This window comes from Nicotiana sylvestris, chromosome 9, assembly GCF_000393655.2.
Source record: "Nicotiana sylvestris chromosome 9, ASM39365v2, whole genome shotgun sequence".
NCBI lineage: Eukaryota > Viridiplantae > Streptophyta > Magnoliopsida > Solanales > Solanaceae > Nicotiana > Nicotiana sylvestris.
The window spans coordinates 134,622,184-134,694,272 of NC_091065.1; the positions used below are offsets into that span (position 1 = coordinate 134,622,184).

General features: G+C 40.7%; 1 protein-coding gene across 1 annotated transcript; it reads left to right on the forward strand.

Annotated features, from left to right (window-relative positions):
* The first annotated feature begins 33,720 nt into the window (after nucleotides 1-33,720).
* On the forward strand, nucleotides 33,721-34,233 carry LOC138878265 (uncharacterized). Its single transcript, XM_070157933.1, has one exon. The coding sequence runs from the start codon at nucleotides 33,721-33,723 to the stop codon at nucleotides 34,231-34,233; it is 513 nt and encodes a 170-aa protein (XP_070014034.1).
* The last annotated feature ends 37,856 nt before the right edge of the window (nucleotides 34,234-72,089 follow it).

Here is a 72,089-nt window from a genome sequence, read left to right on the forward strand (position 1 = left end):
ACAAGAGATAACCCACCTGTGGAAATTACAGGCCGACATCTTCCAACATTGCTGCACCGGGCAGAATTACTACAAAATCAGTAACCCATCCTGAACCCGTGCTCATTTACCAGCTGTACAAGTCCGTTCACTCCTAATGGACATCAACTAAAGGTGAGACAATACATTCCAACCCAAGGTCATGTTGCATTCCTCTTCATATCAAGCAAACTTCTTTCTGTCATATCCAATATCCTCCGTATAGTAGCTAGTATTCCAAATTAAACCCGTAGGCCTAGTCACTGTCCACCGTGAATCCCCAAGTCACTCCAAACTTTCCTCAAGACGTGTTGTTATCCACCACGAAACCCATATGCTACTCTGCCACTCTCCCACTTTGGTCAAACCCTATCCTTTAAGCAACTACTCGACTTCTGTTTCTTACACCCGACCTTCTAGAAATCTAACTACCGCAAGACACCTCCCACGTGTCCTTCCTCATCCTTCGCCGCACAGTTGTTGCCTTAAGTCAAAATTCATCTCTGTGGCACTTGAACCAATAGATTGCTACCAACATTAAACCCCTTGAAGATCATCTTTCTCGAGCCATCAACACTAGTAACTGATTCAATCCTGAACCACTACACACCGCGATCTCTGATAGCCGCTTCTCCAGCACTATTTCACACTACCCTGACCCGAGGGAGATTTGATGAAGACCATAACACCGATGAACTTAACATATTCAATGAAGGGCGACGACACCACATTACTGATGAAAATTCTACCACACTCGAAAATACCAAGTCTCGTTACTCCATCAACCTAAATCTAAGAATTCGTAGTCCGATTGCCTTTCTTCCATTGGAAGTAGAACACTGAACCTCTGAATCATGCATTGAGAAAACCTCCTTTCAAGTCATTCACGACCCCGACATCCTACCATTACATCAATACTGTGCGATAACAACTCATAAACATCATAACAACCTGTGCATAGCCTTAAAACTATCAGAAATACCGCTGCTGAAATGAAATGACAGAATATCCTTCCCCAAGGCAATGGCATTAGCCCAATCAAATATGCAGGGAGAAATATCCTACACCACATCTGCAGTACCATTAAAAATTTTCAATTCCCAATTGATAACAAGCGCTTCACATCACATAAGATTGAATAGAAAAGAAATAAAGGCACAAGCCTCAAAGGAATCAAATCGCATGATGAGGAATCAAGAAGGGAAGTGCTCTTATCAGCCATGTAGCCTCTCAAAGATAAGTACAGACGTCTCCATACCAATCCGCAAGACTCTACTAGACTCGCTTATGACTCGTGAGACCTAAGTGAACCTAGTGCTCTGATACCATATTGTCATGACCCAAAATCTATTAAAGGTCATGGTGGCGCCTAACACCGTTGTCAGGAAATCCAACAATACTTGATTAACTTAATTATCCATTTTAGTATTTTTGAAATCATAATTCTTCCTTCAATCAAATAATAAGATATAAAAATTTACAGAGTACATGATAGTATTTTCCTAACTACACTACCAAACAGCTTATAAGTGCCCCCAAAACCCGGTGGCACGAGTGCATGAGCATCAACTAGGAAGTTAAACAAAATACAACATATGCCCGCAATACAAATTGGACAGAAGAAACTTAAATACTCTTAAGGAGACTCTGCAGGCTGCGAGTCGTAATATGGAATGCAACTCACCTAAGTCCCTGCATCATCCGTGCCTCCGCGCCTAAAATACCACCAGACATAATAGTACATGCACAAAAATGTGCAGCAAGTGTAGTATGAGTTCGTAAATCAACGTGTACCCAGTAAGTATCTAGACTAACCCTGGAGGAGTAGTGACGAGGGGTCAACATTGACACTTATTAGTGGTCCAATAATATCAGGTGCAGTAAAGATGTGAACATATATAAGACAGAGTAAATAAATGAAATAAACAAGTATAAATACGCGATCCAATTCTCCTCTTTACAATAACTCAAGCTCTCAATTAGCAAATCCCTCCTCAACCGGAGCATATATATATATATATATATTGGACCTCACCAAATAGGTCGTTATACTTTTAATCAGGAAAAACTCACAGATACACTGACCTCTTGCCAAATATTACGCATGATTTCATGAGGATATTTTGTAGAAATGCCGAGGAGTACGACCTGATCCCATAATAATCTATGCACTGCTAATGGTCGAACGACACGAACCATAGATGCATCTATTAAACTGCCAAGACGATCGGCCCGATCCCGTAAGATGTGAAATACATAATCCTGCCGAGGCGAACGACCCGCTCCCATGAGAGGGTGGTACATAAATCCTGCCGAGGCGATCGGCCCGATCCCATATGTGAAATACATAATCCTGCCAAGGTGAACGGCCCAATCCTATTAGAATAAGAAGCTTTGACAGGTCCTTGACCCTACTCACGAGTAAACGTGTCAGTTATCATTTTTTTAACGAAAACCTTTCAATGAATTATATGTATCACGGAAACATGTCGTAAGAGGAGTACAATTATTTGGTGACTAATCATGAACTCGTGAAGTCTCTACAATAGCAAGCCTAGTCTCAAGTAGTAATGTAACCATAGGAATTTAATAGGTGAGAGACTGCTCAAATAGTACAGCTATAGCATGATGTGAACCTAAGCCTAGCCGGACAATAACATGAATGTAGCTACGTACGGGCTCTCATCACCTCGCGTGTACATATCCCCTACAACAAGTAGCGCACATCAATTGACAACACCTAGGGGTAATTTTCCCCTCACAAGGTTAGACAAGAGACTTACCTCGCTCTGAAGTTCCATAACCGGCTCCAACACCACTCCATCACTTCAAACTGATGGCCGTCGCTCAAAACTAGTAAAAAAATGTGCAAAACCATAAAAATATACTCTAATACTCACAACAAATAAATCTAAACAAATTCCTAACTCCACTTGAAAAGTCGATAAATCAACCCTCGGGCCCACGTGCATGCCCATATTCGTGGCCAAAATCCAAAAACATAATTGTTTTAGGTTTTCCACCAAAACCCCAAATTTCCACAAATTTTCCTTGAATTTCCATGTTAAAATCCATATATAAACCAGGTATTTAACTTGCAATAGGTGGGATTAACTTACCTCCAAGTTGCTAGGTGAATACTCCCCTCAAGAAACTCCAAAAATCGCCCAAGAATGAAGAGAAATGGCAAAAATGGCTGAACCCCACTCGTTTAAGTATTCTGCCCAGCGACTCCCGCACCTGCGGCTCTTTGGCCGCTCCTGCGCGTCTGCTTCTCTTTCACTTCTTCCGCACCTACGGCCTTGCTGCTTTTGCGGATACTAACCTCACACCTGCACCATCACACGTGCATAACCTTTTCCGCTCTTGCGGTTCTCAGCAGCCTTGGCCTTTTCCGCTTCTGCGAGCCATTTTCCGCACCTGCGGCCCTTTTCAGGTAGGTGCAATTACACCAGATATCAGCTGCCTCAACACATCTTCCAAGTATCCGTTGACCACCTGGAACCCACCCGGGCCCCCCGGGACCCCATCCAATCACACCAACCAGTCCCATAACATAACACAAACTTGCTCGAGGCCTCAAATCACATCAAACAACATCGAAATTGTGAATCGCACCTCAATTCAAGCTTAATAAACTTTACAACTTCAAACTTCTACATTCAATACTGAAACCTATCAAATCACGTCCGATTGACCCCAAAATTTGCACACATGTCACATTCAACATTAGGGACCTATTCCAACTTCCGGAATTGGAATTCGACCCCGATATCAAAAAGTCCACTTCCGGTCACACTTCTCAAAAATTTTCAAATTTATAACTTTTGCCAAATGACCCCAAAATGACCTACAGACCTCCAAATCCACTTCCGGACGCGCTCCCTATACCAGAATCACTATACGAAGCTATTTCCAGACTTGAATCCCAATCGGACATCGATAACATTGAAATGCACTTCAACCCAAATTTATGAAATTCTTCCAAATGCCAACTTTCCCCAATAGGCGGCGAAACGCTCCCGGGTCATCCAAAACCCGATCTGGACATACGCTAAAATCCAAAATCATCATACGAATCTGTTGGAATCTTCAAATCCTGATTCCGAGGTCGTTTACTCAAAAATCACAGCTTAGTCAATTCCTCCAACTTAAAGCTTCCGAAATTAGAATTTTCTTTCCAAATCAACCCCGAACTTTCCTAAAATTCAGTTCCGACCACGCGTGTATGTCAGAATACCTGAAGTGAAGCTACTCATGACCTAAAACCACCAAACGACGCGCTAGAGCTTAAAATGACCGATCGAGTTGTTATAGATGAGCCCAACCAGTACAATCCAAATATATATTTAAACAACAAAGAAATGTAGACATGATTTCAAGTTTAAAAGTTTATGTTCAACACAGATAAAATATGCCAAGTGTGACTAATATTATGAATGATACATCACTATGTCAACATGTCAATTATGCATGCCAACTATAATGAAACACAATCCTCCCGGTCACTTAGTCCTCACAGTCACTCAGTCCTCCCAAACGCTCGGCACTTGCGCTCAACACTCTCACTTGGTAGATACCTATGCTCACTGCTGGTCCGGAGGGGCGGATCCTGCCCAAGCGCTAAAATAAGCCAATATGGCATGAATCAATAAAGCCTGCTGCGGTTTGGTGTCCGATCCCATAAATATCACTCACAATCAAGCCCTCGGCCTCACTCAGTCATCAATCTCTCCAGTCTCCCGGGCTCACAAATATCATGACAATCAACACAAACAATGATGATATGATATATAGATATATGGAAACAGAGATTGAGATGTGATATGCAAATGATAGATGTGACTTAGTATATAATTGCAAATTAGGCAGGTAATTCAACAGCAACACGACCTCTGTGGGTCCCAACAATTCTGTCATATATCTTAAACATGATTTCTAACATGAATCATAACTCAATTCCTCTAACACATGAAGAGTACACGAATAATACTAGGATTAGATGACTACACAGTTCCACGAAATCGTCTGAGCCACAATTTCTATGGTGCATGCCCACATGCCCGTCACGTAGCATGTATGTCACCTCAATACCAATCACATAACATGTAATTCAGGGATTCATACTCTCAAAACCAAGTTTAGAGGTGTTACATACCTTAAATCGTGCAAATCTCTATTCTAACAAGCCCTTGCCTCACGAATCGACCTCCAAATGACTCAAATCTAGCCACAAAGAACTCGATACAATCAATACAAGCTATAGGAATCAATTCCATATGATAAAGCTAAGTTCTTAAGCAAATGTCAAAAAGTAAAATCAAAAAGTCAACCCCTAACTCACATCTTAGAATTCGACAAATTCAATAAAATCCAAACACCCATTCAACTACGAGTCCAACCATACAAAAATTACCAAATTCTGACACCAAATCATCGCTCAAATCTCCAATTATTTCTCTCCAATACATGGGTCAAAAATCCCCAAATTTTCACTTCAAAAACACCAAATCAATGGGGGAAATTCAATAGGTTATATATATATACACTCCAACCAAGCTTTCAAAGTCTAAAAATGTGAAAAGCTTCAAAGCCTTCGAATTATATTCTGACTAGGCTTTTTTCGCACCTACAGACCAAAAATCCGCTTCTGCAGAACCACATTTGTGGTGAAAACTCTGCACCAGCATAACTCACTTAAGACCTCACACTCCGCACCTACGCCCCAAAGTCTGCATCTGTGAAAGTGCTTCTGCGCCCAATCGTCCCCTTTTGTGAAGCCAGCCACGCCTCCCCAACTCCGCATTTACGGAGCCTTGTTGCATCTACGGGCTTGCAGATGCGCAATCCCCCTCACACTGTGACTACTGCCCAAATCCTTTAAGCCTGCACCTGCGACCCCTGGCTCGCTTCTATGAGCTTGCACCAGCGACCAATCCCCTCGCAGGTGCGGTCACACTAGAAAGCCCCAGCTTCAACAATGCTTCAAGTCTCATTTTTGATCTGTTAACCATCTGAAATCCACTAGAGGCCCCCGGGACCTCAACCAAACATACCAACAAGTCCTTAAACACGATACGAACTTATTCAAGGTCTCGAATCACATCAAACAACATCAAAAACATGAATCACACTCCAATTCAAGCCTATTGAAAACTAATGAACTTCCAACTTCTACAATCGATGTTGAAACCTATCATATCAACTCCGATAGACCTCAAATTTTGCACACAAGTAATAAATGACACAATGGACCTACTCTAACTTCCGGAACAAAAATTTGAGCCTGGTAACCATAAAGTCAACTCTCGATCAAACTTCTCAATTCTCCAAGCTTCTATTTTTCCAACTTTCACCAATTCAGGACAAAATCATTTGTGGACCTCCAAATCAACATCCTGGCACACTCATACATCCAAAACAACCAAACAGAGCCATTAGAACTCTATTCCGGAGACATTTACACATAAGTAAATATCAGGTCCACTCTTTCAACTTTGTCTTCTAACCTTGGGACTAAGTGTCCCAATTCATTCCGAAAGATACCCAGAACTGAACCAACAATAAATGAGCATAGAATAAGCAATAAATGGGGGAACGAGGCTAAAATACTCTAGATGATCAGCGGGGTAGTTACACTTGGTGACGGACGCATGTGCATACATGTTCATGCATCGTGGTATTCAAGATACGGGTAGTTCTTGGTATAATAGGGACCCTCGAGATCGGGCACCATCCCTGGGCTAGGTCGATCCCCCTTTTAGAGCCCATTTTGTAGTATCAAAGGTCCTCGAGATCAGGCACCATCTCGAGGCTAGATTGATGTCGACAACTCCTTAGAGTTTATTTCATTTTGACAAAGATCCTTGAGATCGGGAACCATCTCGAGGCTTTGATTGATATGGGAATATTGACCCTCAAATGCCATATGACAGTGTCATTCGTATGACATGGCCATGAAGCAGCTGAGGTGGTCCCACCGGTACACTTCCCCAAAAGTGATAATGGCCCAGTCAGAATTAATTGTCCTTTAGAGTAGGCGAGCAGTCACCGGTTACTCTATGTATGAGCTTACTTTCCTCTTATCTGAGGACTTTGCTATTTTTGTAGAGCTTTCCTCCTTGCATCAGTGCTTCCATTATTTTAGTTTAAAGCTTTCGTTTAAGCTTTCACCTTCTCTTTCTTGTTTCACCGAAGTTATGGCTGATATGCCCAAATTTGTCCACCAAGAAGAGGAGAGTTCCGCCTCTGCTTCCCGCTCGGTCGGTGGTACACCACCGGCGTCCGGTGAGCTAACCTCTAGATGCTTTGTCTCTAGGAGGGAATTTTCATTTGAGAGACTGTCCAATGTTTGGGGCTATCAGCAACATGCATCGAGGTTTATCCCATCAATAGGAGAGGAACACCTCAAGTTGGTTAGGAGAGACTGCGGATGGGGAGAGAAGGTGGTACTGCAAGCACCTTCCATGGAAGAGAGCATCATGACTCATGTAGAGGGGTTTTTAAACGTATACATGTACCCCTTTACGTTGGACCCTCTTGACAGAGTCGTGCTCGAGTTTTGCAGAAGATATCGGGTTACCCTGGCACATGTTCACCCATCATTTTGGAGGATAGTGTTGATGATAAGGTATTTTGCAGATAAAGCCGGGCTTGAGTTTACCCTCGGCCATCTCATCAGATTGTACCGGCCCTTGCATTATCGAGGCTTGATTAGTCGACGATGTCGATCTATCCTACCTTTTATTGCCAGTAATGAAGAAGACGAGGATCGAGGGTGGATGAGTCGATTTGTCCGAGTGCGGACTATCGATATTATCCCTGCAGAGTTCCTTCCATTTCCTGAGAAATGGACTTTTACACGTAAGTGGTACACTTGTTTTTTTATCATTTTGTTCATGGTGGAGGCAGACTCCATAAAGATGTTTTCCTTTCCTTCTCTATAGCGATCCCGTGGTTGTAACACAAGGTCCCCGATCTGGGGGATTGGACTCGAGAACTGGCAGCTTGCTCAACTTTCGATGAGCGTAAATGGTGAGATCTGTCCAAAGGTAGAAGGGAGGCCAAACACCATGGTACATGCTGTGTGGCCTATTTTCTTTGAAAGGTACTTTCTTTTATGTATATTAACTCCGTCATTGCAGGAATTGGAGAATTTTATGAGATGAGACCGTGCCCCCTTGGAGAGGAGGAAAGATCGTCGGCTTCAAGGTCGAGGAATGATAACAAACGGAAGGAATCTTTGAATGACGAAGATGATCATAGTGAGGCAAGCCCTGCTCGGAGGCTCAAAGGAGATGTATCGGCTAAGCTTGTAGCACCCGAGGCTTCTAGCCTTAAAGAATGGCTCCTCCTTTTTCGCTGTCTTCTTTTCCCATCGAAGGTATGTCGGGGGATACAGGTGTTCTACCATCGTTTTCGCCTCCCGTCAAGACCAATGGCCGCCTAAATCAAGCGGGCTCTCTAGAGACCATGTCCCCACCGAGATTGGTTCAACAGGGGCCGGTGAGACAAGGCTAGTAGATGCATGCTCAACCTTTGAGGAGGCTCAACGGCTTTGTTCTGTGGTAAACTTTGGTTGACTTTGTTGGTCTTTTGATTTTACATTTTCATTTTCTTATTGAGCTTCTTTTTCATAGGCCTTTGACAAGCTCAAGTCCGAGCTGCTCCGTTGTGAAGCCAAATTGAGGAAAGCCTTGGATGGGGAGAAATCCCTCAGGCTTCTTTGTGATAAAAGGGGAAAAGAATTGAGGCACCTTCGGTACGAGGCGAATCGAAGCCTAAACTACGAAAGCCACCTCGAGAAACAAGTAACCTTTGCTCCGAGGGAATGCATTCTTCTTCTCCTATTCTTAGAGATTAATATTTTGATACTTTAGTTGCAGAGCAAAACAGAGGATCTGGAATTCCTTTGGGGCAAGGTTGGCCAGGCCAAGTATGACTATAACGAGCTAAGGGCTCAGATAAATGCCCATATTGCGGCCAAGAAGAAGGCTTTGGCCAAGGTTTTTGCCCTCGAGGTACATCTCTAGAATGCCCGTGAAAATAACTCGGTCCAGATGAGCAGGATTGCAAGACCTTTAGTCCGACCTTTTGGAGATGAAGGCCAAGGTCGTGGATGCCCAAGCTGAAGCTGAAGAGATTTGGGCTAAGGTTGACAACAAAATGGCCGTCTATCTAAAAGACGCTGCTGATGCTTGAGCTAAGTTGAGAGGGGCTCCCAATCGGGAAAGCAGACACAATGAATATGCCCGGTGTAAATCTCGAAGGTAAACCCTCGAGGAGATCCACGCTAGGGGCTTCGATCTCTCGAAAGAGATAGAGCAGGCAAAGGCAGATGAACACAACGCCAAGTTCCTCATTTCTGATTTCGAAGATACCAAGGAAAGGGCCGACTGAGTCGTAGTCCCCGAGGGGAAGTAGAATGGGCTTTTGATTCTGCGTGTAATGCTCTTAGAGAACATTGTAGATGAAGCCGTGTATTATTTCACAGATACATATATAAAGAAACCTTTCGGTTTTATCCTTCCATGAATTTCCATTTACTTGTGTATGTCTTTCTTTGTCTTGAGTTTTGACGTTTGTTAATGATTAGCCAGATGAATTGGACTTTGAGTAAAAACCCTTAGGTTTACAAATCGGCCCTGGGGCTTGTTATGCTGGCCCGTAGGCTCTTGCGCATTTGGTCGGTACAACCTCTAATTTGGGCTGGCCACAATGGCTCTTACGCATTGGGTCGGTACAATTTTTAATTTAAGGTGGCGGCAGTGGCTCTTATGTGTAAGGTCGGTACGACCTCTAATATAGGCTTTACTTTTCCCTCATTAAAGACTTTTTTAAATTTTTGTATTTGTCCGACTCTTCGATGGTTCGATAAGGACCTCGATTGTGAGTCGTTATGTGACGATAAATGAGCACCTTGGGAGGTTTCGCTCAATGGCTGAATTATTTTGAAGCCTTTTCATTGTTTGGAGCTGATATAATAGAAGCTCTTTTGCTTATGCCAAGGGTAGCCTGATTAACCGATTCTTTTGGAAGTATTTTCGAAGTAATTGAAGGCTTGTGATTTTATGGTGATGATTGGTCGTCCCCGAGTCACGTTAGTTTGGATGGTACAGCCTTGTGACCGTAGTGATTGTATTTGGCCGTAGCCTTTTAGTCCCCGAGTGAAGTAACCTTGGCATTTATATCGAGGGTATGCCCTTTTAGGGGTCATACAAGTTCGAGTATGTAGCTTTGACTTTAAGATCGGGATTATGCCTTTTGTAAGGTCATATAAATTTGAGCATGCTTTGCTTGAGGTCTTATAGATAAGTTACTTGGTACAAGTATAGATCATGCCTGACTTGAGGTCTTACAGATTTGGGCATGCTCAGAGGTCTTATAGCGTTGAAGATGCCTCATGAAGGTCATATGAGCTCGAGGTTTCCCGCACGGGGTCTTATGGTCTCGAATATTTGATAGCTTGATGGGGCGACAGTCCAGAGACATCGAGAGTTCTTGGCTTTGGAGCCGTTTTTTGATGTTTCCTCATTGAGGGCTTATGAGCTCGAAGTTTTCTAGCCTGGAGGACTTACGACTTTGAGTTTTTGATAGCTCGATGGGCGACAGTCGGCGACAATCCCCGAGACATCGAGCGCTTTTTTTGCTCTGGGGCCGTTTCTTGTAAAAATAGCAAACTTATTTGAAGCGCATAGTGATTTTGGTGGTAAAAGATACTCCTTTGATTAATTGGTAAGTATACATGTTTTCACTATCAAGGGTTCAATTATTCTATGCGGACAAGTTTCATTCGACCGTTTGGCCCGATACATCATTCTCCAATCGAGACTCTTTTTGGCTCACCTTGGCTTCTTCAAAAAGGTGATCTCCTAGGGGGATGCCCCCCAGTATTCAAGGTTGATCAAAGAGAAGCCTTGAATACTTGTTGAGTTCTCCTTAGGTAGCATACAGATATTTCCTTGTTAAAAACCTTGCTGGTAAAATCCTTATTGGGATAAAGCAATGCATGCTTTAAAACCTAAGGTCTTCAAGTTGGAAGGTACTTCGATTCTTCTAACTAGATGCCTGCACACAGGTTAGTGTAAGAAGTAAATAAAAGGGGAGGCAATTATACCTTAGTTGTGATGGTGTTTCAAGCCTTGATATGCTTCCATCGCTTGCTCCGGTGATACGGTACGGTCCCTAGTTCATTCACTCAGGTGCGGTCGAGGATGTCGATGTTGAAGGTGCTGATGTTCGTACCTCATCGTGCACTACGAACATCTCTCTCGCAGAATGCTGCTCCCCGTACACCATTTTTATTCCGTCCTTTGTTGGAAACTTCATCATTTGATGAAGGGTTGATGGCACTACTCTCATGCAATGTATCCATGGCCTTCTGAGCAAGGCATTGTATCTCATGTCTCCTTCGATGACATGAAACTTGACATTTTGGGTTGTACCGGCCACGTTGATCGGGAGGAAGATTTCCCTTTTTATTGTCTCGCTTGCCATGTTGAATCCGTTGAGGACTCAAGAGGCAGGCACGATTTGATCGGGCTGTCCGAGCTGCTCACCCACCCTTGACCTGATAATGTTGGCTGAGCTTCCTGGATCCACAATGACACATTTAATTTGAAATGTATTTACAAGAAAAGAAATTACCAATGCATCGTTATGAGGCTGAGATTGAGTCTCGATGTCCTCGTTCCTGAATATGAGAGCATCCTCGGGTATGTAACCTCGAATTTTCTTTTCCTTGGTGATAGATATTTTTGTTCTTTTGATAGTGGGTTCCTATGGGATGTCGACTCCCCCAACAATCATGTGGATGACATGTTGCGGTTCTTTTGTTTCATTTTTCCTGTTCGCCTCTCTTTTCCAAAATTGATTTTTGGCTCAGTCGCTGAGGAACTTTCGGAGGTACCCTTTGCTAAGTCGTCGGGCTACTTATTCTCGGAGCTGTCTACAATCTTCAGTCCTATAACCGTGTGTGCCGTGGAATTCGCACACCAAGTTAGGGTTCCTTTGCGATAGATTCGATTGTACGGGCCATGGCCACCCAGTGTCTTTAATTTTACCTATGGTTGATACGATGTCTGAAACATCGACGTTGAAGTTGTACTCAGATAACTAGGGTGCCTCAGTCAGCCCTGTGTATCTGTCGAATCCAGCTCTATTTATGAGTTCCGAGGATTCTATCCTCATTTTAGGGTATGTTATGCCTTGGGGCGTTTCTTCGATCTTCAATGTATGGTTGGTACCTTTCTTTTTTGGCTTGGGCTCCTCTACCAGGAGCCTTCTAGGATATACTAAGCCCGAGAGGGATCCAAGTTGGTCGTCCTCGACCCTAATCTTCAACTGATATTGGTTGTGGACATCCGACCAAGTCACAGCGGGATATTCAATCAAGTTCTGCTTTAGTTGCTTTGAAGCTATCGAGCTTCATTCGTTCAAACTGTAAGGCCCCGAAAAATTTTGCTAAGTAACCTAGGATTTAGTGGTGCCACATAGGCTTATTATAATATTTTATATGATATTAATATGGTGGACATCAATTGTATTTGGTAAATAAGTGTACAAGTCTTGTGGTAAGTAATTTGGGGCCCAAGAAAAGGCCTAAGGCTAAGTCAAATTGGAAAACTTCATGATATGCTAAGATTTCAAATGAGTTTGCACAAGTCCCTATTTTGGATGAGAATATCAAAATATGTATAAGATTTTATATGATTAACAACCTATCATATGAAAGGTCTTCGGGTCTAGTTTCTAACGCTTCAAACCGTTCGTCATTTAGACATTCCTACACAAAGTTATGATCAAATTACCAAAGGCTGGAAAAATGTGATCCTGTGTCAGATATGCGATCGCAAAAACCATTATGCGGTCCGCATACTCGATTTGCGATCTCAAATCTGGTCGCAAACTAGACCAGTGTAGCCCAATTTTGGACACCGAGTTTTGCGACACGTTTGCGGCCATCATACCCGTTCTGCGGTCCATTATGTGATCGCAGACGACTTCAGAGGGTTAATCTTCCTATTTTTATAACCCGACCCCATTTCAATATACAAGTTTTGGGGTTCATTTTGGGGTCATTTTCTTACTGATTTTAGAGAGAGATGAGAGCATATATAGAGAAAAAGGAGAGGCCTAGCTTCATAATCATCCAAATCTTGCTCAAGTCTTCAAGAATCAAAGAACCCAATCACATGTTCTTAATCTAAGAGGTAAGTTTCTATACATTAGACTTTAATTTCGAGTTTGGGGTATAAGATGGGTTATTGAGGTATGATTCTTAGGTGTATTAGTATTATTTATACATGCATGTACAAATTAGGTTTATGGGAAGATTATTGAACATAAATAAGTAAAGATTGAGCTGGGAAATGGAGGAAACCTTGTAAAAGAGATTTGAAATCAAGATGCTCAACTAGTATTTGATAAAATGCTCAAATGAGCTGAAACCATGAATACCTTTCTAATTTGTATTCAATTTTGTTATGTCTCAAAGTAGATTGGGATTGCTAGAATTTCCAAAACGTTGTAGTAACTTAAGGAAAGCTTAAACAAGGTATGTATGGCTAAAACCCCGTCTTTTAGAAATTGAGCTCTATTGATGCTTGTGTAAATATGGCAAGACTGAACTTTGGATTCTTGCTTTGATTGATACTTTATATGAATTGGTGCTGTGACCCTATATTTGTGAAAGATGCATTCCAATATGATCAATGTGCTATTCTTGATAACTTAAAAAGGATGCAAGGAATATGAATCATGTGTTGAAATTCTAAGACCTTAAATTGAGATTTGAGCTGCATATATTATGCCAAACTATGTGAAATCTTCTATGTATAGAGAAGTTTGAAGTAATTAAATGAATTTGGGAAATAGAGTGTGGCCAATGTGCCGAGAACTTGAATTATAATTGTACCTAGTGATGCCTATGACATGAGAAAATATGAAACAGATTATGAAATGAGCCTCGACTTTGCTTTCCATAAATGACTTCAATAATAAAGTGCCCTAAAGGCTTTGTACATAATTTATGCCATAAGTGGCTGTTCGAGATAATGTTTTGCCTTATGAGTACATCCAATGTGATTCGAATTGTTACATACTTCGATATTGAAATTGTATATTGTCATGATTGGAAAAGAGAAATTCAAGAACAATTGGTCTAATTGCTTGTTTATGCCTCTGATGTATGTTTTTATTGTGGTTTGGTGTGTCCCCTCCTTTTTGAGAGAATTCGTTGTGTTTAAAGTTCCATTGTTAATAAACTTGAGGTGTATGATTTCTGAAATATTATACATGCCCATGATTCACGATTCCTCTCATGTGTACTTGACATCTTGAATTGAATGACTTGTTGTTGATAATGATATTGATGTGAAATGTGTGGAAATGATGTGAAATGTGGGAAAGAAGAGATTGAGTTATGAAATGCAGCCTAGTGCCAAGAATGATGTGAAGATTTGTGGCCCCAAGTGCCGATGAAATGATATATGTGAAACGAAATGATTAATGAGAAGGGAACAATGCCTTGGTAAGGCGTCCTAGCCGATCGGGCTGAGATCGGACTCCGCTCAAGATAGCGGTGGTATTGTGAATAAATTCCGGAAAAAGGGAAAATGAAATTGTGATTGAGGTATATGCCTCAAATGAGGCAACCTAGCCGATCGAGTCATGATCAGACTCCGCTCAGGAAAGTTGTGGTATTATGAATAATGATGAACAATATCAAGTGCCCCAACCTAAAGCTATGGGAATTATGTGAAAGTCATATGATTCTTCGATTTGATGATGTGGTGATTGTTAAAGCTTTTGATTGACCTTTATGATTTCTTTATTATTGTTTGATAGTTCTTTCTAATGAGAATGTGTTTATGATTTTTTTGCTCTTGTATGATAGTTCTTTCTAACTAGATGGTGTTTAGTTATACATACTAGTGCTATTCGATGGCACTAACGTCCCTTTTTCCGGGGGCACTATATCTTTAATTGGATGTAGGTGGTTCCATAGCAGGCAATGTTGGTCGTATCTAGTGACGTATCTTCCTTTCAGTTGATTTGGTGAGCCCCACTTCATTTAGAGGTCATGTACCGTTGTTTATCATGTACTTTGTATTTAGAGGTATAGCTGGAGCCTTGTTGCCAGCATTTCCATATTATTCTTCAGTTATATTTAGAGGCTCCGTAGACAGGTTGTGGGTGGTGTTTGGTATTTGGAATTAAAGTAGAAATATTGATGTTTGGCAAGGATTTATAAAACTTGTAATATTTTGATAATTATGATTTAAGTTGCTAATGGAAATGAAATGGAAGTTGTTAATGAAATACTTACTAAATCTGGTTAATGGAGTCCATATCCTATTTAATCATGAGTTGTTTCGGGTAGAATGGAACCTAACAGGCTTGCTTAGTCGGGCTTACTCGGTTGAGCGCCGGTCGCGCTCCTCGGATTTTGGGGAGTAACACAAACCTTAGGTGAAGGCCTGCACTGTCCAGTCATTGGAGACTGGTGGTAATTCCATTTGCTCCATTTGAAAGCGAGATACAATCTCCCGCAACATCTCATTTTCTCTCTGTTTGATTTTGAAGATGTCAGACTTCCTTGTAGCAACCTTGATGGCACCGACATGTGACTTTATAAAAGAATCTGCCAGCATGGCAAATGAGTCTATCGAGTTTGGGGATATGTTGTGATACCACATCATGGCCCCTTTTGAAAGTGTTTCTCCGAATTTCTATAACATGACAGATTCAATCTCGTCGTCCTTCAGGTCATTTCCCTTTACGACACAAGTGTAAGCAGTGGCATGCTCGTTGGGATCCGAGGTTCCATTGTACTTTAGGAGATCAGACATTCTGAATTTCTTTGGGATAGGCTTCGGAACCGCACTTGACGGGGATGGATTTTATATGAATTTCTTTGAATCAACACCCTTCAGGATCGGGGGTGCGCCCGAGATTTGGTCGACCCTTGAATTGTAGGTCTCCACCTTTTTGTCATTAGCTTCTATCATCTTTTCACCTGATTCTATCCTCTTTGTGAGGTACTTGAGCATCTTCATAATAACGGGGTTGGTTGCTGACCCGTTGTTACTCGATCTTTCCGGTACCTGTTCGGCTTGAGGAGCCGTTTCCAGTGCTGCTGTGTTTGGAGTTTTTTGGTGTCTTTGCAGTTGAGTAATCGCCAGTTGTTGTGCCTATAATATCTCAAAAATAACGTGAAGGCTAACCTCTTGTCCTTCCTGAGCTGGGTTTTTCTGAGCTTCTTGTTGGTTTTCTTGGTATATACTCCTGTTAGTGTTGGAGCTTATATCGACATATTGGGCATTGCGCGAGACCACGCCCACAAGAATTGGTTTTGGTGCATCCTCAGGGTTTTGTGGTGGTACACCGATGCTTGGAACAACTACACCATTCTCTCCATGGTCTTCAAGACCGTTGTTTTCATGTGCATTCATTGAGTTAGACATTTTGACCTAAAATCAAAGATTCTTGGGCAATAAAAAATATAAAGAATAACTTTGTGTTTTCAGTAAACCAGCACGAAAACAATCACTATTATTTTTAGCCCCACGGTGGGTGCCAAACTGTTTACCTCGTAAATGAATACATGATTTATTTCTATTCTAGTTGTTAGTCAGTAGATGCTAAGTGTGATACTAGAAAATAAGATGAGAACTTGAAGATAGTAAGTTATGCAAACCTAGCGATCAAGAATCGGGGTCTCGAGCTAAATTATACGGGGCCTCGAGGTCGAGCTTAGCATTAGGCTGTGGGTAGCCGATGAAGGACTAACTGTTCTAAGAGCTTTAATGAGGGCTCTTTATGGTCAATGATGAGTAATAAATGATGAATAATCAATGAAACACATTAAATGTAAGCAATAAATCAAAGGAAAGACAATAGAGAATGTTCTTGTTCTTGTATTGAATATCATGTGTGCAAAAAATAACAAGGGTCCCATTTATATAGGAGGAGGAATACCAACATAGTACATATGCATTTTATTACAAAGATATGCGCCTGGTATAACCATTTAATGCCACGGTACGGGCTTGTACTATTTTTATGGACTTGGTCAGCTCTAACCACTCGCCTTGGGAATCTCCCACTCGTTCATCATAGCCACCAATTTGTACTGGCCCGAGGTCAAACTGTGTTCGAGCCTTCTAGTTCATCAAACCTCAAGCTGTGCCTCGAGCCTTCTGGCAACAAGCTATGGAATTCCATGATGACCCCAAAATTGAACTCTCCAATTTTAGCCGTATACACCTCGCAAAAGTGAAATCCTCCACCTTCGCAAATGGCAAATAGAGCTTCACAAAAGCAAATCTAACCCAGCCCCCTCTAGTATCGCAAATGTAGTGCTCACTCCAGGAAACAATTAAGGGACTGGGGTATCAATTAAAAAATCAATCAATACAAAATTTCCCTTAATTAAGTTACTTAAGGGAATTTTTTTGAAATACATGGTTACATAAATAAAGTAAGAAAAATCAATTAGTAGCCAGTAAATCAAGGATCAGAGATTTTGTAATCACTGGTCCATGATGAACCAAGTCAGAAAAACTGAGAAAAGTTTTAACTTAAGTCGAGTCACAGGGAAATCAGCAAACAAAGAAAGAAATCAATCAAACCTATACAGTAGGAAGTCTGAACTAATCACAAATTTGAAAGCCATTTTAGAGGGAAGTTCAGCACATATAAAGAGCATACAAACATGCTAAACTGAAAAAAAATGATGTGTCATTGCAAAATCAGTAGATAGTAGACTACAGGAGCATGGTAGTCACATAGGATAGCAATGTAGAAGAGAAGTAGCATCAAATAGCATACAAAAGGTCCAGTGTAAAAGACCTTAGAAGAGTTTAGTGAAAAATCAGAATTGCTTAAAGAGACAGAGGTTGAAACAAAGATTTCGAGACTCAATTGAGAAACAAATTCAGAAACTCGAAATAGTTAGGGTTTCTGAAATCAGATGGTTTTAAAGATGAAGAACAAACATATAACAGCCAATGTTCTCAAACTCGGATGAACCCCAAATTCTAGGGTTTTACCATCAATCGAGTGCCGAGATGAGAGGACAAGTAATCAAGAAGAAGATACTAGTCGAAAACAAGTTCAAAGATCTCAGAAGGGAACTGGGGCCTTCAACATGCTTTTTCAGTAACGGAAACTCATGAGAAACATAGTAAAAGAGTAACATGCGAATCATAGTAGAAGATCTCAAAGAAACATAGTAGAAAACTCACAGAGAACACAGTAGAAGAAACGTAGTAAAAAAATACACAAAAGAAAAAGAAAATCAGAGAAGCCTCTAAATAACTCAGAAACCCTAGGTCGGAAAAAAATAAAGGGTTTTGAAAACATAGCTTTGAAAGAAATATCAAGAAATCATTTAAAAACATAGGAAAAACATGGATCCGGAACAGATCTAAAGAGATCAGAAAAACCTCAAAAGCTAGGGTTTTAGAGGAACCCAAACGGTGAGAAAGGCCTGGATCAAAGAAGGAGGAATCGAAGCCAGGCTCGAAACAGACATAGCTTGCCGGAGCAAGGCCGAAGATGGCCATTAAACTTGAATCAACGAGGCCTGGACGAAGCTTCTTCATGGTCTGGCCATGAAACCTCAGCAAACGAGCGTGTATGCACCATGGAAGGTTGGTAGGTGGTGAGAATACCATAGATTCAGGCCAGAAGATGGCCGGAGAAGATGGATGAGACTCATCAGAGAGGAGGGGGAAGGGGAAGGTTCTAGAGAGAACCAGAGATAGAGAGAGAGTCGGTTGAGTGAGGGAAATGAGAGGGGTTTTGGGGAGGGGGGGGGATCGTTTGGTTTAATTTAAGAAGGGTGAATGGTGGCCGTTGATTATTTTGATCAACGACCTGGATTTTATGGGGATCCGGGCAAGTTATTCAAACTGGTTGTGGGTTGGGTAGATTTAGGATTTGGGCTGGGTAATTGAATTTGAGATTGGGTTTAATTAGGGGTTCAAATCTGGCTAAAATTGAAATACAAATGGGCTATCATTTAAATAACCATTTTTCCTTTATTTATTTTATAACAAATAGTAAAATAATTTCCAGAAATAAATTAAAAGCACTAAAATGATTAATAATACATAATTATCCAATTAAAAATACTGAAGTTAATTTTATAAATATAAACACCATTAAATCTTAAAAAAGCTAATATCGCAATTACGTACAATTTAGCTTTAAGAATACTAAATAAATTTATAAAAAATATGCAAAAATTATATTAGCTACATTTAATGAAAATATGAGAATCAAATAGATGAATCACCAAAATGATAATTTGGGGAAGAATTATCGGGTTTTTCTTGCTAAAATAAGGCAATAAATTGATTTAAAAATTCCTAAAATGAAAAGAAAAAATATTAAAACCTTGGGACATACTTATATATGCATATTCATGTTATTTTGAAATTATTTTGCATATTAAAAATATACAGGAAAAAATTGGGTATCAACAGCTGCCCCTCTTTACTCGGGAAGGATGAAAGAGTTGTCGGGTAAAGATATAATGACCAATTTTGACCGAAATAAGGGTTCGAGGAGACTTAGGTCGTACTCTGGTTTTTGAGCTACCTACATATCCTTGGTTTTATAGGAATCATGCCATATATTGTTCAGGATCCGTCGGCGGAGTAGGCCTGATGGAGGCTTTCAAGAACGGACACAATATTCAGGTTGGGGTGGATGGCTGAAATCTGATAGGGATGCGGGAACTGGAGCGGGATCGCTCCTGCTGAGATGGCCGTTGCTTGCCAGTTTACCTGCAAATAAACAATGGCCATCTCATCAGGAGCAATTCCGCTCCAGTTCCCTCAGCCCTATTAGACTTTAACCATCCATCCTAGCCCAAATATTGCGTCCGTTCTTGGAAAACCTCCATCAGCATACTCCGCCGACGGATCCTGAACTACATATGGCCTGATTCCTGTAAGACCAGGGATATGTACACAACTCAGGAACCAGGGCATGGTCAACCTTTTCAAACCATTTCGTTCGGTTAAAATTGGCCATCATATCTTTACCCGACAACTCTTTCATTCTTCCCGGGTAAAGAGGGGCAGCTGTTGATACCCAATTTTTCCCTATATATTTTTCATATGCAAAATACTTTTAAAATAGCAGGTATATGCATATATAAGTATTTCCCAAAGTTTTACTATTTTTCTCTTAATTTTTATAGATTTTTAAATCTATTTATTGCCCTATTTTATCAAGAAAAACCCAATAATTATCCCCAAAATTATCATTTTGGGTGATTCACTTATTGGATTCTCATATTTATATTAAAATATAGCTGGTATAATTTTTGAATATTTTTACAAATTTTTTTAGTATTTTTAAAGTTAAATTGCATATAATTGCAATTTTAGCCTATTTTAAGATTTAATTATTTTCATAATTATAAAATTGACTTCAGTATTTTTTAATTTGATAATTACATATTTTTAATCATTTTAGTACCTTTAATTTATTTCTAGAAATTATTTTACTATTTTTTATAAAATAAATAAGGGAAAAGTGGATATTTAAATACTAACCCTATTTCATTTCAATTGTAGCCCAAATCACCCCCCCAATTGAACCCAATTGCAATTTCAAATTACCTGGCCCTATTTCTAAATTACCCGACCCCTGACCTGTTTAATTCAACTCGCCCGACTCCCCTTTTGATCCAGGCCGTTGATCATTTTGATCAACGGCCACAAACCCTCCTTTCCTTTTTTAATCTACCAACACCCCTTAACCCTAAATGAGTTCACCTAACCAGCCGCCTATGAACTCTCAAACTCTCTCGAACATTCCCAAACCCTAACCGCCTCTTACCACCACCTCCACCTTGAAACCCACCGGAATCCATGGCTTCTCAGGCTGTGGGAATCTTATACTCACCATCTCTTGCTCCCACGCGCCTGAACTCTGAAGATTTAAGGCCTGGCCTCGAAGTTTTGCACCCAGACCTCTGTTGATTCAAAGTTCAACGGCCATCTCCAGCTTTACTCTGGCGTACCATGGTGGTTTGAGCCTGATTCCGACCTCTCTGACTCAGATCGGTGACCTTTCAAAGCCTATCTCACTTCTAGGGTTCTTTTGAAACCATAACCCTTCAAGGTTTTCTCCGATTTCCTTAGATCCGTTGTGTATCTGTGCTCTCCTTGAGTTTTCAAATGATTTCCCTAACTTTTCTTTATAAAATTACTTTCAAAACCGCTTCGTTACCGATCTAGGGTTTTCTGAAAATGCTTAAGCGTTTCTCTGACTTTCTTTTCCTTTTCTTTTGTGTGTATTTGCCTCTACTTTGTTCTATGTTTTCTTTCTACCTTGTATGTTCTTCTACTGAGTTTTTACACCCGTTCTTGTATGTTCTTTTACTGAGTTTTATATACTCCATGCTTGTATGTTCTTCTACATTGTTTTCCATACTATGCTCTCATATGTTTTTCTACTGTGTTCTTATATTTTTTGTCTTCTACTATGTTCCCGCATGTTTCTTCTACTGTATTTTCTTGCAAAATTCTTAAGTTTCCTTATTTTCCTTCTATTAAGCCCTGTTTAAGTTTCTTTTGAAAAATCTCTTAAGCATGTTTCTTTTACTGTTCCTATTAGTGTTTTTCTTTTAAGTTCTTCTACTATGTTCCACATGTTACTTTGCTATCATGTTTTTCTCATGAGTTTCTGTTGATGAAAGAAGCATGCAAGAGGTTTCAACTCTGAAACCTCTTAGCCTGTTTCAACTACTTGCCTCCTCATCTCTGTACTTGATTCAAGGTGAAAACCCTAGAATTTGGGGTTCTGCCGAGGTTTGATTGAAGTAGGGTTTTATTTTAGAACCCTTAACTCTTTCAGACTGACTTTGAGTCTCTGAACTAAGTTTGGACATCTTTGTTTTCATACAATGCTGAACTTTTTGCTAAACGCTTCTACACTGGATTTTTTTCTGCTGATTTACACGACAGTTTTCTTTCATGCTCACATGCTCCTTCTATATGATGAATTTTCCTCTAAATGGCTTTCAAATTTACAATTAGTGAAAACTTCTTTTTGAATATAGCTTGATTGATTGCTTTCCATCTTTTACTGATTTCTTTTATTACTCGACTTAAGTAAAATCCTTCTTCATCTTTTCTGACTTGGTTCATTCATACCAAATCTCAGACCTTGTGATTTACTGACCGTTAATTGACTCCCTTACCTTATTTGCACAAACCGTGTACTGTCAAAACCCTGTCCTTTAATAACCTTTATGTATTTGCCCATAATTGCATGCTTTACACAAAGTGTTTATTCAATTCTTTTCCTTAAATGGTTTTACTCGTTTTGAATCTGAATCCCTTAATTAAGGGAAGCCTTGTGTAATTGATTGACAATCAGTTTTCAAACTATTTTCTTACCTTATTTTTGCCTGCTTTCTACACTATAAAAGGCACGAGCCATTTTATAAACACACACTTGAGACTTCACAATTCACAATCTCTTCTGAACTCACACTTATAGTATTCTATCTTCAAATTTGCACTGAGGTTTTTACCAGACTACTGTATTTTTCTCTACTTGTTTCTTTGAAACTGATATGTCCTATTTAAAATTTCAGCATCCCCATAATGTGTTCACTTACAGCTTTCTACATCTTTGTCTACTTTACTACTTTTGCAGAGTTAAAATACTTAAACTAGCATGTTGATTCCCTTTTGCTTGTTTCTGCTATGAATCCCTATTCCCTATTTCCCTTTATGTGCTTTGAGTTACAGTTTAAAACATGGCAATATACAAGTTATTGTCTATGGATTGAACTTGATCCCTTAGGGGATCCTAACCTCTAAACAATGTGTTCCAGTAGGCTTATGGGTGTGCCAGCATCTCCCATTGTTGGGTTATGCCCACTAGCCTGCTTTTACCTCTTGCAACTCCCCATTCCCTATATCCCTATGTGTGCTTTTTCCCTTTCCCTTTCCCCTTTTTAGAATTCTACACTTACACTCCCTCTTAGTTCCTAAGTTCTGCCCCCTCTTGTGAGCCTTGCCTTGGGACCTCGAGTTCCCTCTGAACTTGGACACCTGAGGGCTGGCCCTTTCACACTGCACTTTGGCTTAATGTGGCAATACATTTAGGTGTAAGCACTGCCTGGAGTTCATATGAGATTCTTAGGGAACTATGACACACTCGAGTGGGAGATAGGCTTTGAAGCATGATCTTTGGAGTTGGTTTACTTCATACTTCAGACAGGAAGTCTGAATCAGGCTCTCCTTGGTTGTAATTTTCAACTTCGGATGTATTTTTTTTACTTTATTTTTTCTGAACTATAATAACTTTGTAATAAACTATTGGGGATGTCTAGTGAATAAAAGGGGGGAATTACTATGTATGTAAAAGGGGTAGATATCCTGCCTATAGGAATTCTTCATTTTCATATGTAGATACTATGCCTATAAGGAATTCTGCACCCATATAGATATCCTGCCTATAGGTTTCTGAAATTCTGCATTCATATGGATATCCTGCCTATAGTTAAATTTCTGCATCTCTCATATAGATACCATGCTCATAGTTAACTGGAAATCCGAATCCTGCATATGCATCTGTCACTAGGCAAACCTATTTATAGGGCTTAAATAACTAACTGCATTTAGATATCATGTTCATAGGCTTAAACAAAGTACATCATTTAGATGCCATGCCTATATGATTTCTGCACTCTTGCTATGTCTGTAAAAGTGTTTAAAATCAACAATGCCTAGAAAGCATGTCTATAGGAATTAATAACCAAGTCTGAAACGTCTTACTCGCCTACAAATCTAAAATCATTGTCTAATGTCTGCAGAATTTATGATCTTTTATCAAAACTCGTCTTTCCAAAATAACCGACAACCTTTTCTAAAATCAGTATACTTCATCTTTTCTAAAATTAGTAGATATCATGCCTATAGGTTTTCGTCTAACACTTAGGCAAGCCATATGACAATTTATAAACTAAATCAGATTTTATTAACTACAACCAGCAGGAAAGTCTGATTCGGGCTTCTTATCTGAAATATGCAATAAATTAGTCTGCCCCAACTTTTAAGTTTAATCAGACCCTAATCAGTACGTGTAAGACATGCTAAACCATATGCTTTTCTTTGATTTAAGGAGGTCTGTTTGAGCCTTATTTGCTTATGTGCTTCCCATACTTGCTATATATATATTTTTGCTTGTCGCCTTAGTATTTTTACCTTTGAAACCACAAACAAGCCCAACTTCTCCTCCCTTTTAGGAATAGTAGTCCCAAGTACCTCCGGGGCTAATAGGATTGGGGCGGGTAATAACATGCAATAAGTAAATGAGACCGATCTACACTTTAATACCTTAACGAGGTGGGAAGGGTGGATATGGATATAATGACCACGCGATAACATCACGTGTAACCCCTCATTAAGGAGTGATTACCGGTTGTTGTGTGGGGTGATCCATATTATTAATAAACCTAGGACCCCCCTTCCCTTTGTTTTCTTTGTTTCTTTTAAATCTTTTTTTAACCATTTCTTTTAAGAAAATCAACTCTTTTAGTTCCTTTTTCTTACTTTTGTTTATTTGTAACCATTACGCAAAAATCCCCTCTTATTTGAAGCCTTTATTTGCCTATGTGTTATTTGTACTTAAGTCACAACAATAGCTTGGCCGGGAACCACACTAGTGGATCTTGAGGGGTGCCTAACACCTTCCCCTTTAGATAATTTTAAGCCCTTACCCAATCTCTAATTTCTCAAAGAAAACCCCTCCTAGTGTCCTAATGCACTTTAATCATTAGGTGGCGACTCTTCAAATGCAAACCCAATTCCCCAAAAGGGAACGAGTTGTCTTCCCAAATATCACAAACCCGATTTTCGCGAGAAAAAAAAGGGGGCGCGACAGCGTGGTGACTCTGCTGGGGATATCTTTTCTACCATTTCAAGCTATTACTGTGACTTTACATTTCTTATGTGTTTTATTTGTTTAATACCTTTAAGCATTTAATTCCCTCTTCTACTGTAAAACTAACTTGTCTCTTGTTTCTTTCACTGCTTTCCTTTATTGCACTCCTTTATTACTATTTTAAATTATCGTAATTATTTCTTTATGAACGTGCAAATATGTGATAACTTGTTTTAATTATTGCATAAGCATGTTTTAAACATCATATTCCACTCGTGCCAAACAAATACCATAACAACGCTTATAATGAGTGGTTGCGCTCTTCCGATATTATAACCCTTTAAATCCGACAAAGGCGTATTTGCGGTAAAACCAGTCGATCAACGGTGTAATCGACGGTTCTGTGCCTTTCCCCCTTGAGTTGTCCGCTCAAGGGTACCCGTCTAAAACTCCCATAAAAACCTGACTTCGTTTAATTGTGCATGCATCATGGTCAAACCTAGCCGAGTCAGTTATGTTGGCCGCATAATAACTCTTTAAGACAGCCTTATCCAAAGTCCACTGGGTTTCCAAAAACCCAAACGGACTTTGTACATTTATTTGGAGAACTAAATGCTTTTATGCCAATTATTGGTATTTAATAGTCGAGTCTGGTGGGTGTAAGGGCCTAACCCTTGTCCTGCAGAAACATGAGGCACAAAGTCCCCATATTCGGCATGGTCACAAACATCTACCCAAGAAGAATCCAGGGTTAATGATGTACCATGGGAGACCCCGGGTTTGTTAATGCCAGAAAATTGCAAGGGTAGAGGTCTTCTCAAAATGATGGGCCTAAAGAAGAATCTGAACTTGACATGTTTGAAGGAGTCTACATTCCCTTTGATTATTGTACGGGAGATACGGTCACAACAAATCCTACCGTACATATCTGGATGAGTTCGCCCTTACATCGCTGGGGCAAATTCACCGAAGGGTCTTTGTCTTCATGTTCTACTTCTTAGGGATGATAGTGTTTCCAATGAAGAAAGCAAGGATCCACACCAGGCTAGCCATGGTCACCAAAACTTTGATGGAGGGAATTGGTGGACAACCATTTAGCATAGTGCCCATGATCATCGCAGAGATATACCGAGCCTTAGAAAAGTGTCAACAAGGAGCCCCACACTTCGAGGGCTGCAACTTGATACTCCAGCTCTGGCTCATGGAGCATCTTCAAAGGGGTGAATATCGGCAAGAGATTCAGCGTAGAGACTGGGACGATCATATATCCTTCCATCAACCAAGGCGAATGAACTACATGCCCAACATGTTTGCTCATCCAGAAGATGCCAAGGGGTGGGTGGAGTTGTTTGAAAATCTAACTGAGGATCAAATACGATGGATGTTCGAGTGGTTCCATACTGAAGAGTTCATCGCCCGATCCAGGGATGCACCATTTCTGATACTGATCGGTTTGAGAGGAACCTACCCTTATATCCCTCTCCGACTTATGAGACAGGCTGGTAGGAAGTAGGTTATACCAAGGGTCGACAAGATGAGTCACTTCCGGGTTGACTTCCAAGCTGATTACAGTCTTTATAAGTTCCAAGCTCAGCATATGTGGCATTGCAAGATCATCATGGAAAGAGATACTATCGAACCTAATAGATACCATGCTGGCTACACCCCATACTATTCAGGCTGGATGGAGGATAATCACAATGGTCTGGGCTAACCGGGGTTTGTTCGAGGTCAGAGAATCATCGATGAAAGGGCTGAAGCACAGGTCAAATGCAACCAACTGCGCAAGAGGATTCGGGAATGTAAAAGCGAGCACCGTGAGATTCAAGAAGCCCACCAAAAAATGATTGAAGAGTGGAAAGACATGGATGTTAGTGCCAACAAGCGATTAGGATACCTGGAACGAGGTTTAGTGGAGCTGGAAAGGAAGTTTCTTAAGAGGATCGAGGACTTCCAGAATGCTAAAGGAAACGAGGGTGGACACCTGGACAGAGCCTACCTGCTGCTAGGACTTCGCAAGCTGGTGAAGCTGTTCGGTGGAGCCAAAGATGCCGAGTCTGGGGAAGGTCCTTCTGGGACCAAATAGATAGGAGTTTTCTTTTACTTTTTGAAATATAATAAGGCCAATGGCCACTAGTGACATTTTATTCCTTGTTATTTAGTGTCGTTTTGGGATTCGTCTACTTTTTATCAATAAATTGAGGCATTTAGCATTCTAAGTTCTCCAAATCAATTTGTTGCTAGGCCTACTTCGGGCACAACGAGGCTCCCAAATTAGGACGCAATTTACATTCTTACACTATGTGTTTAAATATCGCAACACTTTCTTATAATTCCCACTAACTTGTTACCTTTTTGTTTATTTACTCCCTTCCTCAAAGGTTAGTTCGTGCACTCTGGCATCGTCATCATATTCCACAAGATCAAAGGGCCCTCCACCCACTCCTCCTCCTAGTCCTATCAGAAGTAGGAACAAAGGAAAGATGGAAGATTTGAACAACACCAGAAAGGAAAACTCAACTGAACGGCTAGAGGTCACTCATGGTGCTCAGGTCTCCAAAGAAAGTGCGTCCCAACTTGAGCAGAAACTGGTGAAATTTCAGAAGGAACTTGATCAAGTTCGGAATCTGGCAAACTTGTCATTTTCCCTCACCACTCCAGATATCAATTTTGCAAACGCTCAGAACCCCACGCCGCCACAAAACATCCCAAAACCACATAACCATCCCGCTCCTCACCACCACTGCAATACATGCCACACATCCAGCAATACTCCATTGCTCATCCCAGAACCTCTAAATTCCACAAATGACCATTTCCACCATAACACCCCCATCTATGTGGAAACCATGACGCACTCCACCCAACCTGTCTCAAACACACCCGAGTCTGATGATAAAGACTCACTCATTAGGAACCTAGATGTTGAACTCAAGAGATTGACTAGTCGAATTCAGGGTGTCGAAGGAAGTAAGGGCATTGAAGGGTTGAACTATGAAGATCTTTGCATACAACCGGATATCGAACTGCTTGAGGGGTACAAACCTCCTAAGTTTGAGATGTTTGATGGTACAGGAGATCCGAGAGTCCACTTGAGAACGTACTGCGACAAGCTGGTCGAAGTAGGGAAAGATGAAAGGATTTGCATGAAGCTTTGAGGAGTCTGAAGGGAGATGCTCTGTCTCGGTACATTAGCCAAGACCCGAAGAAATGGTCGAACTGGGTGAGTATGGCGTCCGACTTTATGGACAGGTTCAAGTTCAATACAGAAAATGCACCAGATGTGTTCTACATCCAGAACTTAAAGAAGAAGCCCACAGAAACATTCCGCGAGTATGCCACTCGCTGGAGATCAGAAGCTGCTAAGGTCAGACCTGCTTTAGAAGAAGAACAAATGAACAAGTTTTTCTTCCGGGCTCAAGACCCACAGTACTATGAAAGGCTAATGTTGATTGAGAGCCAGAAATTTTTCGACATTATCAAGCTGGGTGAAAGGATTGAAGAAGGCATCAAAAGTGGTATGGTTACAAACTTTGAAACTTTGCAAGCTACCAATAAGGCTTTACAGTCTAGTGGTACGTCCAAGAAAAAGGACGTAGGTGCCGTAATGGTTGCACAAAGAGCCAAATCCCCTATCAAATTCCAAGCCTATCCGTTACCTCCACTCATATATCAGCCAACCCAGAATTACTAAGCACCCTCACACTCTTACCAAGCTCCATCACCTACTTACCAATCACCCCCACCTCTTACATATCAACCTACTTCACCCAGATATTCCCAATCCGCACATGTCTACCAAGCCTACAATGCTCAGCTATACCACTATCAATCACCTCCCACACGGCAAAACTTTCCTAGACCTTGACCAAATTTTGACCGCATACCCCCAAACAATATACCGCCATTGCTGAACCGATTGACCAGCTGTACGAAAGGCTCAAAGCTGTTGGTTATGTTACTCCTATCCCTGCTATAACCCCTAAAAACCCTTCTCAGTGGGTCAATCCAAACAAATCCTGTGCATACTATTCCGGCATGAAGGGACATACCATTGATAGATGCAGCTCTCTGAAAGATAAGATCCAGACTCTGATCGATAACAAGATCATTGTAGCAAAGGAGCCTACTCCGAATGTCCGCAACAACCCTCTGTCGGACCATAAGGGTGGAGGTGTTCACATGATTGAAATAGAGTATGATTGGGATCCCAAAGGATCGATCAGTTTAATCACAAAAGATGACGAACCAAAGAAGCCGATAGTCCCCCTCAATCCGATCGTAGTCCAGACTCAGCCTTCTGGGGATGCCGAGGTAAACATGTCTGTACCACTTGAATTTGAAGCACCACCCCTACATAGACGCCAACACCAATTGAAGTCGAGTTTAGGTCTCTAGCAAATTCACACGCACTGTTTGAAGTTGCAGTTTTACCCTCCAAAATACATGCTCCGCTCGGAGTAAAGGTGCCCATCCTAGTAACAATGTCGGTCGTAACACTGTTCCATACAAATGCCATACCTTGGGATTACACAGCCGAGGCGAGATATAAAGGGAAAGCTAAATTTGGGGAAACAGTTGCGGCACAGGGTATGACAAGAATCGGCAAGGTTTATACTCCAAAGCATTTAGCTGAGTCGAGTAAGCAGGCCTATGATCGGCTAACCATCACTAAAATCGGTCCCGATGATCTTTGGAGAAAGATACAAGCCAAGGAATACTCAGTCATTGATCAACTGAACAAAGCACCGACACAGATTTCTATCCTAGCTTTGCTGCAAAGTTCCGACGTACATAAGAATGCCTTGTTGAAAGTAATGAGTGAGGCATATGATGAGCTACCACCAGAAGGGTTGAATCACAATAAAGAGTTGCACATCATCGTGCAATGCGAAGATTATTTTATCACTAGGGTCCTGATTGATGGAGGGTCTAGCCTCAATATTTGTCCGTTGGTAACACTCAAAACATTGGGAAAGGGGATGCATGAGATCAAGGACGGGGCCATCAACGTCAAAGCTTTTGACGGTTCCCAAAGATCCACCATTGGGGAAAACAGCCTGTGTTTGCAAATGGGGCCTACTTGGTTCGATGTTGATTTTCAGGTTGGAGACGTGCCGGCATCTTACAACTTGCTGTTGGGACGGCCGTGGATTCATGCCACTGGGGCCGTAGCATCAACACTGCATCAGGCGGTGAAATTTGAGTGGAACCACCAAGAGGTTATCTTTCACGGTGACAGTAGAAATCCAATATACAATTGCCAAACCATCCTAGCGATTGGAGGAAGGAGAAGGATAGGCGGGGAAACCTATCACCATATCGAGCGAGTCAATGCCGTTGACAAAGACAAATGGTGGGACAACAAAATTGAAAGCATATTGAACTGGAGCGGATATGAGCCTGGCAAGGGACTTGGCAAGAACCTCCAAGGAATCGCCAAGCCGATCAAACTAAAGAAACATGGCACCACTTTCGGTCTAGGATACGAGTATACTTGGGAGGAATTCAACAACTGGTCGCCACGATGGCACGACCCATACTACCCGCTGGAGCAGCCAATACCACATTTGGAGCAAACTTTCCAGCCGACCGATGTTATCTATGGGTCGGAAGAAGAGGAAGCACTGGTAGCAGTGAGGAATTTGTTCCTAGAATAAGATGACATGGATTGTTGTGTCATTTTAGAGGAGGAGGGGGAGGAAGGACCTTCCATATAGATCGTAAGTCGAGGATCATGCCTCAACAATTGGACCATCAGAACCACCAGAGCTTGGAAAGCCTCGGGGTAGCAAGGCTGAACAAAGCATCATGCACTATCTTTTATTTTTACTAGTTGATTTTCCTTTTGCATTTTTGAATTTTCGCAATAAGATCTTCCAATATTCAAAAACAGTTATGAAATTTATCAAAGCATTTCGGTTTCCTTACAAATCTTACTCTTATTATTTTTACTTTACTTATACAACATTACAATTACCTAGCTTGATGAACCAATGGTTGTGACATGCAATGATACAACTCAACAAACGGATATAGATTCAGAGGAAGATGATATACCGGAAGGCATTGTTAAAGAAGTTGAAAATTTTGAGAACAGACCTAAGTCCAACCTGGACGAGACCAAGATTGTTAACCTGGGAGATGTAGAAAATATCAAAGAAACTTGGATCAACGTTCATTTGTCACCGTCAGAAAAGGAAGAATACACAGAATTTCTGAAGGAATATGAGGACATATTCGCCTAGTCATATGATGACATGACTAGTTTGAGAACATCTATTGTGGCCCCCAAACTGCGAACTGATCCGACATGTCCACCGGTAAAATAGAAGCTCAGAAAGTTTAAACCCGACATGAGTCTGAAAATCAAGGAAGAAGTCACTAAGCAGGTCAAAGCTAAGGTCCTCAGGGTAGTAGAATATCTGACATGGTTAGCCAATATTGTTCCGGTGCCAAAGAAGGATGGGAAGGTCAGAGTTTGTGTCAACTACCGGGATCTCAATCGGGCCAGTCCAAAGGACAACTTCCCCTTGCCGAACATACACATCCTCATTGACAATTGCGCCAAGCACGAGTTGCAATCATTTGTAGATTGTTTCGTTGGTTATCATCAGATCTGGATAGATGAAGAAGATGCTGAGAAAATAGCTTTCATTATGCCGTGGGGAATGTACTGCTACAAAATGATTCCGTTTGGGTTAAAAAATGCAGGGTCCACCTACATGAGGGCCATGACCACTATTTTCCACGATATGATACACAAGGAGATCGAAGTATATGTAGATGATATTATCATCAAGTCCAAGAAAGCCACTGATCACATGGAAGATTTGAGGAAGTTCTTCAATAGACTGAGAAGGTACAACCTAAAACTGAATCCCGCGAAGTGCGCATTTGGGGTTACTGCCGGAAAACTACTTGGGTTCATTGTAAGTCGCCGAGGAATAGAACTGGATTCATCAAAGGTCAAAGCTATTCATGAACTGCCACCACCAAAGAACAAGAAGGACGTAATGAGTTTCTTGGGGAGACTTAATTATATCAGCCAGTTCATAGCACAATCTACAGTTATCTGTGAGCCAATCTTTAAGATGTTGAAGAAGGATACCGCTACCAAATGGACCGATGACTGCCAAAAGGCCTTCAACCGAATCAAGGAGTACTTGTCAACACCACCGATTTTGGTCCCACCCGAGCCAGGTAGACCTCTATTACTCTACCTCGTAGTATTGGATGGAGCGTTCGATTGTGTTCTGGGGCAGCATGACAAAACAAGGAGGAAGGAGCAAGCCATCTATTACCTCAGTAAGAAGTTCACCCTGTACGAGGCTCAGTATTCTTTGTTAGAGCACACTTGTTGTGCTTTGACTTGGGTAGCTCAGAAGTTGAGGCACTACTTCTGTGCCTATACTACATATTTCATATCAAGAATGAATCCCTTGAAATACATTTTTTAGAAGCCCATGCCCACTGGCAAGCTGGCCAAGTGGCAAATCCTGTTGAGTGAATTTGACATTGTCTACGTGACTCAGAAAGCAATCAAAGGACAGGCACTAGCCGATCACCTTGCTGAAAATCCCGTGGACATAGAATACGAACCCCTGAAAACATATTTTCCTGATGAAGAGATATCATTCATATGAGAAGACATTGCAGAATCCTATGGCGGTTGGAGAATGTTTTTGATGGAGTAGAAAATTTCAAAGGAGTTGGCATATGAGCAGTCCTAGTATCAGAAACCGATCAGCATTATCCAGTATCTTCCAAGCTCAGTTCCCGTGCACCAACAACATGGCCAAGTACGAAGCCTGCATCTTAGGGCTCAAAATGGCCATTGACATGAACATCCAAGAGTTGCTAGAAATTGGGGATTCAGACTTGCTTATACATCAGGTCCAAGAAGAATGGGCGACCAAGAACTCCAAGATACTCCCTTATCTTCATCATGTGCAGGAGTTGAGAAAGAGGTTCACAAAGACAGAATTCCAGCATGTTCCCAGGGTCCAGAATGGACTTGCCGAAGAAGAAGCAGGCGGAAAGCCTTGGTTTCATGATATCAAGGAATACTTGGCAAAAAGAGAATACCCAGAGCTCGCAAATGCTATTCAGAAGCACACGCTTCGGAGGTTATCCAACAATTTCTTTCACAGTGGAGGAATCTTGTACAGGAGGACTCCTGATTTGGGATTATTAAGGTGTGTCGTTGCAAAGGAAGCATCCAGGCTATTAGAGGAAATTCATGCAGGGACCTGCGGTCCACATATGAATGACTTTGTTTTAGCAAAGAAAATACTCTGAGCTGGTTACTTTTGGATGACTATGGAAATAGACTGCATCCAATATGTCCGAAAGTGCCACCGCTTCCAGATACATGCAAACATGATAAAGGTGCCTCCAAATGAGCTTAATGCAACAAGCTCACCGTGGTCGTTCGCAACCTGGGGAATGGATGTTATCGGACCAATCGAACCCGCTGCATCAAACGGGCACAGGTTTATCCTAGTGGCAATTGATTATTTCACCAAATAGGTTGAAGCAGCATCTTACAGAGCAGTGACCAAGAAAGTCGTGGTGGATTTCGTCCGTGATCGTATCATGTGTCGGTTCGGAATTCCAAAGTCAATCATTACTGATAATGGCTCCAACCTCAATAGTAATTTGATGAAATCCATGTGTGAAACCTTCAAAATCAAACACAAAAATTCTACAGCTTACAGACCTCAGATGAACGGAGCCGTAGAGGCCGCCAACAAGAATATCAAGAAGATACTAAGGAAAATGATAGAGAAGCATAAGCAGTGGCACAAGAAGCTATCGTTTGCTTTATTGGGATACTGCACCATAGTCCGCATATCGACAGGAGCAACCCCATATATGTTGGTTTATGGTATAGAGGCAGTCATTCCTGCCGAGGTGGAAATTCCCTTATTAAGAATCATACAGGAAACAAAGCTAGACGATGCTAAATGGGTGAAGAATCGTTACGAGCAGCTAGCTCTTATAGATGGAAAGAGAATGAATGCAGTTTTCTATGGTCAACTTTATCGGAACAGGATGTCCAGAGCCTTCAACAAAAGAGTCAAGCCGAGACAGTTCACACCGGGGCAGCTGGTGTTAAAGAAAATCTTTCCATATCAAGATGAAGCCAAAGGGAAATTCTCTCCCTACTGGCAGGGTCCGTACATGGTTCACAGGGTTCTAACAGGAGGGGCCCTTATACTCGCAGAAATGGACGGAGAAGTCTGGCCAAAGCCGATCAATTCAGACGCAGTCAAGCGATACTATGTGTAATCTTTATGCTTTCCTTATATGATGTAATTTGAACTATGCTTGACCTGATTCCCGTTTAAGAGGGGATATGTAGGCAGCCCTATGGGTTCGGTCACAATTCAATAAAATTCCATCTCCCCTGCTATTGGAAACTGGGGCAGAATTTTGAGGAGGACCCTCAAAATTCCGAAGTCGATTCCAGCCATTTATCATCAACAGCCGTCAGAAGCAACAACCCAGTAAACTGGGGCAGAATTTTGAGGATGACCCTCAAAATTCCGGAGCAAGAGAAGTCGCAATGTCTTGAACCACGTCACAGTCGTCGGTTCGTCTAAAGAAAACTATTCTTAATTATGTACTTATGTTATGCTTTTACTAAATCATGCATGTTTATTACCGAAATTGCCTTGTTTAGGAATGCCACCCCAGTGATATATACGGTATTGCCAAATCAAAGCCGAGCAGGTCAAGCATAGCCAGCGGGGATACGAACTAAACTTTCCCTCTTTACAAACTCACAATTTTTCTTTGGATGCAGGAACTTGAGTTGCAAAATCATCAAATATACTATACGCTCACTCACAAAGTTCAGGAATACAACTCTCCAAACTGTTGCACTTGCTCGCAACTGCTATCTGCACAACAGTGTCCCCAGTAGGCACAATATCCCTAGCAATCACGATACCGCAATCCGCTATCAGCTAAGAAAACTCTATTACCATTTGCCATATTTACTTCTTGCATAAGGCTACCATTCTGCCTTCCGAGGTTAAGCTCTACCTCCATCTGCATTCTTTACATTGCATAAGGCTACCATTCTGCCTTCTGAGACTAAGCTCTGTCTCCATCTGCATTCTCTGCATTGCATAAGGCTACCATTCTACCTTCCGAGACTAAGCTCTGTCTCTATCTACATTCTCTGCATTGCATAAGGCTACCATTCTGCTTTCCGAGGTTAAGCTCTACCTCCATCTGCATTTCTCTGCATCGCATAAGGCTACCATTCCGCCTTTCGAGGTTAACTTCTACCTCCATCTGCATTCTCTGTATTGCATAAGGCTACCATTCTGCCTTCCGAGGTTAAGATCTACCTCCATCTTGCATGGATGAAAGATCACCACTTCATTTACATCTTGCATCGACTGAAAGATCGCAACTTCATTTAGATCTTGCATCGGCTGAAAGATCGCCACTGCATTTATACCTTGCATCGGCTGAAAGATCGCCACTTTATTTACATCTTGCATTGGCTGAAAGATCGCCACCTACTGCATCTCATAGGCTGAAAGATCGCCAAATCATCTGAAGGCGTTATTGTTCAGAGGCACCATTTTCATAGCCCGAGAACGCCATGCCATGGCCTGAGGACCCCTTTTATCTTTTGCATATCATTATTCAAAGGCGTCATAGTTCAGAGGCATAATTCACATAGCCTGAGAGCACCATTTCATGGATTGCGAATCCTTATTATACGCTTCATGGCCTAGGACGTCATCCTAACCGTCTAAAGACAACATTTCATGGTCCGACGGGAACTTGCATCATGTTTAAATTTCCGCACAACATATGGTTCATTTGCAGATAAATCGGCGAGCAACGGTTGTCTCAGCAGGAGCAATTCCACTCCAGTTCCCTCAGCCCTATTAGACTTTAACCATCCATCCTAGCCCAAATATTGCGTCCGTTCTTCGAAAACCTCCATCGGCAAACTCCGTCGACGGATCCTGAACTACATATGGCCTTATTCCTGTAAGACCAGGGATATGTACGCAGCTCAGGAACCAGGTCACGGTCAACCTTTTCAAACCATTTCGTTCGGTCAAAATTGGCCATCATATCTTTACCTGACAACTCTTTCATCCTTCCCGGGTAAAGATGGGCAGCTATTGATACCCAATTTTTTCCTATATATTTTTCATATGAAAAATACTTTCAAAATAGCAGGTATATGAATATATAAGTATGTCCCAAGGTTTTACTATTCTTCTCTTAATTTTTATAGATTTTTAAATCTATTTATTGCCCTATTTTATCAAGAAAAACCCAATAATTATCTCTAAATTATCATTTTGGGTGATTCACTTATTGGATTCTCATATTTATATTAAAATATAGCTGGTATAATGTTTTCATATTTTTACAAATTGTTTTAGTATATTTAAAGTTAAATTACATATAATTGCAATTTTAGCCTATTTTAAGATTTAATTGTTTTCATAATTATAAAATTGACTCCAGTATTTTTTAATTTGATAATTATGTATTGTTAATCATTTTAGTACCTTTAATTTATTTCTAGAAATTATTTTACTATTTTCTACAAAATAAATAAGGGAAAAGTGGCTATTTAAATACTAGCCCTATTTCATTTCAATTGTAGCCCAAATCAACCCCCCAATTGAACCCAGTTGCAATTTCAAATTACCTGGCCCTATTTCTAAATTACCCGACCCCTGACCCATTTAATTCAACCCACTCGGCTCCCCTTTTGATCCAGGTCGTTGATCATTTTGATCAACGACCACAAACCCTCCTTTCCGTTTTTAATCTACCAACACACCTTAACCCTAAATGAGTTCACCTAACCAGCCTCCTCTGAACTCTCAAACTCTCTCGAATATTCCCAAACCCTAACCGCCTCTTGCCACCACCTCTACCTTGAAACCCACCGGAATCCGTGGCTTCTCAGGCTTTGGGAGTCTTATACTCACCATCTCTTGCTCCCACGCGCCTGATCTCTGGAGATTCAAGGCCTGGCCTCGAAGGTTTGCACCCAGACCTCTGTCGATTCAAGGTTCCACGGCCATCTCCGGCTTTACTCCGGCGTACCATGGTAGTGTGAGCTTGATTCCGACCTCTCCGACTCAGATCGGTGACCTTTCAAAGCCTATCTCACTTCTAGGGTTCTTTTGAAACCATAACCCTTCGAGGTTTTCTCCAATTTCCTTAGATCTGTTGTGTATCTGTGCTCTCCTTGAGTTTTCAAATGATTTCCCTATCATTTCCTTCAAAAATTACTTTCAAAACCGCTTCTTTACCGATCTAGGGTTTTCTGAAAATGCTTAAGTGTTTCTCTGACTTTCTTTTCCTTTTCTTTTGTGTGTATTTGCCTCTACTTTGTTCTATGTTTTCCTTCTACCTTGTATGTTCTTCTACTGAGTTTTTACACCCCGTTCTTCTATGTTCTTTTACTGAGTTTTATATACTCCATGCTTGTATGTTTTTCTACCATGCTTTCCATACTATGCTCTTATATGCTTTTCTACTGTGTTATTATATTTTTTGTCTTCTACTATGTTCCCTCATGTTTCTCCTACTGTATTTTCCTGCTAAGTTCTTAAGTTTCCTTATTTTCCTTCTATTAAGCCCTGTTTAAGTTTCTTCTGAAAAATCTCTTAAGCATGTTTCTTTTACTGTTCCTATCAGTGTTTTTCTTTTGAGTGCTTCTACTATGTTCCGCATGTTACTTTGCTATCATGTTTTTCTCATGAGTTTCTGTTGATGAAAGAAGCATGCAAAAGGTTTCAACTTTGAAACCTCCGAGCCTGTTTAAACTACTTGCCTCCTCATCTCTGTACTTGATTCAAGGTGGAAACCCTAGAATTTGGGGTTCTGCCGAGGTTTGATTGAAGTAGGGTTTTATTTTAGAACCCTTAACTCTTTCAGACTGACTTTGAGCCTCTGAACTGAGTTTGGACATCTTTATTTTCATACAATGCTGAACTTTTTGCTAAACTCTTCTACACTGGATTTTTTTCTGCTGATTTACACGACAGTTTTTTTTCATGATCACATGCTCCTTCTATATGATGAATTTTCCTCTAAATGGTTTTCAAATTTGCAATTAGTGCAAACTTCTTTTTGAAAATAGCTTGATTAATTTCTTTCCATCTTTTACTGATTTCCTCTGTTACTCGACTTAAGTAAAACCCTTCTTTTTCTTTTCTGACTTGGTTCATTCATACCAAATCTCATACCTTGTGCTTTACTGGCGGTTAATTGACTCTATTACCTTATTTGCACAAACCGTGTACTGTCAAAACCCTATCCTTAAATAACCTTTATGTATTTGCCCTCAATTGCATGCTTTACACAAAGTGTTTATTTAATGCCTTTCCTTAAATGGTTTTACTCGTTTTGAATCTGAATCCCTTAATTAAGGGAAGCCTTGTGTGATTGATTGGCAATCAGTTTTCAAACTATTTTCTTACCTTATTTCTGCCTGCTTTCTACAATATAAAAGGCACGACCCTTTTCACAAACACACACTTCAGACTTCACAATTCACAACCTTTATGAACTCACACTTATAGTATTCTGTCTTCAAATTTGCACTGAGGTTTTTACCAGACTACTGCATTTTTCTCTACTTGTTTCTTTGAAACTGGTATATCCTAATTTCAAATTTCAGCATCCCCACAATGTGTTTACTTACAACTTTCTGCATCTATGTCTTCTTTACTACTTCTATAGAGTTAAATACTTAAACTAGCATGTTGATTCCCTTTTGCTTGTTTATGCTATGAATCCCTATTCCTTATTTCCCTTTATGTGCTTTGAGTTACAGTTTAAAACATGGCAATATACAAGTTATTATCTATGGATTGAACTTGATCCCTTAGGGGATCCTAACCTCTAAACAATGTGTTCCAGTAGGCTTATGGGTGTGCCATCATCTCCCATTGTTGGGTTATGCCCACTAGCCTGCTTTTACCTCTTGCAACTCCCCATTCCCTATATCCCTATGTGTGTTGTTTCCCTTTCCCTTTCCCCTTTCAGAATTCTGCACTTACACTCTCTCTTAGTTCCTAAGTTCTGCCCCCCTCTTGTGAGCCTTGCCTTGGGACCTCGAGTTCCCTCTAAACTTGGACACCTTAGGGCTGGCCCTTCTACACTGCACTTTGGCTTAATGTGGCGATATATTTGGGTGTAAGAACTGCCCGGAGTTCATATGAGACTCTTAGGGAACTCTGACACACCCGAGTGGGAGAAAGGCTTTGAAGCATGATCTTTGGAGTTGGTTTACTTAATACTTCAAACAGGAAGTCTGAATCAGGCTCTCCTTAGTTGTAATTTTCAACTTCAAATGTATTTTCTTTACTTTATTTTTTCTGTACTGTAATTACTTTGTAATAAACTATTGGGGATGGCTTGTGAAAAAAGGGGGGAATAACTATGTATGTAAAAGGGGTAGATATCCTGCTCATAGGGAATTTTTGATTTCTGCATATCACATAGATATCCTGCCTATAGGAATTTCTGATTTCTGCATATCACATAGATATTCTGCCTATAGGAATTCTGCACTTTCATATGTAGATACTATGCCTATAAGGAATTCTGCACCCATATAGATATCCTACCTATAGGTTTCTGAAATTCTGCATTCATATGGATATCCTGCCTATAGTTAAATTTCTGCATCTCTCATATAGATACCATGCTCATAGTTAACTGGAAATCCGAATCCTACATATACATCTGTCACTAGGTAAACCTATTTATAGGGCTTAAATAGCTAACTGTATTTAGATATCATGTTCATAGGCTTAAACAAAGTACATCATTTAGATGCCATGCCTATAGGATTTCTGCACTCTTGCTATGTCTGTAAAAGTTTAAAATCAACAATGCCTAGAAAGCATGTCTATAGGAATTAATAACCAAATCTGAAACGTCTCACTCGCCTACAAATCTAAAATCATTGTCTAATGTTTGCAGAATTTATGATCTTTTATCAAAACTCGTCTTTCCAAAATAACCGACAACCTTTTCTAAAATCAGTATACTTCATCTTTTCTAAAATTAGTAGATATCATGCCTATAGGTTTTCGTCTAACACTTTGGCAAGCCATATGACAATTTATAAACTAAATCAGATTTTATTAACTACAACCAGTAGGAAAGTCTGATTCGGGCTTCTTATCTGAAATATGCAATAAATTAGTCTGCCCCAACTTTTAAGTTTAATCAGACCCTAATCAGTACGTGTAAGACATGCTAAACCATATGCTTTTCTTTGATTTAAGGAGGTCTGTTTGAGCCTTATTTGCTTATGTGCTTCCCATACTTGCTATATATATATTTTTGCTTTTCGCCTTAGTATTTTTACCTTTGAAACCACAAACAAGCCTAACTTCTCCTCCTTTTTAGGAATAGTAGTCCCAAGTACCTCCGGGGCTAATAGGATTGGGGCGGGTAATAACATGCAATTAGTAAATGAGACCGATCTGCACTTTAATACCTTAACGTGGTGGGAAGGATAGATATGAATATGATGACCATGCGATAACATCACGTGTAGCCCCTCACTGAGGAGTGATTACCAGATGTTGTGCGGGGTGATCCATATTATTAATAAACCTAAGACCCCCTTTCCTTTAGTTTTCTTTATTTCTTTTAAATCTGTTTTTTAACCATTTCTTTTAAGAAAATCAACTCTTTTAGTTCCTTTTTCATACTTTTGTTTATTTGTAACCATTACGCAAAAATCCCCTCTTATTTGAAGCCTTTATTTGCCTATGTGTTATTTGCACTTAAGTCACAAGAATAGCTTGGCTGGGAACTACACTAGTGGATCTTGAGGGGTGCCTAACACCTTTCTCTTAAGATAATTTCAAGCCCTTACCCAATCTCTAGTTGCTCAAAACAAACCCCTCCTAGTGTCCTAATGCACTTTAATCATTAGGTGGCGACTCTTCAAATGCAAACCCAATTCCCCAAAAGGGAACGAGTTGTCCTCCCAAATGTCACAAACCCGATTTTGGCGAGAAAAAAAAGGGGGAGCGACAAATGGTAGCCTTATGCAATGCAGAAATGCAGATGGAGACAGAGCTTAGTCTCGGAAGGCGGAATGGTAGCCTTATGCAATGCAAAAATACATATGGAGATAGAGCTTAGTCTCGGAAGCAGAATGGTAGCCTTATGCAGGAAGTAAAGGTAAATAATAATAGAATTTACTTAGATGATATCAGATCGCGATATTGCGACTGCTGGGGATACTGTGTCTGCTGGGGACACTGCGTGCGAATAGCAGATGTGAGTAAGTGCGACGGTTTTGAGAGTCATATTTCTGAGCAATGTGAGTCTCGTGAGTGTATAATATATTTGATGATTTTGCAACTCAAATGCCTACATCCAAAGAAAAATCGTGAGTTTTGTAAGGGGGGGGGGGAGGTTAGTTCGTATCCCCGTTGGCTCTGCTTGACCTGCTTGGCTTAGATCCGGTGATACTGTACGTATCATTGAGGTAGAGTTGCTAAACAAAGCGATTTCAGAAATAAACATGCATAATTTTGTAAAAAATATTAGATAAGTGTATAATCAAAAATAACTTTTAGATGAACCGGCGACTGTGACGTGGTCCAAGACATTGGAACCTTCCTTGTTACAAAATTTTGAGGGTCCTCCTCAAAATTCTGCCCTAGTTTACTGGGTTGCTGCTTCTGACTGCTACTAGCGATGATTGGCTGAAATTAACTTCGAAATTTTGAGGGTCCTCCTCAAAATTCTGCCCCAGTTTCCAATTGCAGGGGGAAATGAAAGCTTTGTTGAGTTGTGACCGAACCCATAGGGCTGCCTACGTATCCCTTCTTAAACGGGAATCAGGTCAGGCATAGTTCAAATTACATCACAAAGTAAAGCATAAAGATTACACATAGTAGCGCTTGACTGCATCTGAATGATCGGCTTTGGTTAGACTTTTCCGTCCATTTTCGCAAGTATGAGGGCTCCTCCTGTTAGAACCCGGTGAACCATGTACGGACCCTGCCAGTTGGGAGAGAATTTCCCTTTGGCTTCATCTTGATGCGGGAAAATTTTCTTTAACACCAACTGTCTTGGCTTGACTCTTTTGTTGAAGGCTTTGGACATCCTGTTCTGATAAAGCTGACCGTGGCAAACTGCATTCATTCTCTTTCCATCTATAAGAGCTAGTTGCTCGTAATGATTCTTTACACATTCTGCATCGTCTAGCTTTGCTTCATGTATGATTCTTAACGATGTAATTTCCACCTCGGTGGGAATGACGACTTTTGTACCATAAACCAACATATAGGGGGTTGCCCCGGTTGATGTGCGGACTGTGGTGTGGTATCCCAATAAAGCAAATGATAGCTTCTCGTGCCACTGCTTATGTATGTCTATTATTTTCCTTAGTATCTTCTTAATATTCTTATTGGTGACTTCTACTGCTTCGTTCATCTGAGGTCTGTAGGCTGTAGAATTCCTGTGTTTGATCTTGAAGGTTTCACACATGGCTTTCATCAGGTCACTGTTGAGATTTGAACCATTATCAGTGATGATTGATTCCAGAATCCCAAACCGACAAACGATACGGTCGCGGAAGAAGTATGCCACGACTTTCTTAGTCACTGCTTTGTAAGATGCTGCTTCGACCCATTTGGTGAAATAGTCGATTGCTACTAGGATAAACCTGAGCCCGTTGAAGGCGACAGGCTTGATTGGTCCAACAACATCCATTCCCCAGGAAGCGAACGACCACGGTGAGCTTGTTGCAGTAAGCTCTCTTGGTGGTACCTTTATCATATTTGCATGTATCTGATAGCGGTAGCATTTCCGAACATACTGGATGCAGTCTGTCGCCATAGTCATCCAAAAGTAACCAGCACAGAGTATCTTTTTTGCTAAGACAAAAGCGTTCATATGTGGGCCGCAGGTCCCAACATGGATTTCTTCTAGTAGTTTAGATGCTTCCTTCATATCGACACACCTTAGTAATCGAAAATCAGGAGTCCTCCTATATAGGATTCCTCCGCTGTGAAAGAAATTGTTGGAAAACCTTCGAAGTGTGCGCTTCTAAGTAGTGTTCGCAAGTTCTGGGTATTCTCCTTTTGCCAAATATTCCTTGATATCATGAAACCAAGGCTTTCCATCTGCTTCTTCTTCAACATGAGCACAGTAAGCTGGCTGATCATAGATCTTTACCGGAATGGTATCAAGGAGGTTCTTGTCGGGATGTTGTATCATGGATGATAGGGTAGCCAATGCATCGGCGAACTCATTCTGGATTTTGGGAACATGTTAGAATTCCGTCTTTGTGAACCTCTTTCTAAATTACTGTACATGATATAGATAAGTGAGTATCTTGGAGTTCTTGGTCGCCCATTCTTCTCGGACCTGATGTATAAGCAAGTCTGAATCCCCAATTATTAGCATCTCTTGAATGTTCATGTCGATGGCCATTTTGGGACCTAAGATGTAGGCTTCATACTCAGCCATATTGTTGGTGCACGGGAATCTGAGTTTGGCAAACACCAGATAATGCTGATCGGTTTTCGATACGAGGACTGCTCCTATACGAACTCTCTTGAAGTTTTCTGCTCCATCGAAAAACATTCTCCAATCTACATAGGATTCTGCAATATCTTCTCCTATGAATGATACCTCTTCGTCAGGAAAATACGTTTTCAGGGGTTCATATTCTCTATCCACGGGGTTTTCAGCAAGGTGATCTGCTAGTGCATGTCCCTTGATTGCCTTCTGAGTTACGTAGATAATGTCAAATTCACTCAACAAGATTTTCCTCTTGGCTAGCTTTCCAGTGGGCATGGGCTTATGGAAGATGTACTTCAAAATATCCATCCTTGATATGAGATATGTAGTATAGGCATAGAAGTAGTGCCTCAGCTTCTGAGCTACCCCAGTTAAAGCATAACAGGTGCGCTCTAACAGAGAATTCCGAACCTCGTACGGGGTGAACTTCTTACTGAGGTAATAGATGGCTTGTTCCTTCCTCCCCGTTTCATCATGTTGCCCTAGAACACAACCGAATGCTCCATCCAATACTGCGAGGTAGAGTAATAGAGGTCTACCTGGCTCGGGCGGGACCAAGACTGGTGGTGTTGAGAGGTATTCCTTGATTCTATCGAAGGCCTTTTGGCAGTCATCAGTCTATTTGGTAGCGGCCTCCTTCTTCAACACCTTAAAGATTTGCTCGCAGATAACTGTAGATTGTGCTATGAACCGACTGATATAGTTAATTCTCCCTAAGAAACTCATTACATCCTTCTTCTTCTTTAGCGGTGGCAACTCTTGAATAGCTTTGACCTTTGATGGATCCAGTTCTATTCCTCGATGACTTACAATGAAGCCAAGTAGTTTTCCGGTAGGAACCCCAAATGCACATTTTGCGGGATTCAGTTTTAGGTTGTATCTTCTCAGTCTATTGAAGAACTTCCTCAAATCTTCTATGTGATCAGTGGCTTTCTTGGACTTGATGATAACATCATCTACATATACTTCGATCTCCTTGTGTATCATATCATGGAAAATGGTGGTCATGGCCCTCATGTAGGTGGCCCCAGCATTTTTTAATCCAAACGGCATCATCTTGTAACAGTACATCCCCCACAGCGTAATGAAAGCCATTTTCTCAGCATCTTCTTCATCCATCCAGATCTGATGATACCCCGCAAAACAATCTACAAATGACTGCAACTCATGCCTGGCGCAATTGCCGATCAGGATATGTATGTTTCGCAAGGGGAAGTCATCTTTTGGACTGGCCTAGTTGAGATTCAGTAGTCGACACATACTCTGACCTTCCCGTCCTTCTTTGGTACCAACACGATGTTGGCTAACCACGTCGGATATTCTACTACCTTGAGAACCTTGGCTTTGACCTGCTTAGTGACTTCTTTTTTAATTTTCAAGCTCTTATCAGGCTTGAACTTTCTGAGTTTTTTCTTTACTGGAGGACATGTCGGATTAGTTGGCAGTTTGTGTGCCACAATAGATTTACTCACACCAGTCATGTCATCATACGACCAAGCTAATATGTCTTCATATTCCCTTAGAAATTTTATGTATTCCTTCTTTTCCGATGGCGATAAGGGGACACTGATTCTCATTTCTTTGACATTCTCTGCATCTCCCAGGTTAACAATCTCGGTCTCGTCCAGGTTGGACTTAGGTTTGTTCTCAAAATTCTCAATTTCCTTAACAATCTCTATCGATATTTCATCTTCTTCTGAATCTGTGTCCGTTTATTGCGTTGTCTCGTTGCATGTCACAGTCATTGGTTCATCAATATAAGTAATAGTAATGCTGTATAAGCAAAGTAATGAGAGAGAATAATAAGAGTAATATTTATAGCAAAAATCGAAATGCTTTGAAAAATTCCATAACTGTTTAAAACATTGAAGATCTTATTGCGAAATTTTAAAATGCGAAAGGAAAGTCAACTAGTAAAAATGAAAGATAGTGCATGATGCTTGTTCAGCCTTGCTACCCCGAGGCTTTCCGGGCTATGGTGGTTCTGATGGTCCATTTATTGAGGCATGCTCCTCTACTCACTGCCTGTATGGAAGGGCCTTCCTCCCCTCCTCCTCGAAAACAACACAACAATCCATATTATTGTCTTCCAGGAACAAATTCCTTACTGCTGCAAGTACTTCCTCTTCTTCTAACCCATGGATAACGTTGGCTGGCTGAAAAGTCTGCTTCAAATGTGGTATTGGCAGCTCCAGCGGATAGTAAGGACCGCGCCATGGTGACGACTAGTTGTTGAATTCCTCCGAAGTGTACTCATATCCCAGATCGAAGGTGGTGCCATGTTTCTTTAGTTTGATAGGCTTAGCGATTCCTTGGAGGTTCTTGCCAAGTCACTTGCTAGGTTCGTATCCACTCCAGTTCAATATGCTTTCAATTTTATTGTCCCACCATTTGTCCTTTTCGACAATGTTGACTCGCTCGATGTGGTGATAGGTCTCCCCGCCTATCTATCTTCTGCCTCCAATTGTTGGGATGGTCTGGCGACTGTATATGGTATTGCTACCATCGCCGTGAATGATCACCTCTTGGTGGTTCCATTAAAATTTCACCACCTGATGTAGTGTTGACTCTACGGCCCCTGCGACATGAATCCACAGTCGTCCCAACAACAAATTGTAAGATGTCGGCACGTCTATTACTTGAAAATCAACATTGAACCAAGTAGGCCCCATTTGCAAACACATGCTAATTTTACCAATGGTGGATCTTTGGGAACCGTCGAAAGCTTTGACGTTGATGGCCCCGTCCTTGATATCATGCAGCCCCTTTCCCAATGTCCTAAGAGTTACCAATGGACAAATGTTAAGGCTGGACCCTCCATCAATAAGGACTCTGGTGATAAAATAATCTTCGCATTGCATGGTGATGTGTAACGCCTTTTTGTGACTCAACCCTTTTGGTGGCAGCTCATCTTCATGAAAAGCGATCTTGTGACTTTCCAATACCTGCCCTACCATGTTTTCCATCTCTCCTCCGGTGATGTTGCTTGGTACGTATGCCTCCCTTAGTACCTTTAACAGACCATTCTTGTGTGCCTCAGAATTTTGTAGCAAAGCAAGTATGGAGATCTGCGCCGGTGTTCTGTTCAGCTGGTCGATGACTGAGTATTCCTTGGCTTGTATCTTTCTCCAAAGATCGTCTGGACCCGTCTCAATGATGGGCGACCGATTGGAGGCCTTCTTGCTTGACTCAGCTAGGTGTTCCAGGGTATAGACCCTACCAGTTCTTGTCATACCCTGTGCGACAACAGTTTCCTCGAACCTAACCTTGCCTTTCCTCCTTGCCTTAGCTGTATAGTCCCATGGTATAGCCTTTGTGTGGAATGGCATCACGATTGACATTGCTACTGGGATCGGCGTGACTATCTTCACCTCGAACGGAGCATGTTTTTTGGGTAGTAAAACTGCAACTTCGAATGGTGTAGGTGTATTTGTTGGTGACATAAATTCGACCTCAATCGGCGCTGGCGTCTTTGTAGAGGATGGTGCTTCAAATGCAAGTGGCATGTACATATCTACCTCGGCGTCCCTAGGCTGAATCTGGACTACAATTGGATTAAGGGTGACTATTGGCTCCTTTGGATCGTCCCTTCTGTGATCGCATCGATCGATCCCTTGGGGTCCCAATCATCCTCTATTTCAATCATGTGAACATCTCCACTCTTATGGTCTAGCAGAGGGTTATTGCGGACATTTGTAGCAGGTTCCTTTGCCACAATAATTTTGTTGTCATTCAGAGCTTGGATCTTGTCTTTCAGGGAGCGACATTCGTCGATGGTGTGTCCTTTAATGCCGGAATGGTATGCACAGGATTTGTATGGATTAACCCATTGAGAAGGGTTCTCGGGGGTTATACCATGGATAGGGGTGACATAACCAGTAGCTTTGAGCCTCTCATACAACTGGTCAATGGGTTCGGCTATGCCTGTATACTATTTAGAAGGTCTGCGGTCAAAATTTGGTCGAGATCTAGGGAAGTTTTGGCATGTAGGAGGTGATTGATGGTGGGATGTTTGAGCATTGTGGATTGGTAAACATGTGCGGGTTGGGAATATCTGGGTGAAGTAGGTTGATATGTGGGAGGTGGAGGTGATTGATAAGTGGGTGGTAGAGTTTGGTAAGAGGGTGAGGGTGCTTGATAGTTCAGAGTAGGCTGATATGTAAGTGGAAGCATTGGATAGGTTTGATATTTGATAGGGTATTTGGTTCTCTATGCCACCATTACGCCACCTACGTCCCTTTTCTTGGATGTACCACCAGACTGTAAAGCCTTATTGGTAGCTTACAAGGCTTCAAAGTTTGTAACCATACCACTTTTGATGCCTTATTCGATCCTTTCTCCTAGCTTGATAATGCCGGAAAATTTGTGGCTCTCAATCATCATCAGCCTTTCATAATACTGTGGGTCCTGAGCCCGGACAATGAATTTGTTTATCTGTTCCTCTTCTAAGGCAGGTCTGACCTTAGCAGCTTCTGATCTCCAGTGAGTGGCATACTCACAGATTTTTTTTGTAGTCTTCTTCTTTAGGTTAAGGATTTAGAACACATCTGGTGCATTTTCTGTGTTGAATCTGAATCTGTCCATAAAGTCGGACACCATGCTTACCCAGTTTGACCATTTCTTTGGATCCTGGCTGATGTACCAACACAAAGCATCTCCTTTCAAGCTTCTCATGAAAAGCTTCATGCAAATCCTTTCGTCCTTTCCTACTCCGACCAGCTTATCGCAGTATGTTCTCAAATGAACTCTTGGATCCCCTGTACCATCAAACATCTCAAACTTAGGAGGTTTGTACCCCTCGGGAAGTTCGACATTGGGTTGTATGCAAAGATCTTCGTAGTTCAACCCTTTAATCCCCTTACTTCCTTCGACATCCTGAACCCTGCTGGTCAATTTCTTAAGTTCTTCAGCTAGATTCCTGATGAGCAAGTATTTATCATCAGACTCAGGTGCACTTAAGATATGTTGGGTGGAGTATGGCATAGTCTCCACGTAGATGGGGGTGTTATGATGGGTGTGAAAGTGGTCATTTGTGGAGTTCAAAGGTTTTGGGATGAGCAGTGGAGTATTGTTGGAGGTGTGGCAAGTATTGCAGTGGAGGTGAGGAGCGGGATGGTTTTGTGGCTTTGGGATATTTTGTGGAGGTGTGGGGTTCTGAGCATTTGGGAAATTAATGTCGGAGTGGTGAGGGAAAATGACAAAATCGCCAGATTCCGAACCTGATCAAGTTCTTCTTGGAATTTCAGTAGCTTTTGTTCAAGCTGGGATGCACTTTCCTTAGGAACCAGAGTACCATGACCATGAGTGAAATCTACCCGTTCAGTTGAGTTCTCCTTTCTTGCATTGTTCACATCTTCCATCTTTCCTTTGTTCTTATTTTTGACAGGACTAAGAGGAGGAGTGGGTAGAGGGCCGCTAGATTTCGTTGAATAAGATGATGTTGCTAGAGTGCACGAACTAACCTTTGGGGAAGTGGAATAAATAAACAAAAAGTAAAAACAAAAGGTAACAAGTCAGTGACGATTATAAGAAAATGTCGCGATATTTAAACACATAGTGCAAGAATGTAAATCGTGTCCTAATTTGGGAACCTCTTTGTGCTCGAGGTAGGCCTAGCGACAAGTTAATTTGGAGAACTTAGAATGCTAAATGCCTCATTCTATTGATAAAAAGTAGACGAATCCCAAATCGACACTAAATAATAGGAAATAAAATATAACTAGTGGCCGTTGGCCTTATTACATTTCTTAAAGCAAAATAAAAACTCCTATCTATTTGGTCCCAGAAGGACCTTCCTCAGGTTGAATGCTCTCATTGATCAAATCCTCCAGTTCGCGTAGGTTCACCAGTAAAAATGCCTTTGCCAGGTGTTCTCCTTCGTTTCCCTCGGCGTTCTGGTAGTCGGTGACTCTCTTCCTCACTTTCCCTTCCAATTCCAGCAGATTGTACTCTAGATATTCCAACTTTTTGCTATCTTTGGCGGCCCTCTCTTTCCACTCGTTGATTTGGTCATTTGATGGAAGATTCCTCCACCAGTCTAGCAAGAGCGGGAGCATGCTAATCATACCAAAACTGGGGACCTCGTGCCTCATTTTCTGCAAAACAAAAGGGTTAGGCCCTTACCCCCACCAGACTAGACTATTTAATATCAACAATTAGCATAAACACATCTAGTTCTCCAAATAAATGCACAGAACGTGATGATGTCCGTTTGGGTTATAGGGAAACCCAGTGGACTTTGGAAAAGGCTATCTTAAAGGATCATTATGTGGCCAACCTAACTGACCCGGGTAGGTTTGACCATGATGCATGCACAATTAAACAGAGTAAGGTTTCTATGGGGTTTTAGACTGGTACCCTTGAGCGGACAACTCAAGAGGGAAAGGCGCGGAACCGTCGACTACACCATTGATCGACTAGTTTTACCGCAAATCTGCCTTTGCCGGATTTAGGGGGTGATAATATCGGAAGAGTGCAACCACTCATTATAAGCGTTGCTATGGTATTTTGTTTGGCACGAGTGGAATATGATGTTGAAAACATGTTTATGCAACAACTAAAGCAGGTTGTCACGTATTTGCATGTTGAGAAAGCAGTAAATTCCATATTCTTCATAATTTAAAGCAGTAATAAAAGAAAGCAGTAAAAGAACTAAAGGAAAGAAACAAAAAGACAAGTCAGTTTTGTAGTTGAAGAGGGGAATTGAATGCTTAAAGGTATTAAACAAATAAAGGCATATAAAGAAAATGTTAAGCCACAATAATAGTCTGAAATGGTAAAAGCCTAAAAGATCCCCAGCAGAGTCTCCACACTGTCGCGCCTCCTTTTTCTCGCGAAATTGGGTTTATGACATTTGGGAGGACAACTCATTCCCTTTTGGGAATTTGGGTTTGTATTTTGAAGAGTCATCACCTAATGATTAAGGTGCATTAGGACACTAAGAAGGTTTGATTTGAGTAACCAGAGATTGGGTAAGGGCTTGAAATTATTCCAAGGGGAAGGTGTTAGGCGCTCCTCAAAATCCACTAGTGTGGTTCCCGGCCAGACTATTGTTGTGAATTTAGGTGCAAATAACATGTAGGCAAATAAAACTTCAAATAAGAGGGGATTTTCACATAATGGTTATAAACAAAATTGGAAAGAATTAAAAGGAAGCTGATTTTCTTAAAAGAAATAGTTTGAAATCTTTAGAAGAAACAAAGAAACAAAAGGGAAAAGGGGGGTCCTAGGTTTATTAATAATATGGATCACCCCACACAACATCCGGTAATCACTCTTCAGTGAGGGGATACACGAGATGTTATCGCGTGGTCATCATATCTATATCTACCCTTTCCCACCCTGTTGAGGTATTAAAGCGCGAAATGGTCTCAATTACTTATTGCATGCTATTACCTACCCCAATCCTATCAGTCCGGAGGCATTTAGGACTACTAATCCTAAGAGGGAAGGATATTAGGCTTATTTATAGTTTCAGAGGTAAAATTCTAAGGCGACAAACAAAAACATGTATAGCAAGTTGGGGAAAAAACATAACAAGTAAAAGGCTCAGATATACCCCCTCGAACAAAGAAAGAACATAATTAGCATGACTTTCACATACTGTTTATGGTCTGAGAAAGAACTTAAAGATTGAGGCAGACTGATTTATTACATAATTTAGATAAGAAGCCTGAGTCAGGCCTGCCTACTAGTTGTAGTTAATAACACAGATTTAGTTTATAACTTTTATCCTAAGGCTTGCCTAAGTGTCGGACAAGGATCCTATAGGCATGGTATCTATTGAATTCAGAAAAGCCATGAAATAATAAGGTCTAAAAAATAAACTGAGTACATGCTGGTAGAAAAGGGGAAATCAGAGAAAGCGCACTTTAACAAAAGTTATAGGCTCTGAAACTGATGATACTCGTTATTACTGATTTTATATCTAACATTAAGTAAGGCGAATCAGATTCAATTAGAAACCCCTATAGGCATGCTTTCTAGGTGTTACTGATTTTAAAACCTTGAAGACGTAGTATAAAAATGCAGAAGACTCGTTTTAAACCTATGAACATAATATCTAGATGCTGAATTCTATTTAAGACATGATGCCCAAGTGCAATTGAATGTTTAAGTCCTATGAGCATGGTATCTAGGTGCAGAAATTTGTTTAAACCTATGAACAAGATTTCTATATAAGAAAATGGATATACAGGATTCCCTATAGACATGCTTTCTATATGCATTTGAATGTGCGGAATTTGAAAACCTATAGACGTGGTATCTATGCAGAATTCAGAATTCCTATAGACGTGGTATCTATGTGAGAATACAGAATTCAGAAATACCTATAGACATAGTATCTATGTGATAGTGTAGAATTCAGAAATATCTATAGGCATTGCATCTACCCTTTGCATACATAGTTACCCGCCCTTTCACTAACCAGCCCCAAATGTTTATTACAAAATTATCCAGCCCAGAATAAAGTAAAATACATCAGAAAAAAATAAAAGTACAACCAAAGGAGAGCCTGATTCAGACTTCATGTCTGAAATATGAGGTGAACCAACTTCATAAGATCAAGATATAAAGACTTTCTCCCATTCGAGTGTGTCAAAGTTCCCTAAGAGCCTTAAAAGGGACTCCGGGAAATGCTCACACCCAAATGTATTATTAGATTAGGACAAGTGCAGCGTGGAAGGGCCAGCCCTCAAGTGTCCAAGTTCAGAGGGAACTCAAGGTCCCAAGGCAAGGCTCATAAGAGGGGGAAGAACATAAAGACCAAGAGTGAGTGCAAGTGCAGAAATGAATTGAGGGAAAGGGGAAGGGAAACAACTACAAATAAGTACACATAGGGGTATAGGGGAACGGGGAGGTTGTAAAGATCCAAGGGCAGGCTGTGGGCATACCCAGCAATGGTTAATGCTAGCACACCCATAATCCTGTTAGACCACACTATTAGAGGCTAGGATCCCAAGGGATCAAGCTTAATTCATGGACAATAATTTGCATATTTCCATGCCTTAAGCCACAGCTCAAACACATAGGGGGCAGGGGTTTTGGATTCATAATAGAAACAGGCAGAAAGAAATCAGCATGCTAATTTAAGTGTTGAACTATACAGAAGTAGTAAGTAGGCATGGATACAAAAGCAGTAAATAAACACATTGTCGTGGTGCTAAAGCTTAAATCAGAACATACCAATTTCAAAGAAACAAATAGAGAAAAGCAGAAGGTCTTGTAAACAGGACACAATGCAAGAAAATAAGAGAGAATACTATTGTGTGTAAGTGTAGTTTCAGAAGAAAACTATGAGTGAGGGATGGATTCCTTGTGCTAATGAAAGAGTAGTGTATTTATAGTGTGAAAAATGGGCAAAAATAAGGTAAGAAAACAATTAAGGGACTGGGGTATCAATTAAAAATCAATCAGTACAAGATTTCCCTTAATTAAGGAACTTAGATTCAAACGGGAAAACTATTTAAGGGAAGAAATCAAATAAACATCTTGTGCAAAGCATGCAATTAGGGTATACATAAGAAGTTACTTAAGGGCAAAATTTTGAAATACACAGTTACATAAATAAGGTAAGAAAAATCAATTAGTAGCCAGTAAATCAAGGATCAGAGATTTTGTAATCACTGGTCCATGAATGAACCAAGTTAGAAAAGCTGAGAAAAGTTTTAACTAAAGTCGAGTCACATGGAAATCAGCAAACAAGGAAAGAAATCAATCAAACCTATACAGAAGGAAGTTTGAACTAATCACAAATTTGAAAGCCATTTTAGAGGGAAGTTCAGCACATATAAAGAGCATATAAACATGCTAAGCTAAAAGAAAATGATGTGTCATTGCAAAATGAGTAGATAATAGACTACAGGAGCATGGTAGTCACATAGGTAAGCAATGTAGAAGCGAAGTAGCATCAAATTGCATACAAAAGGTCCAGTGTAAAAGACCTTAGAAGAGTTTAGTGGAAAATCGAAATTGCTTAAAGAGACAGAGGTTGAAATAAAGATTTCGAGACTTAGTTGAGAAACAAATTCAGAAACTCAAAATAGTTTGGGTTTCTGAAATCAGACGGTTTTAAAGATGAAGAACAAACATATCACATAGCCAATGTTCTCAAACTCGGATGAACCCTAAATTCTAGGGTTTTACCATCAATCGAGTGCCGAGATGAGAGGACAAATAATGAAGAAGAAGATACTAGTCGAAAACAAGTTCAAAGATCTCAGAAGGGAACTGGGGCCTTCGACATGCTTTTTCAGTAATGGAAACTCATAAGAAACATAGTAAAAAAGTAACATGCGAATCACAGTAGAAGAGCTCAAAGAAACATAGTAGAAGAAGCTAATAAGAAACATAGTAGAAGAAGACTAATCAGAACACAGTAGGAGAAACATATAAAGAAACATGGTAGAAGAAACTAATTAAGAACAAAGTGGAAGAAACTTAATAAGAAACTCACAAAGAACACAGTAGTAGAAAGGTAGTAAAAAAACCCACAAAAGAAAAAGAAAATCAGAGAAGCCTCTAAATAACTCAAAAACCCTAGGTCGGAAAAAAAATAAAGGGTTTTGAAAACATAGCTTTGAAAGAAATATCAAGAAATCATTTAAAAACTTAGGGAAAACATGGATCTGGAACAGATCTAAAGAGATTAGAAAACCCTCAAAAGCTAGGGTTTCAGAGGAACCCAAACGGTGAGAAAGGTCTGGATCAAAGAAGGAGGAATCAAAGACAGGCTCGAAACAGACATAGCTTGCCGGAGCAAGGCCGGAAATGGCCATAAAACTTGAATCAACGAGGCCTGGAGGAAGCTTCTTCGTGGTCAGGCCATGAAACCTCAGCAAATGAACGCGTATGCACCATGGAAGGTTGTTAGGTGGTGAGACCACTATAGATTCAGGCCAGGAGATGGGCGGAGAAGATGGATGAGACTCATCGGAGAGGAGGGGGAAGGGGAAGGTTCTAGAGAGAACCAGAGATAGGGAGATAGAGAGAGAGTCGGTTGAGTGAGGGAAATGAGAGGGGTTTGGGGGGTCGTTTGGTTTAATTTAGGAAGGGTGAATGGTGGCCGTTGATTATTTTGATCAACGACCTGGATTAAATGGGGATCTGGGCGGGTTATTCAAATGGGTTGTGGGTCGGGTAGATTTAGGATTTCGGCTGGGTAATTGAGTTTGAGATTGGGTTTAATTAGGGGTTCAAATCTGGCTAAAATTGAAATACAAATGGGCTATCATTCAAATAACCATTTTCCCTTATTTATTTAATAAGAAATAGTAAAATGATTTCCGGAAATAAATTAAAAGCGCTAAAATGATTAATAATACATAATTATCCAATTAAAAATACTGAAGTTAATTTTATAACTATAAACACCATTAAATCTTAAAAAAGGCTAATATCGCAATTACGTGCAATTTAGCTTTAAAAATACTAAATAAATTTATATAAAATATGCAAAAATTATGTTAGCTATATTTAATGCAAATATGAGAATCCAATAGATGAATCACCAAAATGATAATTTTGGGAATAATTATTGGGGTTTTCTTGCTAAAATAAGGCAATAAATTGATTTGAATATCCTTAAAATTAAGAAAAAAATATTAAAACCATGAGTCATACTTATATATGCATATTCATGCTATTTTGAAAATATTTTGCATATTAAAAATATACAGGATCTGTCGGCGGAGTAGGCCTGATGGAGACTTTCAAGAGCGGACGCAATATTCAGGTTGGGGTGTATGGCTGAAATCTGATAGGGATGCGGGAACTGGAGCGGGATCGCTCCTGCTGAGATGGCTGTTGCTTGCCGGTTTACCTACAAATAAACAATACAAGCATATATTGTGCGTAAATTTAAACATCATGCAAATTCCCGTCGGACCAAAAATGTTTGTCCTCGGACGGTTAGGATGACGTCCTCAGACCATGGTGTCCTGGGACATGAAGAGTATAATAAAGGATTCACAGTCCATGAAATGATGCTCTCAGGCTATGAGAATGATGCCTCCGAACCATTGTGCCTTAGAATAATGATATGCAAGAGATTAAAAAGGATACGAGGGGGGGGGAGGGGTCCTCAGGCCATGGCATGGTGTTCTCGGGCTATGAAAATGGTGCCTCTGAATAATGATACCTTTGGACAATTTGGCGATCTTACAGCCCATGAAATGCAATAGGTGGTGATCTTTCAGCACATGAGATGCAAACATAGAGGTGGCGATCTTTCAGCCATGCAAACGTAAATAAGATGGCGATCTTTCAGCCAATGCAAACGTAAATAAGGTGGCGATCTTTCAGCCAATGCAAATGTAAATGAGGTGGCGATCTTTCATCCAATACAAATGTAAATAAGGTGGCGATCTTTCAGCCAATGCAAACGTAAATAAGATGGCGATCTTTCAGCCAATGCAAATGTAAATGATATGGCAATCTTTCAGCCAATGCAAATGTAAATAAGGTGGCGATCTTTCAGCCAATGCAAATGTAAATAAGGTGGCGATCTTTCAGCCATGCAAATGTGGAGGTGGCGATCATTCAACCATGCAGATGGACGTAGAGCTTAACCTCGGAAGGCAGAATGGTAGCCTTATGCAACGCATGCAATCCAGAAATGCAGATGGAGATAGAGCTTAGTCTCGGAAGGCAGAATGGTAGTCTTATGCAATACATGTAATGCATAAATGCAGATGGAGATAGAGCTTAGTCTTGGAAGGCAGAAAGGTAGCCTTATGCAATACAGAAATGCAGATGGAGACAGAGCTTAGTCTCGGAAGGCAAAATGGTAGCCTTATGCAATGCAGAAATGCAGATGGAGACAAAGCTTAGTCTCGGAAGGCAGAATGTTAGCTTTATGCAATGCAGAAATGCAGATGGAGACAGAGCTTAGTCTTGGAAGGCAGAATGGGTAGCCTTATGCAATGCAGAAATGCAGATGGAGACAGAGCTTAGTCTTGGAAGGCAGAATGATAGCCTTATGCAATACAAAAATGCAGATGGAGACAGAGCTTAGTCTCGGAAGACAGAATGGTTGCCTTATGCAGGAAGTAAATGCAAATAATAATAGAATTTTCTTAGCTGATAGCGGATCGCGATATTGCGACTACTGGGGATACTGTGTCTGCCGAGGACACTGCGTGCAGATAGCAACTCTGAGTAACGACAGTTCTGAGAGTCGTATTTCTGAGCGATGTGAGTCTCGTGAGTGTATAGTATAGTTGATGATTTTGCAACTCAAGTGCCTGCATCCAAAGAAAAATCGTGAGTTTTGTAAAGAGGGCAGGTTAGTTCTTATCCCCGTTGGCTCTACTTGACCTGCTCGGCTTGGATCTGGTGATACTATACGTATCATTGGGGTAGCATTGCTAAACAAAGTGATTTCAGAAATAAACATGCATGATTTTGTAAAAAATATGACATAAGTGTATAATTAAGAACAACTTTTAGATGAACCGGCGACTCTAACGTGGTCTAAGACATTGCAACCTTCCTTGTTATGGAATTTTGAGGGTCCTACTTAAAATTCTACCCCAGTTTACTGGGTTGCTGCTTCTGACTGCTGCTAGCGATGATTGGCTGAAATTAACTTCGGAATTTTGAGGGTCCTCCTCAAAATTCTGCCCTAGTTTCCAATTGCGGGGGCGAAATGAAAGTTTTGTTGAATTGTGACCGAACCCATTGGGCTGTCTACGTATCCCCTCTTAAACAGGAATCAGGTCAGGCGTAGTTCAAATTACATCACAAAGGAAAGCATAAAGATTACACATAGTAGCGTTTGATTGCATCTGAATTGATCGGCTTGGGCCAGACTTTTCCGTCCATTTCCGCAAGTATGAGGGCTGCTCCTGTTAGAACACGGTTAACCATGTACGGACCCTGCCAGTTGGGAGAGAATTTCCCTTTGGCTTCATCTTGATGCCGGAAAAATTTCTTTAGCACTAGCTGCCCCGGTGTGAATTGTCTTGGCTTGACTCTTTTGTTAAAGGCTCTAGACATCCTGTTCTGATAAAGCTGACCGTGGCAAATTGCATTCATTCTCTTTCCATCTATAAGATCTAGTTTCACTTAATGATTCTTTACCCATACTGCATTGTCTAGCTTTTCTTCCTCTTTGATTCTTAATGAGGGAATTTCCACCTTGGCGGGAATGACGACTTCTATACCATAAACCAACATATAGGGAGTTGCCCCGGTTGATATGTGGACTGTGGTGCGGTATCCCAATAAAGAAAATGATATCTTCTCATGCCACTGCTTATGTTTCTCTATCATTTTTCTTAGTATCTTCTTTATATTCTTATTGGCGGCTTTTATTGCTCTGACAAACGATACGGTCACGGATGAAGTCTGCCACGACTTTCTTAGTCACTGCTTTGTAAGATGCTGCTTCGACCCATTTGGTGAAATAGTCGATTGCTACTAGGATAAACATGTGCCCGTTGGAGGCGGCAGGCTCGATTGGTCCAATAACATCCATTCCCCAGGCAGTGAACAACCACGGTTAGCTTGTTGCAGTAAGCTCGCTTGGAGGTACCTTTATCATGTCTGCCTGTATCTGACAACGGTGGCATTTTCGGACATACTGGATGTAGTCCGTCTCCATATTCATCCAAAAGTAACCACACAGAGTATCTTATTTGCTAAGACAAAACCGTTAATATATGGGCCGCAGGTCCCGGCATGGATTTCTTTTAGTAGTTTAGATGCTTCCTTTACGTCGACACACCTTAGTAATCCCAAATCAGGAGTCCTCCTATATAGGATTCCTCCGTTGTGAAATAAATTGTTGGACAACCTTCGAAGTGTGTGCTTCTGAGTAGTGTTCTCAAGTTCTAGGTGTTCTCCTTTTGCCAAATATTCCTTGATATCATGAAACCAAGGCTTTCAATCTTCTTATTCTTTGACATGAGCACAGTAAGCTGGCTGATCATAGATCTTTACCGGAATGGGATCAATGAAGTTCTTGTCTGGATGTTGTATCATGGATGATAAGGTGGCCAATGCATCGGTAAGTGAGTATCTTGGAGTTCTTGGTCGCCCATTCTTCTCAAACCTGATCTATAAGCAAGTCTAAATCCCCCATTACTAGCAACTCTTGAATGTTCATGTCGATGGCCATTTTGAGACCTAAGATGCAGGCTTCATATTCAGCCATATTGTTGGTGCACGGGAATCTGAGTTTGGCGGACACCGGATAATGCTGACCGGTTTCCGATACGAGGACTGCTCCTATGCCAACTGCCTTGAAGTTTGCTGCTCCGTCGAAACACATTCTCCAACCGATATAGGATTCTGCAATATCTTCTCCTATGAATGATACCTCTTCGTCAGGAAAATACGTTTTCAGGGGTTCGTATTCTCCATCCCCGGGGTTTTCAGCAAGGTGATCTGCTAGTGCCTGTCCCTTGATTGCCTTCTGAGTTACGTAGATAATATCAAATTCACTCAACAGGATTTTCCACTTGGCTAGCTTTCTAGTGGGCATGGGCTTCTGGAAGATGTACTTTAAAGGATCCATCCTTGATATGAGATATGTAGTATAGGCACAAAAGTAGTGCCCCAACTTCTGAGCTACCTAAGTTAAAACACAACAGGTGCGCTCTAACAGAGAATACCGGGCCTCGTATGGGATGAACTTCTTACTGAGGTAATAGAGGTCCTGTTCCTTCCTCCCCGTTTCATCATGTTGCCCCAGAACACAACCAAATGCTCCATCCAATACTGTGAGGTAGAGTAATAGTGGTCTACCTGGCTCGGGCGGGACCAAGACTGGTGGTGTTGAAAAGTACTCCTTGATTATGTCAAAGGCCTTTTGGCAGTCATCAGTCCATTTGGTAGCGGCCTCTTTCTTCATTAAGTCTCCCCAAGAAACTCATCACGTCCTTCTTGTTCTTTGGTGGTGGCAACTCTTGAATAGCTTTGACCTTTGATGGATCCAGTTCTATTCCTCGGCGACTTACAAAGAACCCAAGTAGTTTTTCGGCAGGAACCCCAAATGCACATTTTGCGGGATTCAGTTTTAGGTTGTATCTTCTGAGTCTATTGAAGAACTTCCTCAAATCTTCCATGTGATCAGTGGATTTCTTGGACTTGATGATAACATCGTCTACATATACTTCAATCTCCTTATGTATCATATCGTGGAAAATGGTGGTCATGGCCCTCATGTAGGTGGCCCTAACATTTTTTATTCCAAACGGCATCATCTTGTAACAGTACATCCCTCTCGGCGTAATGAAAGCCGTTTTCTCAGCATCTTCTTCATCCATCCAGATCTGATGATACCCCGCAAAATAATCTACGAATGACTGCAACTCATGCCTGGCGCAATTGTTGATCAGGATGTGTATGTTTGGCAAGGGAAAGTCGTCTTTTGGACTGGCCCGGTTGAGATCCCGGTAGTCGACATAGACTCTAACCTTCCCGTCCTTATTTGGTACCGGCACGATGTTGGCTAACCACGTCGTATATTCTACTACCCTGAGAACCTTGGCTTTGACCTGCTTGGTGACTTTTTCTTTGATTTTCAAGCTCATATCAGGCTTAAACTTTCTGCGTTTTTGCTTTACCGGCAGACATGTCGGATCAGTTGGCAGTTTGTGTGCAACAATAGATGTACTCAGACTAGTCATGTCATCATACGACCAAGTGAATATGTCTTCATATTCCTTTAGAAATTCTGTGTATTCCTTCTTTTCTGATGGCGATAAGTGGACACTGATTCTCATTTCTTTGACATTCTCTGTATCTCCCAGGTTAACAATCTCGGTCTCGTCCAGGTTGGACTTAGGTCTGTTCTCAAAATTCTCAACTTCCTTAACAATCTCTTCCATTATTTCATCTTCTTCTGCATCTGTGTCCGTTTATTACGTTGTCTCGTTGCATGTCACAACCATTGGTTCATCAAGATAAGTAAGAGTAATGCTGTATAAGCAAAGTAATGAGAGAGAAAAATAAGAGTAAGATTTATTGGGAAAATCGAAATGCTTTGAAAAATTCCATAACTATTTTGAACATTGAAGATCTTATTGCGAAATTTTAAAATGCGAAAGGAAAGTCAACTAGTAAAAATTAAAGATAGTGCATGATGCTTGTTCATCCTTGCTACTCCGAGGCTTTTCGGGCTCTGGTGGTTCTGATGGTCTAGTTATTGAGGCATGCTCCTCTACTAACTGCCTGTATGGAAGGGCCTTCCTCCCCCTCCTCCTCGAAAACAACACAACAATCCATATCATTGTCTTCCAAGAACAAGTTCCTTACTGCTGCAAGTACTTCCTCTTCTTCTGACCCATAGATAACATCGGTTGTCTGGAAAGTCTGCTTCACATGTGGTATTGGCTGCTCCAGCGGATAGTAAAGACCGCGCCATGGCGGTGACCAGTTGTTTAATTCCTCCCAAGTGTACTCATATCCCAGACCAAAGGTGGTGCCATGTTTCTTTAGTTTGATAGGCTTAGCGATTCCTTGGAGGTTCTTACCAAGTCCCTTGCCAGGTTCGTATCCGCTCCAGTTCAATATGCTTTCAATTTTGATCAACGACCTGGATTAAATGAGGATCCAGGCGGGTTATTCAAATGGGTTATGGGTCGGGTAGATTTAGGATTTGGGCTGGGTAATTGGGTTTGAGATTGAGTTTAATCAGGGGTTCAAATCTGGCTAAAATTGAAATACAAATGGGCTATCATTTAAATAACCATTTTCCCTTATTTATTGTATAACAAATAGTAAAATAATTTCCAGAAATAAATTAAAAGAACTAAAATGATTAGTAATACATAATTATCCAATTAAAAATACTGAAGTTAAGTTTATAAATATAAACACCATTAAATCTTAAAAAAGGCTAATATCGCAATTACGTGCAATTTAGCATTAAAAATACTAAATAAATTTATAAAAAATGCAAAAATTATGTTAGCTATATTTAGTGCAAATATGAGAATCCAATAGATGAATCACCAAAATGATAATTTTGGAAACAATTATTGGGTTTTTCTTGCTAAAATAAGGCAATAAATTGATTTAAAAATACTTAAAATTAAGAGAAAAAATATAAAACCTTGGGAATTACTTATATATACATATTCATGCTATTTTTAAAGTATTTTTCATATTAAAAATATACAAGAAAAAATTGGGTATCAACACTTGCAGAAATGGATGGAGAAATTTGGCCAAAACCAATCAATTCAGACGCAGTCAAGAGATACTATGCTTAGATTATTTACATTTCTCTCGTCTGATGTAATTGAACTACGCTTAACCTGATTCCCATTTAAGAGGGGATACATAGGCAGCCTTATTGGTTCGGTCAAATCATAATAAAATTTTCATTTCCCCCCAAGATCAGAAACTGGGGCAGAATTTTGAGGAGGGTCCTCAAAATTCCGGAGCAAGTTCAACCAACGCTAACATGTGTCGGACGGTCGGTAATCAGTTAAGAAACTAGGGTAGAGTTTTGAAAAGGATTCTCAAAATTCTGAAGAAGGTTCAGCAAGGCCTATTATCCGCAAACAGCCGAAGGATCATCTACTAAACTGTGGCAGAATTTTGAGGAGGGCCCTTAAAATTCCAATACAAGAGAGCTGCAATGCCTTTGAGATGAGTTATAGTCACTAGTTCATCCAAATATATCAATATATTTTTGAAATAACTTTATTTTGATCAACAATTGCATATTTTTCGAAAAAACTCTATTTCCATAACAGTCAATTGTTACCTAGGGGAACTTGAAAGGGGCTTTCAGGGTGGAGCAAAGCAAGGCCGGTAGATGAAGCACAAACCAACCCCCCCCCCCCACAAAACTTACAATTTTTCTTTGAACGCATACATATCTGACATGGCAATAACATTCGCAAATACATACACTTAACAAATTACTATAAATCAGGACATCTGACACCAAATGTACCTCCAGATAAGACATACACTACTCTTATTTTCTACCTGCTCTCTACATGAGGCTAATCCTTGCCTCCATACTTGCATGAGACTAATCCCTGCCTCCCTATTTTGCATGAGGCTAATCCCTGCCTCCCTATTTTGCATGAGGCTAATCCCTGCCTCCATAGCTGCATGAGGCTAATCCCTGCCTCCACATTTGCATGAGGCTAATCCCTGCATCCATACCTGCATGAGGCTAATCCCTGTCTCTCCATCTGCATGAGGCTAATCCTTGCCTCCACACTTGCATGAGGCTAATCCTTGCCTCCATATCTGCATGAGGCTAATCCCTACCTCCCTATTTTGCATGAGGCTAATCCCTGCCTCCCTATTTGCATGAAGCAAATCCTTGCCTCCACACCTATATGAGGCTAATCCTTAACTCCATACCTGCATGAGGCTAATCCTCGCCTCCATATTTGCACGAGGCTAATCCCTGCCTCCATATCTGCATGAGGCTAATCCCTGTTTCCATATTTGCATGAGGCTAATCCTTGACACCATATCTACATGAGGCTAATCCTTGCCTCCATATCTGCATGAGGCTAATCCCTGTCTCCCTATTTTGCATGAGGCTAATTCTTGCCTCCGTACTTGCATGAGGCTAATCCCTGCCTCCCCACTTGCATGATGCTAATCCTTGCCTCCATACTTGCATGAGGCTAATCCTTGCCTACCCATCTGCATGGGACTAGGTGTTGTCCCTCTTCACACAAATATTGCTCTATTTCTAGTACTATCTACTCGCTTTTCAATCGGGCTAAGCTTTGCCCTTCATTTCATAAGACTAAGCTTTGTCTTGTTAACATCATTACTGCATATCATGGGCTGAAATATCACCAATCTATCCGAAGGCGTCATAGTCTATCCTCATAGCCAGAAGACACCATGCCATGGCCTGAGGATCCCTCAATTTTGCATATCATTATTCAAAGGCGTCATAGTTCGGAGGCACCATCTTCATGGCCCAAGAACATTATTTCATGGCCTGCGAATCTCTCATCAAGCAATTCATGGGCCAGGACGTCATGCTCTAAGGACGTCATCCTTAACCGTCCAAAGACAACATTCATAGTCCAATGGGAACTTGCATCATGTTTAAATTTATGCACAGTATACGCTTGTATTGCTTCTATTTGCAGGTAACTTGCGAGCAACGTCTATCCCGGCAGGAGCGATCCCGCTCCATTTCTCCCGACCATATCAAACCTAACCTCTTCCATAAAACCGTTCATTCATCTAGCCCTTGATGTTGCGTTCGTTATTGTAATGACTTCACCGGTATACTCCGCCGATGGATCCGGAACTACATATGGCCTGGTTCCCGTAAAACTAGGGATATGTAGGCAGCTCAAAAGCTAGGGTGTGGCCTAATCTCTCGAACCATTTCGCTCGATCAAAATTGGCCATCATATCTTTACCCGACAAACTCTTTCATCCTTTCCGGGTAAAGAGGGGTAGCTGTTGATATCCAATTTTTCCTAAAAAATATTTCAAATTGCATATATGTCTTCAAATCATGAATTGGTTAGCAATTGATATTTTCCCACAATTTTTCTTTATTTTTATTAAATTATCCAGCATTTATTTTCAAGAAATAATTACAAAATTACCTCACAAATGATTTCAAAAGCATTTCTTCATGTAATGTATTATTTTTGGTCCTATTAAGACAAAATTATTTAATAATTAGCCAAATTGGCACCCTTTGGCTATAATTGCAATAACTTTGCAATTATATCCCAATCATATGATTTTGTACTATTTTCATCCAGAAATTAATCATGTATTTTTTAAATACTAAATAAACATTTTTAAATTATTTTCTACGCATGAAATTCATTTTTATAATTAACAGCAATTTCTGTAAATTGTTTTAATTAATTTACATTGGGTATTTAACAAATAACCACTTTCATTTCAATTATAGCCTAATTAAATCAGACCCCAACCCAATTAAAACGGCCCAAATACCCCAGGCCCAATACCTTATTCTACCCGACCCAATCCCTTGTCTAATCTGGACTGTTAATCAATTTTAATCAACGGTCCAGATCTCCCATTTCCTTAATTAACCCTAGAGACTACCCCCCTCCCCCTCATTTCTCTCTTTCACTCCGCCGTTGCACTCTCCCCTCACCTCTCAAATTCTCCCTGCTAAAACCTAAAGCTCTTACCGGCCGTCTACTTGCCGGTAACTATGGTGGTCTCACCACTATCCCAGCCTCCATGGCTCCTTCCTACGTTGGGTTACTGCTACCTTGATGTCCTCAAAGGAACCAGAGGCAGTTCAACTCACCCCCATGGTTTTTCATGTCATTCTCAGACCAATCTTGGCTTGTCCAAGTAAGATCCTGCCATCTCCAGCTAGAACATGTGGTTTCTAGGCCGATTCTCTTTCTCTTTGGGTTATCTCTGTGAAGCCCTAACTATTAGATCTTGATTTCTTAGATCTATAATAGATATGGGTATATTCCGAGTTATTTTGCTGTTTTCCTTAAATATTTTTTGATTTTTATAAAATGACTCTTCATCTCCAAACCAGGGTTTCTTAACCCCTTTTCAAAATGGCTTTTCCTCCTGATTTAGTATTACTCTATGATTTTCACTATGTTTAAAAGTTTATTTGAGTTTTCTCTTTTTATCTAAGTTATTATGTTGAAAACCCTAAGTTTCTTGGTTTTAATCATGGATTCTGAGTTTGTTTTGTGATAATATGTTCACTTAATCTGTATATGTGCTTGTTTCTCATGAGCCTTATGATTCTCTGTGGTTTTACCCAATTTTGTTCATCAGTATCTCTGACTTTTACTTCATCCTCCTATGTCATGTTTATTCTATTAATTCATGCTATGCTCTATGTGAATCCCTAATTTTGTGTGATTTTACCCTATTTGGCTTATTAGGGTTTTTGATTCTTGCCTATTATGTGTTTATTCCGCTTGTTCTCATAAATTTGTGTCAATTTCTCCTAAATCAATACTATTTGCTATTTTTGAATCTTTGAATCTCTGTGACTGATCTTTCAGTGATATCTTGTGATATTCTTTACTGATTTTAACCTTTAAGAAATTTTCTTACCTTAATCTATGGTCGAGCATGCTGTCAACTGATTCTTAAGTATTTTCCTTGATTAGAATTTGCTGAACCTAGTCTCTATTACATGTTGTGTACTTGTACTAAGCTGAAAATATTTCCTTATTTGTTATATTCAGCCTTATGTGATTTTCTTCCTTATTTTGTATTTGCCTGTTATCGTTTAAATTTAACTCCTTAATTAAAGGAAGTACTTATACTGATTTGATTCTAATTAGTACATAGTTCCATAATTACTGCTGAACTATGATTCTTGCCTTATTTTCTACATGTTTTCAAACTATAAGTACCTTGCTATTTCATTAGCACAAGGACACGAACACATTGGTTTAAGAACTATCTCTCACACAAAAACTCTCTTCTGATCTCTTTTCTTTGGTTAATTGCTATTGTTCTAAGTGAGCTGGCTGCAAGCCAAGGCTGATTACTCTACTCTCTTTCTCCTCACTTTGTGTTTACTACCTTCTTTACTGGTATGTTCTGATTTCAATTCAAGTTCAAAAAACAATATGGTCCTTTTATTACTTCAATTCATCCTGTTTCTAGTCTGCTTTTACTTATAGTTTTGCTGTGAAACCTGTAGTTGATATGTTTACATTATTAGCATGTTATTTACTCCCCTTTTTTAGGATCAGTATGAACATGTTACCCCCATCTATGTAGTCTGTCTCCATGTGATCTTGCTCTATCTGGTTTTGTCACGACCCAACCTCGGGAGGCGCGACCGGCGCTCAATCCAGTGATCCCAAGTGAGCAAGCCTTATCAAACACTACCTACCCAGCTCAATATGAATAAGGACACCATGATTCCGTTTATTTAACCAAGGGAAGATTGTGCATCCCACATTAATAGTTCATTTTAAATCACCACATCAAACCATAAATGAGTTCCGAGGCCCCATACATTTATACTTTAGAGAAACAGGAAATAGAATTACAACATAGTTAGTACACCCATCCGACACCCGCACATTACCCACACATATGTCTACGAAGCCTCTAAGGATGTAAAAGACAAGTATGACAATGCCAGAAACAAGGCCCCGACTATACCTCAAAAGTGAAAGTCCACAACACAAAGATATACAATATAGCCCCTTGAAGGAGAAAGGGGCTCACCAACATCTTGAGAAGAGGGATGCTTCGCTACACACGACCGACACTATCCCCTATGGAGCCACCTACATTCATTAAAATAAATGTAGCGCCCCCGACAAAAGGGACATTAGTGCCATCAAATAGCACTAGTATGTATACCTAAACACCATCAAATTAGAAAGAACTTTCATACACAAATAAGGAAATCACATGTATCACTCCAAGTTTTAAACGATCACAACATTATCAACATGAAAGAATTACACAACCTTCATATCATGTTTCCATAGCCTTTAGTTGGTCATTTCATTCCGTTCCACATCATTCACATTACCACCGCTATCTTGAGCGAAGTCCGATCTCGACCCGATCGGCTAGGCTGTCTCCCGGAGACGTTACCAATATTCTAGTCACACTTTCCAGTTTCAATCATCAATGCATAATTGCCATGTGTAGATGTCATGGCATCCGATCAAGGCCCGATCGTCTAGGCCACCTTACCGAGGCGTTACCATTTTCCATTATTCATGTCACTCCAATATTTGGTTAAACATGTAGTAGTTTACCGACACTTGGGGCCACAATTTTCACATTCCACAATTCACGTTTCACATTGTTCCCATTTTCAACATTAGGTTTGTAATTCAAGAGAGTATGACACACAAGAGCAAATAAGGTTGTAGGCGTAGATGAGACTTCATGTAAATGGCACAACAACACACATAAATTTCAATCTAAGGTCTAAACATTTCGATACATGATTCATAGTCCTTGCACCTTTTCAAATTATCAAGAATGGCACGTTGATCAATTTGAGACACAGTTTCCATGCATATAAGGTTGCAACACCGAGTCAAGTGAAATAGCAATCAATACAACAATTCAATTTAGTCTTACCTTACTCACACAACCAAAGGTGAAGCTCAATTTCTAAAAGATGGGGTTTTAGCCATACATACCTCAATAAAGCTTTCCTTATTCCTTACAAAATTCCATAACTTTTAGCACTTCGATCTATTGTGTAAGAATTACAAATTAAATCGAGAATTAGAGACGAGATTGAGATTCTAGCTTGTTTTGAGCATACTATCAAATACTAAAGGGGTATTGTGATCTTAGGCCCTTTTTGAGAGAAATTTCTATCATTCTATACCCCAATTGCTTTTCTTTTTAGTTCACTACCCTCCCCCCCCCAAACACTCTAAGGTTTGATATGCATGCAAGAAATCCACTCTTATACCAATGAATTACCTCACTAATGACTCCCTTATAGCTAAGTATAAAATAAGAGCTGAGGTAATGAAGCCTTACCTCTTGGGATAAGGGTTTAGGTCCCTCACTTGATTATCTTCAACGATTTACCAAGGATTCATGGAGTAATTTTATGAGAAGCACTTTCCCTCTCTTAGACTCCTCTCTCTCACTCTAGAAATATCAGGAAATAGTCTCAAAATGAGCTATTACACCGAATATAACGATAGGAGGTCGGGTTTAAAATTTATAAAATTTGAGCCCCGAGTCAGATCTGCGATCGCCTTTTGCGATTGTGAAGTCAACATACGGTCCGCATAATGGACCACAAAAACACTTCCCCAAACCTGAACATACTGTCTGGGTATGCGGCAGAAATGCGATCCGCATACCTGTTCTGCGGTCGCATAATGCACCGCAGAACTGCCCCTTACAAAATATCAAGGGAATTATGCGACGACTATGCATTCCGCTTATCGGTTATGCGATAGCATAATCGACCGCATAGTTGACCTCAAATTGACCAACACACTGACTCACTTTACGGTGACTATGCGGTCCGCATACCTGATATGCGATTGCATTCTCGACCGCAGAATCACATTTTTCTGGAAAACATTATTTCTTGATTTTTAGAGCATAGATCAGTCAAAAAAGTCCGAACCGCGGCGAGCTTCACTAACACATGATCCTAATTGACACTACGAGCTTTCGGGTTTAGAGTGGAAATTTTCACAAGGCCTCACATCCTCTCCCACTTAAGATCATTCGTCCTCGAATGAGGATAAAGGTTCACTTATTAGCAGTCTTTGTATAATCTTCTGCTCTTTGCAACCTGAAACATATTCACAGACCCCAAATTTAGCTAACTCCCTAAATTTCCGAAAATTTCGCCAGAGTTTCCTCTGTATTTAGGCCTATCCACCTGTCAGAGATCCCCATAAACATATCCTAACCGCATGTAAACATTCCATAGACATAAGATATAACATAACTCGTATAATACTAACCATGGCCGCATGTCCAACCTATAACCGAAACAGGACAGTTTTACATAGATCAAGTCTAAAGATGAGAGTTCATATGAGCTAAATGAATAAAAGCTATTATATGACTATTCAAACAAATATGGATACTTCCTTTTCATTTCATCCTCGGCTTCCCAAGTGGCTTCCTCAACTTCCTGGTTCTGCCATAATACTTTCACGGATGCAATTTCCTTATTTCTCAATTTTTGAACCTACCTATCAAGAATGGCAACTAGAACTTCTTCATATGACAATTCTTCATTTACCTTCATAGTTTCGACTGGCACAATAGTGGACGGATCTCCCACTACCTTCCTCAACATGGACACATGAAAGACCGGGTGTACTAAGGACATTTCGGGTGGAAGCTCGAGCTTGTATGCCACCTAGCCAATCCTCTGAATGATTCTGTATGGTCCGACATACCTCAGACTCAATTTTCCCTTCTTTCCAAATTGCATGATGCCCTTCATAGGGGAAACCTTCAGAAATACCCAATCATCTTCTTTGAACTCTAAATCTCTGCGACACACATCCGAATAGGATTTTTGGCGACTCTGAGCAGTTTTAAATCTCTCCTTAATAATCTTGACTTTCTCCATGGCCTAATGCACGAGGTCCGACCCTATCAATTCCGCTTCTCCAACCTCGAACCACCCAATGTGAGACCTACATCTCATACCATACAGTGCTTTGAAAGGTGCCATCTGGATACTAGTATGGAAGCTGTTGTTGTAAGAAAAATCTATGAGTGGCAAATGGTCATCCCAACTACCCTTTCAAGAGTACAAGTGTGCAACATATCTTCAAGCGTCTGAATAGTCCCCTCTGCTTGAGCATCGGTTTGTGGATGAAAAACTTTGCTAAGATTTACCTGCATACGCAAACCTTGCTGAAACTTCTTCAAAAAGTTGGCTGTGAACAGAGCCCCTCGATCTGAAATGATTGAAACTGGAGTGCCATATAACCTGACTATTTCTTTGATATACAACTGAGCATACCATTCTGCTGTGTCGGTAGATTTGACTGGCAGGAAGTGCACTGACTTTGTGAGTCGATCAACAATCACCCAAATTGAGTCGAACTTGCGCGGAGTGCGTGGTAACCCTACCATAAAATCCATGTTTATCCTCTCCCATTTCCACATTGGAATTTCTATGCTTTGAGCCAATCCACCGGGCCTTTTGTGTTCGGCCTTTACTTGCTGACAAATCAGACATTTTGCCACAAAGTCCGTCACATCTTTATTCATCTTATTCCACCAATAAATTTCCTTGAGATCATGATACATTTTCGTGGAACCTGGGTGCACGGAATACCTAGAAGTGTGAGCTTCTGCCATGATCTTTTCCCGAAGACCGTCGATATCAGGAACACATATGCAGTTTTGGTACCGTAGGGTACCATCATTCATGCCCAATGAAAAAGCTGTGGTTTTGTGTTTTAGAATCCCTTCTTTCAGTTGTGCTAACAATGGATCCACAAATTGCTTCTCTTTCACCTCTGCCACAAGCGATGATTCAGCCCTATTCTGCACAATTACACCACCTTCATTAGAGTCCTCAAGGCAAACTCCCAAACTAGCCCACTAGTTAACCTACCTGGCCAACGGCCTCTGATGGGCCTCTAAATGAGCTAAACTTCCCATGGATTTTTGACTAAGTACATCTGCCACAACATTAGCCTTTCCACGGTGATAGAGAATATCAATGTCATAGTCCTTGAGTAACTCTAGCCATCTTCTTTTCCTCAGATTCAACTCTTTATGCTTGAAAATATATTGAAGGCTCTTATGATCCGTAAATACATCCCCATGGACCCCATACAAATAATGATTCTTGAGTTGCCTAGAAGAATAGGCTATAACCTTGCTGTGCTGCATTAACACACACCCAAGCTCGACTCTCGAAGCATCGCAATACCTACAAACCCCTCTGTACCCTCTGGTAGGGCTAACACCGGTGTTATTGTCAATCTTGACTTCAATTCTTGGAAACTATTTTCACAAGCATTAGACCACTGGAAGTTAACTACTTTCTGCGTCAATTTAGTCAATTGAGAGGCAAGAGTAGAAAATCCCTCCACAAACCTCCTATAGTACCCAGCTAAACCCAAGAAACTATGAATTTCAGTTGGAGTGGTAGGTCTAGGTCAATTATTCACTGCCGCAATCTTTTGAGTATCAACCGTAATTCTTTCCCCAGAAACGACATGACCCAAAAACGCGACAGATTCAAGCCAAAATTCACATTTTGAAAATTTCGCATACAATTGATGTTGCTGAAGAGTCTGCAAAATTGCCCTGAGATGGCCAGCGTGGTCCTCCCGACTCTGGGAATACACAAGAATATCATAAATAAACACTATCACAAAGGAGTCTAGAAAGGGCTTGAAGACTCGATTCATAAGATCCATGAAAGCTGTTGGGGGCATTTGTTAGCCCAAAAGACATTACCATAAATTCAAAGTGCCCATATCGGGTTCTGAAGTCTGTTTTTGGAATATCCTGCTCCCTTATCTTCAATTGATGGTACCCGGACCGTAAGTCAATCTTTTAGAAACATGTAGCACCTTGAAGTTGGTCAAATAAGTCATCTATTCTTGGTAGAGGATATTTGTTTTTGATTGTGACTTTGTTGAGTTGTCAGTAGTCAATACACATTCACAACGAACCATCTTTCTTCCTTACAAACAAGGCTGGTGCGCCCCATGGTGACACACTCGGCCGGATAAAACCCTTTTCTAGAAAATCCTTCAATTGTTCCTTTAGCTATTTCAGTTATGTCGGTGTCATTCTGTAAGGTGGAATTGATTTGCGTGCCTGGTATCACATCGATCCCAAAATCAATCTCCCTGTCCGGTGGAATCCCAGGGAGTTCATCTGGAAAGACGTCCAAAAATTCATTCACAATTGGTACAGACTCAAGGCTAAGCGCCTTTGGCATTGGTGTCCGTGACTCGAACTAGATGATAGATACACTCCTTCTTGATCATCTTTGCGGCTTTATGGTAGGAAATAAACCGACCTCTAGGCACTATATTATCTCCCTTCCATTCCATAATGGGCTCATTAGGAAATTCAAGCCTAATGGTTCTAGTCCGACAATCAAGTTTGGCAAAGCATGAATAAAGCCAATCCATTCCCATTATTACATCAAAGTCGAC

What these genes read in the sequence shown, in the direction of transcription:
- LOC138878265 (XM_070157933.1), top strand. Translation starts at nt 33,721, where the DNA reads ATGATAGAGAAGCATAAGCAGTGGCACAAGAAGCTATCGTTTGCTTTA.